This window comes from Astatotilapia calliptera, chromosome 17 (assembly GCF_900246225.1).
Source record: "Astatotilapia calliptera chromosome 17, fAstCal1.2, whole genome shotgun sequence".
Classification (NCBI taxonomy): domain Eukaryota; kingdom Metazoa; phylum Chordata; class Actinopteri; order Cichliformes; family Cichlidae; genus Astatotilapia; species Astatotilapia calliptera.
The window spans coordinates 34,296,827-34,368,915 of record NC_039318.1 but is presented as its reverse complement, the minus strand read 5'-3'; the positions used below and the strand labels follow the sequence as shown (position 1 = coordinate 34,368,915).

The 72,089-nt window shown below is 39.3% G+C and overlaps 2 protein-coding genes and 1 long non-coding RNA gene across 3 annotated transcripts; all 3 read right to left on the bottom strand.

The window, feature by feature from the left end:
- Window positions 1-23,232: 23,232 nt before the first annotated feature.
- On the bottom strand, window positions 23,233-28,533 carry LOC113008692 (uncharacterized). Its single transcript, XM_026146309.1, has 5 exons — window positions 27,992-28,533; window positions 27,712-27,906; window positions 27,593-27,640; window positions 25,347-25,445; window positions 23,233-24,054 (listed from the first exon to the last, which is right to left on the bottom strand). The coding sequence occupies exons 1-5, from the start codon at window positions 28,392-28,394 to the stop codon at window positions 23,819-23,821; spliced, it is 981 nt and encodes a 326-aa protein (XP_026002094.1). The 5' UTR covers window positions 28,395-28,533; the 3' UTR covers window positions 23,233-23,818.
- Window positions 28,534-29,959: 1,426 nt separating this feature from the next.
- On the bottom strand, window positions 29,960-64,230 carry LOC113008691 (histone-lysine N-methyltransferase mes-4-like). Its single transcript, XM_026146308.1, has 15 exons — window positions 64,168-64,230; window positions 63,440-63,560; window positions 62,964-63,126; window positions 62,603-62,795; window positions 62,346-62,417; window positions 61,985-62,056; window positions 61,624-61,695; window positions 61,156-61,227; window positions 32,885-32,956; window positions 32,524-32,595; window positions 32,163-32,234; window positions 31,695-31,766; window positions 30,758-30,863; window positions 30,108-30,178; window positions 29,960-30,028 (listed from the first exon to the last, which is right to left on the bottom strand). The coding sequence occupies exons 2-15, from the start codon at window positions 63,555-63,557 to the stop codon at window positions 29,960-29,962; spliced, it is 1,296 nt and encodes a 431-aa protein (XP_026002093.1). The 5' UTR covers window positions 63,558-63,560; window positions 64,168-64,230.
- LOC113009194 (uncharacterized) lies at window positions 53,303-57,258 on the bottom strand. Its single transcript, XR_003270129.1, has 4 exons — window positions 57,179-57,258; window positions 57,060-57,107; window positions 54,814-54,912; window positions 53,303-53,521 (listed from the first exon to the last, which is right to left on the bottom strand). It is a non-coding gene; the product is annotated as an uncharacterized LOC113009194 (long non-coding RNA).
- Window positions 64,231-72,089: the final 7,859 nt, after the last annotated feature.

Below are 72,089 nucleotides of genomic sequence, written 5' to 3'. Positions count from 1 at the left end.
GGAGGTTTGGAGTCTTCTCCCACCCCCATTCTCTGCGGCCTGCTGGAGCGGGAGGGCTAGTAGGAGGAGTTGGCCATCCGACTGCGGTCTGGGGTGTGGGGCCTCCCTGCTGCTGCGGAGTCGGGGTGGTCTGCCTCTCCCCACCGCAGGGAAAAGGGTAACACCACCTGGGTCTGGGTGCAATTCCCCCCTCCAGGGGCAAGGGTACCTAGACCCGGTTTGTAGAGTACGCTTGGGGAGTGTGATCGTGTGTACAGCGTCTCTTTATGTCTGTCTCCACGTTGGTTGAGTGTGGAGTGAGTGCATATGAGAGCATGAGGGTGGGAATGGATGTTTGTGTCTGTGTGTGCCTGTATGTCTGTGTCTATATGTCAGGTTGGGTATCAGACGCCACCTCTCTGGGGACACCTCAGGCCCTCCAAGGTTTGGAGGCCTATCTCCACCCACCACCACTTCCCCTGCCGGTGGCGGACTCCCTCAGGTGTCGGTGTGTTGGTGGTTCTTTGTGTCTGGGGGTGGGCGTCCGGGTACACACCGGCTCACTCCTTGGCGGCCGCTTGTCGGGGCCTGGGGCTCGCTCGGGCCCCTTTGGAGGTGGGGTGCCCCCGGCCTCTCGGCCTAGGGCTCGGTCACTCAGGCGCAGCTGGGGGCCGGCGGAGCTCACGGGCGCGTCACTGCAACTCCCCCTGGCTTCTGCTCCGCGGCTGCTGGGCGAGCCCTCATCTGGGACTCTCCTCAGCTCTTACTGGGACAGTGGCGCGGCTGCCCCTCTGTTGGTCTTCCTTGGTCTCTTGTGTTCTGGGGGCCTCTGGATGTCTGGAGTTTTGATCTCCTCCATACCCGCTTCACACCCTGGAGGACGGGGCTGTGGCCCCCCCACACTCCCTAGCAGATCATTACATGGAGAAACCTTTGGAATGCAAGCATGCTGATCCACACAGGTATGCACACATGGGTATTCACAGACACGGACTAAAGCTTTCTTGGCTGCTGCCTCAAAGCACACTGTGCGCTGTCTATCTTGCGTGCTGCACAATATCGTTTATTACTTAGTAAATACTGATATCTATGACTAGCTAGTTTATTGTGATGGTATGGTGCTTTGTTTTCTCTATTATTATGTTGCTCTTTGTTGTTTGCTGTCTCCTCTGTTTGTTTTTGTTTGTTTGTTTGTTTGTTTTTTTTCTCCATACAGGTGACCCAGGAGTTTTTTTTTTTTTTTTGTCTCTCTTCCCCCCCCTTCTCACCGTCTCTTCTCCCCTTTGGTTTTCTTTCTTTCTCTCCCCCTCTCTCTCTCATTCATTCCCCCTGTCCTATTTATTAAAAAAAAAAAAAAAAAAAAAAAAAAAAATGACAAAGGATGAACTGAAGCTCTGCCATCACGTAATGTCGCATACTGCTGTTTCTGATGTCATTTAGAAGAAAAAAAAAAAAAAAAAAAAAAAAAAAAAAAAAAAAAAAAAGAAATGCACCGTGTAGAACGAAAAACCATCGTACGTATCATAAATTTACCAGTCACAAATTGTCGTCATAAATACACATTCCTTAACCGTTTATTAATAGGACCTTTGAGCTCAACGGTAATTAATTAGTAGTGGAAATAATTTCTGGTAGCGTTACAGAAATGTAGCAGTGACAACAATATTGTATGCTGTAATCGTACTGGGCAATTAGTGATACAAAAAACCTGTTTTATCCTGTGAATAAAAGTATATGTTTTTGTCAATGTACCATAATAACACAAGCGAAACGCAATATTGTGTCAGGACAATTCACTATTTATGCACAATAAATAAAGGAGCATAGCGCGACAATTTCTGTTCAGCGCCAGACTTGCTTGTAACCTATATCACTAATTATGTTATGAAAATGACGTATTAACTACTAAAAAACACTGACCTTCGTGTAAATGCTTGGAGCAGACTAACCTGTGAGCTGGAGTGTTCTGGGACGTTATATTTGATCTTTGAATGGCTGCAATCCAGGCCATCCGTCGCGTCTTTGTTACTTCGGAAACATGGCTTGAACAATTTCTCTTCAACGACGTAATCCGATAACAACCGATCTCTTTACCCGTCAGCTTCCCGTGGCTGTCATGCGACCGGCTATTGCAGTTAATAATACAACGGCTTCTTGACATTTTTGTGTTTCTTTTTATCGCTGTTTAACTGATTTTAATTGAAAGCCTGCGTGCGCTAGTACCGCTTGCCACGAGTTCCCAGAATCCTTTGCGGTTCTACCCGTGAATGACGTCACATTTTCAATCTCTATATAATATGCATGTTAAATTTTATATTTGGGGTAAGATATCAAGTCTTTTCAAGTAAACCGGTTCAAGTCCAATTCAAGTCCCAAGTCATTGGTGTAAAAGTCCAAGTCAAGTCACAAGTCTTAGAACATTTTTTCAAGTCAAGTCTAAAGTCATAAAATTAATGACTCGAGTCTGACTCGAGTCCAAGTCATGTGACTCGAGTCCACACCTCTGGATATAACACCTTTGTGATGAATTCGAGCAGAGACTGCGACCCAGGTCTTCTTGTCCGGCATTAGTGTCTGAGTTCATGAATGTCCTTACGGAAGAAAGCTCAAAAATTCCCATAAACACACTCCTAACCTTGTGGAAAGCCTTCCCAGAAAAGTTGAAGCTGTTATATCGGCAAAGGGTGGACTGACATCATGTTTAACCCGATGGATTAACAATGGGATCTCACTCAAGTTCAAATCTGTGTGAAGACAGATGAGTGAATACTTTTGCCAATATATTGTAGTATGAAAGACAGCTCAGGGGGCTCTGGATAGACAATGGGATTTGTACTGCTATATTAAATTAAAAACTTCAATCTTTTCCAAGCTTCAGCGCGTATTTTAAAAAACAAGGATCCAGATAATAGAAGCAGGACAGTGTTAACTGTTCTGCATGGTTCCTGATGCTGTTTATATTATAAGTATTTTGTTTACTTTCTACAGGGACTCATCAATTCAAGTTTCCCTAAGTGGCATGTGCCATTTTGTATGCCAAAGTGGAATGGAAACTGTGCCCAGCCAGCATGCAGTGCACCCACTCGGTCAAAGAAGATAAAAAGCCTATTTCTTTGCTTTCACATCACAGAAACTAAAGATAATATGTATTGCAAACATAAGAAAAATGCAACATGGGATTTTTGTTGGTAATCACGCAGTCTCTTACAAATATAAAACGGGTTTACTTGCAGACTTGTCAGCTCAGCAAAAGTCCAGTGGACCTAGATCAATGATGAAGAACTGAAAGATCCATATTATAAGGTTGTTAAATAAAAGGCAAGTCTCTGGTAATGGCAGGACTAAACATAAACGAATAAAGACCAGCCCACAAATACATGGTGGGTTAAAAGTGGTCCATTCTGTTATCTTCTGTTTTTTTTAAAAATATTAAAATCTAATAAAGTTTGAGTCAAAAAAAAAGTGGTCCCTTCTATCTATCTGGTCATTAAGTCTGACGTCACTAGCCGTGTCTGGGCCTAAACTCCGCTGCAGGTCCATATATCAAACGATCACTATGGCATTACTGAGTTGAAAAACTGTCTAAAGTCTTTCATCTTTAATAAAATGATCAGCGTTCTGCTCTACCAGGTGTAACAATTGAGTTTAACATCCAGGCATCCATGAAAACGGAATTTATGACATTTAATGGAGTTAGAAGTTAGCAGGAAGTTAGCTCGTTAGCTTCTATCTAAATACAATATAGCATGTCCTGACTGCGAGGTTTTGGAAACAAATTAAAACGTACAGCTCTGTTATCACTTCCAACATAAATGAAGACAGAAAACTAAACAGCAGTGACGTTTGTAGGGTTACTGAAGTTTGGCTAGCTTGTATATAATGATGTGCTACGTGACCGCTAGCGACACGGCTATGTTAGCATAATATAAACCAGCTAACTTTTTTTCCCACTCGATAAAAGTTAACGTGAGTGTTCTCGTTGGTCAGGAACAAATGTAATCGCATGGCAGGATGCTGTAAAAGGACCAAACTTCAGCCAGGAGAACAACTGAGATAATCCATCCACAATACGAGGTTAGTCATTCATATACTGCTGCATGGGCTGGGCTGTAGTTACATCCTAAGGTTTTAAAAACTGAGCTTAAATAAATGATTAGCGGTAATAAAAGCAGAGGGAGGTCAACAGTGATCACTGACTGTTTTAGGAGCTTTTTGAGATTAAATAGAAGAAAATACATAACATTAAACATGTTAACAACACAAAAGCCATATTAAACGCAGACTACTTTAGGCCCGGAAGTAGGATTCGTCACGTCATCACTTAACGACCGGATTGTTGCATGTGTGTGTATATATGTTTCAAAATAAAAGCCTTGTTAAAAAAATGAAATGCCCCAAAGCACTAAAGACTTTTAGTTGAAACAGTTTGAGTTTGTATAGTAATCTAGCACCCTGGGTGAGGGGGTTGTAGCAAGGTTGAACATTAAGAAAAAAATATGGTTTGATGTTCCGTGAATTAGTCTGTTTTATTTATTTGCTCACTCTTGCAGCACATAGTTGCTTGATGACCAACCCAGTTTTGATGTTGGTGTATGTGTAGTGGGATAAAGGAATAAAGTTACTCAGAACAATCTCATTTATGTGCCAAGCTAGTGAACTATTGCTTGCTTTGATATAATCAGCTTAAGACAGGAAATTCAAAAGAGCAAATGGGAATGAGCCACCGTTGCATGAACGTGACCACTTACTCAAGTGAAACAGAGCGACTTGCAGACATAAGCCTGACTCTAATTCCAGCCCGCCTTCAAATACAGTCCTTGATGTAAATGAGGACCCCAGTCATTGTCTGAGAAAACACTGTATCCCTGTTATCCTGTTGCACTGTGATCAAATGTAAAAATAACACCCCACTGGTTGTTATTTACAGTGATGGCACTGCTCTCTTCACAATCACAGAACATAACTCCCTTTGGGAATTGAGCCCTCAAAACAACCTCCATATGGCTCAGTGAAACTGAATTCAAATTCTACCTTTGCTGTACTACAGGAAACTGAAGTTGCCAGCTATGCCATATCTTTTTTTTCCACTCCAAGCTCTGAAGGTAAGACCCTGGAAAACACCATTTTGCAACCATGCTGCAAACTGAAATTAAGGACTAGGCATAGATTCTCAGAGAAAGAAGATGTGAGGAGGTGAGAGTCATATGTAGCGTCTCGACTGCCTTTCTGTTCGTAATACCTCTTACCGTATATCCACATGTATTCATCATCTCTTCTGTCAGTGACTCTTTTTCATCTCTACCTTCACACATGCACTTGCTTGCACGCTCCTTGCTTTTCCTATCAAACTTTCTTCACTGTTTTACTTTCTGTATCCATCTCCCCCTGTCTGTGTCTGAATCCCATTCCATCTTATTCTCACCTCTCAAACTCTTACCCTCCACTATCCATCTCCTCCTCCGCCCCCTATCTATCCTATTCTGCTTCTTTTGGCATGACTGATTGCTGAAACTGGGCTGACTCTCCACCGCATCGCCTGCAAAGTATCCCCTACAACCACAACTATGTCAACCCTCGATACCCCAGCCTCCGCGTGCATTGATTACCCTACATTGCAAGGAGATAATCAGTGGGCGTGACCAGATTTTGAAACATGATGGGTCCGTGCTTGTGTTTAAATGAAGCTGATCTTGCTGGTTTTTAATCAGAGTCGCAGAGGACGCTTAATCAAGCAGTGTTTTGATGGATTCACAAAATAGGAAACCCATTCATCAAGTCAATTACACATTAATCACGAGCTCACCCGCAGATTTGGGAGTGAGACATGAGGAGGGGCTCCACTTTGTTCTTGGAATGAATAGCAAGCGGCATTATGTAAAACCCTCTTATCCATGGCAATGAGTCTGTGAATTATTGTACAATAAAGCGGGGTCTGTTGAAGGATGTTGATCAGCCAACCATTTATGTGTTTTACAAAGACAGACTCTTGAAGTGGCTCCATTTTGATCACTGCTTGGTATGTTTCACTGCAAGAATAATAGTATGTATTAAATCGCCATGTGCATAATGGGTAAAAAAAACATCCATTGATAGCTTTGTCTATACAGTAATGCAGCACTGCGAAGAGCCTTCCCACGATTGGACGTAAATGAAAGCCCATTCGTTGCCTAGTGCAGACACAGTAGGATTGATATTTAAATATTGATTATCATATTTCTTCGCCTTTAGAGTGCACTGTATGAACCATTTAATCTGTGTAGCTTCTAGTGCCAGTTAGTATTAAGGTTAAAACAGGTGAACTGTTCCCACAAACCACTGGCAGCGTGCATGAATAAATCATTCAGACTGACAAGCTCAGAAGTTGTCAGGAAATCAGGAATGAAATATGAATAATGAAAACTATGTCAGGAGTGATAGTGTGTGTGTATATTGTAATGGCTGTTGGCTCTAAACACATCTTGGCAGCAACTGAGGTAAGTAATGCGAGAGCAATGAGAAAGTCCTAGTTTTCTATTTCTAGTTTCTATAAACTGAAAAGTATGTACAGCACCGGAGCTGGAATACTTACAGTTTATGCATATTTAACAAGAATAAACACAAGTTCTCAATTTTTTATCATTCTGTAAAGACAGATGAAGAGAAAAATTCATTGAGAAGAGATAAATAAATCTAGTGATAAAAGATGATGTATTGCACATGTCACACATGTTTATATATATTTTTTTTTTCCTAATTCCCTTTTTCTGTCTGTCCATGCATACTCTTCTCATTCTCATTCTCTAATCATAAATGATGGTGGCAGATGGCTCCCCCTTGCTGAGCCTGGTTATTCTGGTGATTTCTTCTTGTTAAAAGGACATTCTTCCTTCCCACTGTTGCTAAGTGATTGCTCAGAGGATTCTCTTGTTAGGGTTATCTCTCTGATATTGTACAGTGGGGTCATTACCTTGCAGCATAAAATACTTTGAATTGACTGTTCTTGTGAATTGGCACTATATAACTAAAACTGAGCTGAATCCATACATCCATCCGTCTCACTTTAAACTTTTCATATTGTGGAGCTATTGTGGTACTGTAAGGATAATCTTTGTGTTTACAGGTTAGGATAACCGTAGGGATAAACTAAGGAAAAGCATAACCGTTTAGAGACACATACTGCCACTGAAAGATGCAACCTGAACATTGTTTTCCAACTTGGAATCCAGAAAAATATCTATAATCTTCAATATTAAATGCAGTCATTAGTGGTGAATGGCACAGTCATCTGGCCCTTCAACCAGAGGACAAGTCCTGTCTATCGCTGCCTTTTCTGTTGCTGTTTGAGGATTAGCTCTTTCATTAGGCAATAAATTATATGATAAGTTTAAAGGGAAAAAAGGCAGATCAGCAAAAAGCCTCTCTTCCTTGGTTACCAGAAGAACACTGTTGCCTGCGATCTGTACGTCTGTTTCACATGTTAGTTGACTTCTGTTGAACTCTATCGGCAGTGCCTGAACTTCTCTCCTCCAAACTCTCCCAACTCAGCGTGTCACCAGCCTCCTGACAGACAGAGAGCAGCAAGTGAGGCTGGGGGAGATCACCTCTGAAACTCGGTCCCTCAGTATTGGTGCCCCTCAAGGATGTGTCCTCTCACCACTACTGTTCTCCCTCTACACTAACGACTGCACCTCCTAGAACTCGGCAGTTAAACTCCTAAAGTTTGCAGATGACACCACTGTCATTGGCCTCATTCAGGATGGTGATGAGTCTGCATACCGGCAGGAAGTTGAGCGGCTGGTACTCTGGTGCAGTCAGCACAATCTGGAGCTGAACACTCTTAAAACTGTAGAGATGACAGTGGACTTCAGGAGACATCCCTCAAGTCTGCTCCCCCTCACCATATCAGACAGCCCTGTGTCGACTGTGAAGATCTTCAAGTTCCTGGGTATAACCATCTCCCAGGACCTGAAGTGGGAGACCAACATCAACTCCATCCTCAAAAAGACCCAGCGGAGGATGTACTTCCTGAGACAACTGGGGAAGTACAGTCTTCCACAGGAGCTGCTGATCCAGTTCTACACTGCGGTCATTGAGTCTGTCCTGTGCTCCTCCATCACAGTCTGGTATGGAGCAGCCACTAAACAGGACAGGAGCAGACTGCAGCGGACTGTACGGGCAGCAGAAAGGATCATCGACGCCCCCCTGCCCTCCATCCAGGATCTGTATCTCTCAAGAACCAGGAAACGGTCAGGGAAAATCATCACAGACCCCTCACACCCTGGACACAGACTTTTTGATCTGCTGCCTTCTGGCAGACGGTACAGAAGCCTGCAGACCAGGACCACCCGACATAGGAACAGTTTCTTTCCCCTCGCCATCTCCCTTCTTAACAGTTGACCTGTCACACTGCTCCCACTGCCAGACTGCAGCTGCACCTTATGTACATTCTGTAGTATTCATTCCACCTCATTTCATTTCTGTATTTTATGTATATAAGTTTAGATTCGTTATTTATAGTTGGTTTACACAGCTTTGTGTATGTATGTGTAATGTGTGTATATAGACACGTGTGTGTGTGTGTGTGTGTGTGTGTGTGTGTGTGATTTATATTGCTGTGCTTGAGAGCCACCATCCACCGGACCCAAATTCCATGTATGTGTCTGCACATAAACACGATTCTGATTCTGAACGCCATCCATCCATCCATCCATCCATCCATCCATCCATCCATCCATCCATCCATCCATCCATCCACCCACCTGTCAGTCCGTCCGTCCATTTGAGGGCAGGTAATTTTAAGCAGAGCTGACAAGAACTCTCTACCTAACCATCAGATTCAACAGCATGCTTATCCATTCCCAATTCACCGAAGAGACATAACATGTCTAGCATGTCCAAGGTCTAACCATGAGCCTCTGCTAGGTTAGACATGCCTGAAACACCTCACCTAGGAAGCACCAAAGAGGCCACTGTGTCAGATGCTTGAACCACCTTAACCAGCAGTGGCTCTAATCTGAGCCTCTCCTAATGATTGAACTTCACATCCTGCTGCCTGTTCACGCCATCTTTTCTTTTAGTTAAAGCTTATTAGGTTAGGCGCGGGTAGTAACATAGATTGACCAGTAAACTGACAACCTGATGGAATAATAATCATGTGTAACACTTGTCTGAACACCACAGAGCTATAACAATATTCTAGTGGTTAGAGTTTGACCACCTTTAAGTCCTCATTAAAAGTGTTTCTTTAAAAGCTTAAATATTCTTTAAAAAATCTACACTACCCTCCTTTTCTCTGTTTCTGTCCCTGCTCTGAAATGTATAATTTCCTCTAAAAGTGTTTCTTTTAATTTGCTTTGTTTTTCTGTCTCCCTTTAATGCATTAATGCATTATGTAAAGCAGACAGATGGAGAATGCACTTTGAATTACTCTTGTGTATGAAATGTGCTATATAAACAAACTTGCCTTGCCTTGGAAATTTCGCCAAGAAAAAGACAGTGAAGCAGTGACTCTAATGAAGAATATACTATATTGGAAGGGCTTCAAGATGTAAATTTTTTTTAAAATTACAAAATTCATTTCCTAATTTGCCTAAAGTCTTTTGAATATGATTTTATTGTATAGAAAACCGTAGATCTTTGAGAAAAGTAAGTAGCAAACAAGAAATAATAAGGACTGCAACATTGCATATTTACTGTCTGACATATACTCAAAAGCGTTGGGCTTTTAATCAAAAGTCACATAAAAGTGAAGATCCATCCATTCTCTTATGCATATCCAATTCAGGGTTGTGGCAGGTTGTAACACAGGACAAAAGCTGGGGTACAACCCAGAAAGGTCGCCAGTTTATCTCAGGGTTAACACAAGAAAATGAGCAGTTGTTGTGCACGATGCATTAGATGTTTTTGTTTATCTTGTTTCGGTTTTAGCAGTCTTAAACTCTATTCACACATCTGATAAGAAGTGATTCACCTTGTCCAATGCAAGGTGAATCCAACTGCAATCCACAGTCCTCTGTAAAATTCCTAAATTTTTCTAAATACAGTGACAAACTTCAGTACAATGAAACAGACAAGCCAAATCCCCCATTTGTTACTTTTTTGCACTACAGCTCAGCAAGGAAGCATTGTTCAGGTGAACACCAAGACAGAGAAATGAGCATTTAGACATACAGCAAAATAAAAACAAATCCAGTGACTTCTAACAAGTGCAACTGATGGCACATTTTCCTGCACACTTTTTTAATAGCCATGTTATGAGGTATATGGTAGAAAGCAGACTATTATTGCAGGTCTTGGGTTGATTGAACATTTTCACCCTGCTTGATTGCATACATTTACTTCTCTTTAAGAAACCAATGGTGCATACTCACCTACATATGGGTATGGCAGTGTGCAGTGTTGCAGACTGTCTGCTGCAACTGGAGCAAAGAGGAACCGGGCTTTTAAGAGCTTACCATTGCGTGAAGCGTAATACATTTAAAATGCGTCTAAAAATGCTGCTAAATGGACTGACGCAGTAGCAGACATGCCTGGCAACCACATTTGTCAGAACCACTTTTGCATCGCAAATGATTAGCACAGTGATGGAGCATTATTTTTTAATCACAGAAACACCAATTCATCATCCGTAGGCTCTCTTAACTTAACGTCAGTGCACTCAATCAAGGCAGTTACATTTGGGGGATGCGGACGTTGCTACAAAGTGTGATTTGAAAACTGCCTAAACACCCGCTGTGAGAAATCCTAATGTTCCAGCCATCAGAACTAGTTTATTTTAACGATTTACATAAGACCAGATGTGGATGTTTCTGTCTATCTGATATATTATTTAAAAAGCAGACTAAGCAAAGCATTACCAAATACGTGGAAATCCAAAAATATTAATTTGTTTTTACTGTAGAATATGAGGAACACACAAGTAATGCATGCAAAGAACGTGACTCTTGTTTACAATGAATATGGCAGTGGTAATGCTATTTTATAGTGTTATAATACACTGTGTCATTATCCTCATGCACAACAGGTGGTAATTGATCTAATGTATTTCATTATTTCTAACAGTTATTGAAAGAGGCAATAACTGTGTGTCTGTTTCAAGGGCAAATAACAAACAGCAACAAAAGGAATAATGGGGAATGGTACTGTATTAAAACATGGGTTAATAGTCCAGTCTCTTTTGCCTGGACTTGTTTGCCCCATGTTCATGAGGTGTATAATAACTTTTAATGAGGTTTCCTCTCTCGAGCGGCATGTCTGAGGAGAATAATTAAGCTTGAAATATGTTGTTTTTGCTGCAAGCTTGTGCTTCTTTGCACCTGATGTGTTGTGATTTATTGTTCTTACCAGCAAATAAAACCATTACTGCCTCTATTTCTGCAAGTGGCTTCAAATCTCCTTTGTTTGCACAGACAATGGCAGAACTGAGTACTCCGCTCATATCATTTGGGAAGGGTGAACTGAGTTCAAATGTAGCTGGGTGATTTCACCCATCCGTGTGTTTTAAGCCACGAATGGTTGAGTGTGTCGTTGGCCAACCTCAGCTAAAAGATATCTCTCCCAGAACCCCCTTCCCTTCTGGCAATATCCAAGACCATATTTCTCCTGTCAGTTCACATCCAGACCTGGAGTAAGCCAGCTGGCCTTTCTCAATCACAGTCCCCAGCCAGAGAGCCATAGGGCTCTCTATCCTCTGAATATTTTCAGCCAGAAAAAGTCACACTTGCCTCTTTGTGCCAAAACAGCAACGAGCCATATGCACATTACGTTCTTGATGCATGGCAAAGCAACAAAAGCTTGTTTAAAAGGAAAAGGCCAGCACACTGTTGTTCACACTTCTAATGTGATGGGGGGGGTCTTTAAGGTCCAATCAAGATTGAGCCATGAAAACCACCTGGCTATCTTAGAAAGTGCTAGTGTTTAAGCTCTGAGTGAAACTGCAGCCATACCCGATGAGGGTTATCTGTCTTTGCATTCACCCCTTTACGTTCTCACATAGATTTTTACCTGCAAATCCCCATTGATGTTTCCATCCACACAGTTGCCAAAACCAGTCAAGATAACCTCAGCAAAGTTTGATCATGAGTCAGATAACTTGGTCCCAAATCACAGGAAAAAAAAACCCAAACATGTATTGGTGCCAAATACAAACCTCCTTCTGTGTTTGTTGTGATAAATTACTTCAATATCACGTTGGACCATCTTGTCTCACTGAGGAATGAAAACTGAGTCAGCTTGCCATGTTATAATTTTAATAATATGGTTTTTGTAATCCGACGATACACTGCTGAAACATAGTGAAGTAGTTCTAATTCTTTTTCACTCTAGCGGCTCAAAAGGTTTCTCATGTTTCTTGTTGGACTCTATTATCTATTCATTTGGACCGCAATCTATTCTTCTGTCAGATAACCAGCCAACTGAATACTGAGCAACATGCTCCATGCTTGGAGCTCCAGTCCAGGATCTGACTTTGAATAATGGTTCCCCTATAGCTTCATGTAGATAAGACTTGCTGGAAACATACTGTAGGGATCTGTCTGACCAGTCAAATGAGACACACTAGTTTGCTCAATCAGTGAGCTGCAGCCAGAAGAAAAATGTGTACATTTCACAAAAAAATACTCTTGCGTGGTATCTCTATTATGCCGTTTTTCCCTATTGGGAGGGTGGGTACCTTTCAAAAGTGGTCAAGTGATTTTTTTTCCCCACTATTGGATTCTTAAGAATATATAAATATTTTTAATTAATGATAACTAATCAATGTATTTTTTCCAAGAGGTGGCACTCTTGGAAAGCATAAATTGTAAAGATAGATAAATAGACACATTTTATTTTTTACAGTTTTTTTTAATCCTCAAAAATAGTGGTTTTTTTTCTGGCTTCATGTTGATTTTTAGAAGCAGGAAATGACCACATTTAAAAAAAAAAAAAAGACTGTTTTTTATTTATTAGCTTTCTCTAGTAATCATAATTAGAAAGCTACACATAGAGACATATGCTAAGTCCTAGGTAAGTATGAAAAGGATAAAAGTCCTGCTTTGTTAGTGACATAATAGTGACACAAATTACTTTTTTTACTGTTTACGGTTTCTTTCTTCTACATATATATATGTGTGCGTGTGTGTGTATATGCCAATTTCTTGAGCTTTTGAGTTTTGTAATTGATGTCCGAGGAGTAAAGGTCAGAAAGGTGATAAATCAGCAACATGACACACTTCATAGAAATAAATGCTCTTTGAGATATTAGATTCAAGCAGGGCACACAGCATGGCACCCTGCTGGAAAGACTGAAGCATTGTTTGCTGTGGAGGAAACTGTTAGAGAAATTAGTTGTAAATGACTACGAACTGCAGTGAAAAAAATAAAAGTACAATATAAAATAAAGCTTTGTTTTGATCACAGTGCCTTGTGTATCTTAAACTAAACTATGTAGTTTAATGACACACTCATTAATCAAATACGATTTTTAGTTTTATTTTATTTGAATGGTTACACTGCACACATAATTTATTTCACATTAAAGCTTTGTGTGTGATTTGTACGTCATCCACAGTGCCTCAGAATAACAATGGGCTTGATGGCAAAAGTGTGATTTAGTTACAAGTTGAAATGATTTAGTTGAATTCAATCAAGATTGAAGCCAAGCCCTTAGAAGCAGTCACAATAAAGCAAGCTGATTGGCAGGCAACACCAGCTCCTCTCACTCTAAATGTGGTAAACCTGCTGAGAGGTTTTTCAGTCAGTGTGTCAGTTTAGATGCTGTGAGCTGGCCTGAATACAAACACTGACTTTGTAAGTGGGGGGGGAGTCCAAAGTTTTTATGCATTTATTGCAAAGTCTGTTCTCAGATATAGACATAATCTTTAGGTTTGTGATTAAACAAAACGTTTTACACACTGCTTATGTTTATTTTACTGCACTATCATTCAGTGCATTTTCTTTTCTAATTATCTTTCTGTATAGCTTTTCTGTTTTTATTTTCATTGTTAGTGATGGACTGCTTATATTTGCAAGGAATGATGGATGCACACAATTCAAGCATAGTGTTATTGATATCAGCCTCACTTTTTACTGTTCAGCCTTTATGCACCATGATTAGACTGTAAAATGTGACTGGTAGAACAGAATGGTTTTAACTCTCAGTAGCAACTCTGTAGTTGTGGTGGTTGTGGTTCAAACTAACTACAGCTGTTCATCAAACATACCAACACGAAAGTTGGAAATTTCCTTTCTGGATGGTCATTCTTTTGAAAAACACAACGCTCTTTCAGAAGAAGTGTTAAAGAGGTGCCTTTTTCCTGCACTATGGTTGTATTCTTGGACTCCACTAGAATAGCCTTGCAAGCTTATAGATCAGGTAGTCCTTGGAGAAGCACATACAAATGAACATATGAAAGATGTCTTATTTAAGCTTTGCAGATCCAAGGCAAGAGTAGAGAAGTCTTTAGAGTCTAAAGTCTGATGGTTTGTCTCACAGGGATTACTTTTACATCCACTTACCTTTGTGTTTTGAAACTTTGGCCATGTTCAGTACAAACACCCAACATTATCACAGCGTATACTTGACAAATTAAAGAAAAACAGGCAAGGTCACAGTTTAGGGTGTCCTGTTGGAAAAACTACTGTCCACATCTTCTGTTTATGGTTGTATCGTATACTTAAAGTATAAGTTGCAACTTTGTTTTTTGTACAATATGTTGCCCGCTAATGCAGTATTTGGTTGCAAAGCTAGTCCTTTTGTTAAGCTAGTTACCTGTGATTTTGGAGGTCGTCTGGGATAGCATCAGTAGTAGTTTAAAAAGTTTACATAATTAGACATATGTAGTAGCAAGGTGGTATATAAATGCATATTATGCTGCACATATGTATGTCATGACTGTATTTTTTGTCTCGTTTTTAGTTTTACCCTTTTGAATGTCAGTAAACCTGTTGACAACGCTCATTGGTCTTCAGAGTGGTGATATAAGAAAGGTGTTAACGCCCCTGCATCAGACATGCACCCATAACAGCACAAACATTGTTCTGCAACCAAATCTGTTGCAAAGAGATCAGTTACTATTTTACACGTCTCTGAATGCATAGGCTAAAGTCACAGCCAATGAGCAAATGGCCCTGTCAGTTCGCAAGTTAATGACAGGTTATTTTAACGCCGCCGTTGTCCACATCGGTGTTGTGTGTGTATTAACCAGTGAAGATACAGGGGGCCACAAACATATAATGTTTGGGAAGGGCCCGAAGGTTTAAAATGCCAGGGCAGATTAATTCACCTCCTACTATGACGGCTGCCCGCTGTTTAGATCCACAGCCCGACAGCTGTCCTCACTGGCTTTGATAAAAGAGGGCTGCTGGAGTGGCTGAGAAAGACGCGAGAGAGAAAGGGGGAATGAACCGAAAAGCAATAGAGAGGCAGGAAGAAAGAGGATGACTGTCTTCTGTAACCAAGGACAAAGTCCAGATTGGAGGGGCGGGCATATGATTGACAGGTCTTTGCTTTTGATCAGCCGGGAGAGAGATGGGATGAGACAAGTATGTGCATGACTGAGTGTGTGTGAGTGTGTAGCTAGGAGACAGTCCCCATGGAGACAGCTAGACTGAGCATTCAGTCAAGAGTAGGGAAGTGAGCACAGAGGACAGTGTGTGTGTCTGTGCTGTGCACACATGTGACAATAATGTGACGAGATTGATGAAACCCAGTGCTTCTCTGGAAGCATACAGTGTGTTCTCGCATATATATATACCATTAACAATATATACAGGATAATACAGTAAGTACTGTGTATGTGGGCTGACAGTTGCTGAATATTTTAGTGGTTAACTTTTCTTTTTTTAAGACCATCAGTTGGACCAACATCAGCCACTCTACACGTTCGTTTAAAAAAACAGCACAAATTACTCAGAACAGCTGTACCAAGCATGACTAATTTGAAAACACTTGAGATCGATTAGAACAAAATTCATTTTTTCCAGGTTCCCTTGGAAACAATGTCAGAAACTTTTTTCAAGCCCGTCCTAGAACAGTACCCTTGTTCATGTCATTCCAGCTGTCTGTGCTAACTGCTCAGAGGTCTCTTCATATTGTAATTCCATGTAAAAAGGATTCTTAGAAAGTTCTGTTAGTTAACATCAGGCTCTGACAGTCCAAGTGGCAAGTGTGAAGAATGGGACCAATCACTACAAAATAACTGAGAACTCATGTAGGGTTTCTCTTGCATACGGACATTTTTTAGCGTCCTCTCAAAGAGCTTTTAGTCTGAACCAAAGGAAAACTATCAGCACTGTAATACATTTTTTAAACGAAATATTTTAATTGGGGTTTCATTTTTTCAACAATAATTGGTTTTGTCAAATTAGCAGAGTTATCTTTATTTATCTTTGACCTTCTCCTTACAGAGGTCACACTGCATTGTGGATACCTGAAAAGGTCATGCTGGGTGGCATGGGGGTCGTCTTTTTGATGTCTTTGGTATTTTTGCTTCTACAGAGACCTCAGAGACCGCTCACCTGCCTGGTGCCCGGAGTGGAAGGTGATTTAGTTAGTTTATTTGTTTTTTTTTAGGAGAGGAAAGGTATTTGAGTCTACATAAATATTATCAGCACTTACAAGCTGTTCAAGTCAAGGACTTATCTGGACTTTTGGCAGTGGTACAAATGGATAGTTTTTATACTTTTGTACAGATACAACAATTTTTTTTAAACATTGAGTCTGTTCTGTGTCTGACGTGTATGTATTTGGATGGATGCTGAATTTTAGACCCACCTGCATGGGACGGTGGGTCTGCATATCCCATGTCTCTGTGTGTGTGTGTTTTAAAATGGGGCCAAGGGTCTCTTTGAGACTGTTACGAAAACTGTCCCTGTTCCCAACACATTTCCTGCAGAGACAGACATGGTCTGGTCTTTGGAGGTTCATAGGGGAGTCTTGAAAAAGATAAATAGTACAGTATAGAATAAAACAGTATGAATGCACTCTATAGACAATCAGTTAGTGTGCCAGTGCCAGATGTTCTTGCTATTTTTACTTTCTTTAATATAGATTAAACTATTATGGATGTTATGTTTTCATGTCTCTGGGTGACTGATTAATTAGCTGTTTTATTTCGAATGTAAATATAAATGTAAAAATATGCTTTGATTTTTTTCTGTGAACATTGTAAGGAAAAAACAAAACACTGAATTGCCACGAATAGCTATAAACCACAGAGTTCACATGCTTAGCCTACTATTTTTATAATTTACAAATCACTGTTCATCAAAATATAAGATGTAAGCAAACAGAATATGATTTTGTGAGATAGTAGAAGTAAATACGTTTTTGCAGCCATCTGAAACATTACTAAGAGTTAATCACCAATATATTAATATTGGATTTATAGATTCTAAATAGATCTGTAGTTTGAAATTTGGTATCGATATACTTTTTATCCCTGAAAACTGACCCACACCATATTGTGCTGGCATGAAATATGAACATTATGCAATAGTTAGGAACAGTGCTACACAGCAGTACCAATTTTCACATTTTTATTTATTCAGCTTTAATTCTATGTTTATTTATTCTACTGTCTCACTGTCTGGTGTTTTATGTCTGCATCATGAAGTAGCATTTTAATTTTGTCTTATACCTCACAATAAAGAATAAATATGTTTTGATAATTACTTACTTTAGAAAAACCTGGCCCCAGTGAATTTTAGTAACAGGAACAACCAGAACATGCATGGTTTACAGTCATGTTTACATGTGTAGTCACCCACCCAAAGGTCTACTGTGAGCCATGGAACACTCTGCTGCGGCTATGTGAGTACTGTTTCAAGATGACTTCATATTGAAAAATAGTCATGATTATTCTGTAGTGACATGCAGTGTCATATCTGACAGAACTGTGGTTGAACTTAAAAAAGATGGAGGTCATTTCTTTGTGAAGCTGAAAGAATTACTTGTTTGTAGCAGTACTCGTGTCTTTTCGGCATAATGTGCTGCATGTTGGACCATCGCTGGTATTTTCAGCTTTTTTCACTTTATAAATTTTCAAATTTAATGTCTTTCATTGTTAGGTAAAGCAAGAAAAGTGAAGGTGTGCTGTCTTGAGCTCTGGCAGAAAGATTCTGAAGACACAGTGCACAGTGTTTTAGAGCTGTGTCTCATCTAAACCTGCAGAACAAATTCCTCTGTAATCAAAAACCTTCACATACGGCGGAGTGCATCTCAACATTTTCCATCTCATTTTCTATGTGAACCGGCCGATTTGTTCACAGATAACCTCAATCTAAGAGCAAGAGCATGAGAATGGGTCATGGAAGAGGGCAGAAAGAATGTCATTGTGCTCACAGGCAGTTATACATGTAGCCTACTCGTAGTCTGAAAGTCCTTTATTACAGCAATCAATACCTGCTGTATCAGAGACAGGAATGCACGTTATGAGATACCAACCAGTGAGTTGAAGGAACTTAAATGAGTCCTTTGACGATTAATAAATGATACAGCATAAAAAAATCCAAATTAAAGTCCAATTTGTGCTATAGAAGTGAGTAGCAATACATAATTTATTTTTTACAATGTATTATTAATTCAGGTTAATGAATAAAATGGCGACAGTACATTTTAAATGTTGACATGTAGAGAGGTTTAAGCACTGGTTTTCAGCTTTATATGTGGCAACCCTTCAACAGCTTTCTCGTTCATGCAGAATAATAATAGTAAATAAACAGAGCAGAGCTGATTTGAATTGATTTTTTTGAAATAAGGTCTAAGAGCACTCTGATGTTATGTCTCCTGCAAATGGACTTTGTTCAATACACACGTCAAGCTGTTTGACTGATGTTAAACAATGAGCTTGATTTCCCTTCTGACATGATTTTGTAAATTACTAATAGTAGTTACAAGAAATTAATCATACTTAGGTTTCGAGCAGCATTAACAGAAAAAAATATGCTCTAACTCTACCTCATAGTTCTTTGAAAAAATATTTATGTATCCTATTTTACACCTAGGCTGTGTATTAGATGTAGTTTAGCTTTGTACCTGCAGCTCTCATTTAATGAAGGCTACAGGTAGCCAGTTAAAAGGAAATACACTGTCTAAATAAAGACATGTGGAATCTCACTTAAGCCATCAACTTTAACTGTTGTGCCCAACTTTTATTCTGAAGGTCAATGATCTCTTTTTCCAGTATGCATTGCACTCAAGCTATACTACCTCTCTGTGTTTGGTTAGTGACAGTTGCAGACAAGTTGGTTTCTTTCATGCAAACTATGGGTGACCTGCAGCAATCTGCTAACAAGCAAAGCAATCATTAGAAGGTTTTTGGTGCAGCACCTTCTGTAAGACTGATTTCACCGACTAATAGCCAGCATATTCTGAATGAATATGAATATGAATATTCTCCATTTCTTGATTTTTTTTTTTATTGTATACTATAGCAATTTTGATGTCTGCAGAGCAACTACTCACAGCAGCTTTTGCCTTACATAATAAGTATTCAGGGAGATACTGAAGAGCATACAGTATTTTCATTATTGTCAATTTGATCAGAGAAAAGATTGGACTCATTCCTGGTGTATTTTGATGGTGTTCTGTTATGAATGGTGTTTCATGAGCAGCTACTGGTTTGCAGGGAAATAAGAAAGCACACAGGTTGGCAGGTATAATTAGTGAAACTTGGCTTAATTCAAGCACTGCTGTCCAGGCTGTTTCCTCGCCTTCTATCTTCTGCTTGCTGAATTCCCACTATGATCTGGAATAGAAATAAATCTGTAAAGGATAAAAGAATAGTGAACAGTTTTTTCCTCCACTCAGGGCAATGACACACTGTATCATACAACATGCTTGGATTGACAGCTCTGGGTATCTGCATTAAACTAGCTGGGCTGTCAAATGTGAAAGGGGCCATAAAATCAGTTTTAAACGACACTTTTGCTGTAAAATACCCAGATTCTGAAGCGGCAGAAATTGCATTTCGTGACAGGTTGGGACTGTCACATTTTTAGGAGGAAATTGAGGGAATAGTCACATCTGAATCAGGTTTGCTCTGTGAAAGAGATTTAAGTATTCTGGCTGTCAGGCACACATGCAAAACTCAGGATGGTCTGCACAAGACAAATATAAAAATATATAGACAAGAGTCAAATCTGCTGTGTCCTGCCACCGAGTTGCACTCTTAGGGAGTGGGAAAGATGATAAATAACTCAGTGGTTATCTGTCGTTGTCAGTTTATGCCAGATGTATGTATGAATGAGTTTCATGTCATGTGTATTACTTGAATAAATTGGCTGAGTCTGATAACACTAATGTTAGTTTTCCACTATTAAAAGAGTTCTCTGCCAAGTGTGCTAATTTGAAAGCTTCATGCAATGTAGAGAAAAAAAGCTAATAGGATAAAGCGTTTATACTTTTCTTCTGAGTTTTAAGCACCTATCTCAATATTTAGAATAACTACCGTAAAACTTTATTGTTTATATGTGTGTACGTATGAGTCATAATCCATTTCAATGTTATGAACGTAATTATGGGACTAAGGAGGGTTGAAAAAAAGTTTTTTGGGAAGAACTTTTGTATGATGTTTGAAATGTTACAGGCCTCTGGTGATTGGTCAGATGCAATAATGCTACTGTCTGGCACATGAGCTGATTTTTGTTGATGGGTTGTGAGAAATGGTTGGTTCTACAACTTCATAGTGAGTCATGGAGACCACACTACAGTTGCTACTCTGAGCACTAATTGTCTTGTATGTTGGGGTTTTCTCTCCTTTATTGTAGAGTCTTTACCTCATAATATAAATCACATGTTTGTTGTGATTTGGCACTATATAAATGAAGCTGAACTGAATTGAATCAACAGGCTTTTTCCTCCACACTCACACTCAAATGGATGCATTGGGACAACTGTTTATCATGCACACTGGAGGTGCCTGGGACTGAATCACTAATCTTCCAGTTGGTACACAACCCACTGTACCTCCCGAACCACCCTAAATTTAAAGGCTAAAGCTAGTCTAAAAGCAGATTGGCTACATTTTAAATATGCTGATGCTTGATTTGACCAGGATCTGGGGAGACTGAAAGCCAGGGTAGACCTTTACTATCTTCATTGTTCCATTTTGGAAGAGTTTTTGCAGTTTGGCAGGGTGAACTGTCATGCTGGGGAAGGCTGCTGCCGTTGGGGGGTGCTTTTACCACAATGGTCGTTTTTGGTCTGCAGTATTGTTGGTGAGTGGTTTATGCCACATGAACGCCAGGACTCAAAGATTCCCTTTGGAACAGTAATTCACAGCAAAAATAATCAATGCTAATCACTTCATCTGCAGTTTAAATGTTGTGTGTCTGATCATTTCAGGGCACAATCTGCAAAAAAGCATTTTTTCAATCACAGAAACAGGTAGTGATGCAATCTTTTTCCTCACAATGCATCAAATTCTTAACCTACATAAACTCCTGTATAACAGCTAACAATGCACTTCTTTTTCAATCACCACATGAATGTGCTTTTAAATCTGTTTCTAGTTTCAATACCATCCATTATGGTTAGTACAGAGTGTGCAACTGAAGTGTCAAAAATGGAGAGGATCATCACAGTGGAATATACTGACTGTGCAATTAGAGGAAAAAATCCCTGTCTGAGTAGGAGGATAGTGGACAGCAAATTACATCATCTGTCCAAGTTTAATATAAAATGATGATCAAATATGAAAAGTAATAAGTATGTGATTTGGTGTTTTTATGATAGTGACTTTTTATCGTTACTTGCACCGGTAAACTGTATGCAGATGGACTCTTAAAATAAGTCTGTTTTTTTAATTCCAGCACACTTCAATCTCCACTTCTTCAGTCTCACTCCCACTCAGCTGATCTCGTGTTTGGTTGCTCGCTCTCTCCCACAGAGACAAATCCACACAGGATTGTATTACCCTTTGAACATTACCAAACCTTTCTCTAAAAATAAATCAGTTGCTTTCTGTCAATAAAGAAACAAACAAAAAACTACATTTACACCACAAGTCAGCAGCTGCCATTTAAGACAAGTTCCAGCACTGTATGAAAAGAGTATGACCATAACACCTGCCACCGTTTATAGACCCACAACTTAAAAAGGGAGACAGCCTGGAAGAGCACACTTGGCATATCGGCCCCAGTTCCAACTGTTTCTTCTTTAGGAGCTGAAAAGACAGATGCTGCATAGCGTCTTTAATTGCAACCTTCTGCTCGTTAATTTACAAGACATGCTTTCTAATGTAATGTAAATATTGGACCTGAAGGAGGAGGGGGACTTGGGAACAAAACACACCCCTGGGGAATAATATGATAGGTTGTTTATTGGATCAGAAAACTTAAATCCCACTTGCTGTGGGAGTTATCTGGCACCTGTGCTTTTGTAGTTTATTCTTTCTGTTACTCAACTCCTAAAAGTCTTCTCTTTTCTATCGCTAAACTTCTCACATGCTTGTTGTGGTGTTCACTCAGACTGAACCATTATTCACATTAACCACAAAACGCAAATGAATGGGTACATTTCTTTTCATCCTGCCTACAATCACTTAGTGCGCCTGCTGTCATCTCGTGGATTGTCATTTGTGAAAGCGAGTGTGGGTACATAAAACTAACTGCCAAAGCACCAAGAGGCCACTCTATACTGAAAAACATTAGAACTCGTGCATGAAGTACACACTTTGAAGTTCTTATTGTCTTTGTTGGAGAGAAGAAGTAATACGTTAATACCTCCTGTACCAGTGGATCATGCTTTTCAATCATTTCCAAAATTTTGAAAAACTTACCTTTGTTATCTACCTCTTCGCGCTCACAGTGTCCTCTTTGTTTGATATTGACACAAAAAGAAGCACTCCAGCCTCTCTGTTGCTTTGTGGTATTTTCAATCCTCTTGGGCTGTCTTCTTCTTTTATATATGGCATCAAGCATGGAACAGTCTGATACTTCCTTACTCTGCTTGCCCAGTAAAAATGGCATGATATGATATTTCTGACTTTTCATCTGTCATCATCTTAGGATATTGGTTTATGTGGCAAAACACTGTGAATCACCGAAAACAGAGATTTTTAAAAACTCCTGCCAGGTTGGAGAATTTCGAAAACTCAGTTTTTGCGTGTACGTGTGGACGAGGAATACAGAGTTCGTCACGCAACGTCAAAGGTGTTCGCCTTTTTTCACGCTGTGCGCCAAATTATTGTTTAGATAAGATGAATTTCTACAATGGCGGATAGAGACAAAATACTGCTATTGTTAATCTTACTATCTGCAGTTCTTACAGGCTTACACACACACACACACACACACATACTGGTAAAGGTGAATTGGAAGGACAATTTTTTCAAACAAGATTTTTGCAACACTAAACGGACCCCCCTTTCCGCTTGTGCTAGATAGATGAAGTGCATCTTTAAAAATCCCATTTGAGTTGTACAACACAAATCTCACTTCAAAATTGTGAAAAACACACCAGAACTCAAAATATAAGAACCTGACAACATGGTGTAATAAGAGGACAACACTAATTAGGTAACTTGGCTCCTCCCCCTGACATGAACAGTAATTGTCAGGGCTAACTTTATTAACAGGACAAAGGCCATACACATACACAAACATGTATTTTGTGTGTATTAAAAGGGCAACAGGTGAATAAAAGGAACAAATTGAGTGCATTTTACAAAAACAGGATTGTTTTGTTAACAGAAATGAAAATAACTGGCAATATAAAATTATATGTCCTCTTAGATCAGATGCACTAAAACAGTGTCAACAAAATGAATTTACCAATCTTCTAATAGTAAAATTCTAAAATAAATAAATGAGAAACCAAAACATACAAAATATCTTTTGTAACTCCTCCAAGAAGTACTTTGGAGTTATGTAGACTCCTCTACATAGGATTTTCTTTTTTCTTCAACGACACGCCCCGATTCCTCACAAAATCTCTGATGTTTTGAATAGAACGACCAGCCAGAGCAGGATCTTCTGCAGTTTTGCATTGCTGGCATTCGATAATAGTGGCCAGTTTTCCTTTTTTGATATGTTCGCCAAAATAATTCATTATCGCAGCAACCTCCGTGGGAGACCAAGGATGCTTTTTGACCCTCCTTGCATTTTCCAGAGAAGCTAGAAGCAGAAAAAAATAAATGTAAACAAACTACTTTTTAAACAATTTTTAAATTAAAGGGGACGTATTATGCTCAATTGTGTGAGTTGACATGGTTGTAGGATGCAAAAATATAATGGCGATAATCGGCTTCCTTCAAATAAGCCGAAGAATTGAGTTCTGCACGCACTAGTTTTACAGCCCTGCTAAGAACAGTTAGTGTTTAGTCTACACAGCCCAAAGACGGCCTTTGCATTGTCCACGAGGACAGGTGCTGAGGCTGTGATTATGCTGGATTGTGCAAAATACACTACCTGGGACCTAAAAGAGCTCCTTTTTTAGTTGTTGAAAACCTACACTTAAGGAGTCGGGAGGCAATTCATAACCAAATATACATACAAAAGCAACAAAAAAAAGTGGGTTTTGCATAATATGTCCCCTTTAAGGTGAATTTGTTGTAACAGTGTTTCTTTGGTATAAATCCTGTAATGCTGACTGTTTAAATACTTATTACAATGGATGAATACATTTATTTAAATGTAAAATTCTGAAAGGTAGCCCACATTAAGTCAGAATTCCAATAAATAGCTATGGCAAATCACTATGGATGGAGAGCATTTTATTCCACACACCGTTATACAACAAAAAACATGTATAGCATGATATTGTAATAATTTGAAATGTATAACATATACTCAAACATTTCATATATAACTGTCTGACTCAAATGTTTATTTAAAAACAAGGGTGGACCCTGCCTGACCATGAGGTGGGCCTTCAGGTTTTTTCAGTGAACATAATTTTCTTCAAGACGTTCAGGTTACAGCCCACAATTAGCCAAACCAGCCCAAATTTTCCAATATTATCCAGATTCTGCCTATGGGAATAAGATGATGTTCAGAGTATGGAGATAATGTAGAAGCCCAATGGTTGAGGAATCCTCAAAATTAAAAACCCAAATCATAATATGTTCTCATTGCTTTGTTTATTAATTGTTTTGGTGCATTGCTGTTTTGAAAATGATAAGTATTTAAATGTATTACAGATTAAAACAGGCATAGGGAAAGTAATTTAAACATTTATCCCATTACTTAATACAAGGTATTGTTCCACATTGAATGTGATTTATGTTTTACCTTACCAAGTAGGTTAATATAATTGTCTAACCAAGTTGTAGAATTATGGTACGGTCCCTGGCAGAAAGATGAGCATAGTCACCATACTGGCTTGGGTGGTGTGGATAACTGGGTTCAAAAATGCATGAAGTTTACATTTGTGCTTAAGTGACTTTTGTATGCATGTCACCATTTACCAGATTGTTCATTTGTTTTCTTCTTACTGCTTGGCTTCATCTCCTTGTTTAGTATTCTGTTGGGTTCAATGACCTTACCCGCTCCATTTTTACTTTGTGCTGAAAAACAAAACAAAACAGTAAGCATATATTTGTTGTATTAAATCGCTTATAATGTAATGTCAAATGCTCCTGAATGTGGTCAAGCAACTAATGGACCTTGAAATCTTGAATATGGTTTCTAAGATAAATCCAGAGTCGCAACTATGACTTTTAGTTTAAGGTGACACATGTGAATGTGGAATATGGCTAGAGCTATTACAGCTGATATTAAAAGATACAAGGCTGAATTTTTCTCCAAACAAGACTCCGGTGTAGTGATGGGATTTCCGGCTCTTTTTAGAGATCCGGCTCTCTCGGCTCGGCTCACTAAAAAGAGCCGGCTCTTTCAGCTCCCGAACCGGCTCTTCAGGTTATTTTGTTGCTTTCATTCATTTATTATTAACAACAATATAAAATTATGCACAAAATGAATTACTAATGTTTAAAAACGTGTTTTCTATGTATATATGTTCATTATATAAATCTGCTTTTATTTATTCACTCCACATAAAATTTAAAAAATAAATTATAAAATACAAAAACCTACCATTTACAATTTAACTTTTAAAATTTAAACTTTAAATTTAAAAATACCAAGTGCCCAGTGCTCAGCTCAGTGGGTAGACACACTGGCAGCTTCACTTATATCACACTTAATTCACTGTGTTTTATCTTCCCATCGCACTGATGAGTGGACAGTTTTCAGGTGCCCGTGCACCGGCTCTATATGATATCCTTTTCTTGCAGACTCTACACTCTGCCTATGTATTGTCAGTAAAATTTAAATGGTTCTAGATTTTGCTTCTTTTCTTGGTGTCACTCATTTTCTTTACTCCACCTTTCTAATGTGACGACATTGTCTCTTGTTGTTGCTCCCGGCTCTCTTTCTCTCTCTCTCCCTGCTGCTCTTTTCGTGTGCTACTGCTGTTGCGAGTGTAACTACCGCCCCTAGCTCCTCCCTCTGCTCAGAGGCGGGAGGGGTGCAAACGCAAGGCTCTGTTTGCGCCCCTCCCGTCTCTACTCAGCGCAAACACAAGGCTGACGTGCAGCGAAAAAAGTGAGAGAGAGGGCAAGAGAAAGTAAAAAAAAAAAAATCCACGGCTCCCAATAAGGAGCCGGCTCGCATCGTTCACTTCAAAGAACCAGCTCTAAGAGCCATTTCGTTCGCGAACGACCCATCACTACTCCGGTGACTGGTCAACTTTCCACTCACCACTGATTTACTGTAGAAAGAGGATGAGAGCGTAGAGGGAATACTTCAGAAGCGCAAACCAGGTAAATAAAGAGTAGTAGATCAGCCCTCCACACACCAACTATTTTCATCTCTCTTGATTAATCTCATCTCCTTCTGTCTCCTGCAGGGCAGCTTCCTTTCTAACATCCTTCAACAAACCTTCCTCACTGTCCCTTGTTTGCACATGCCCAACACAACCTCAACCTGGCCAATGTAGAACAATGTAGACATTTTTTCCAACATGTGCAGTCCCAATGATATTGTTCTTCCTAATCCTATCCATTCTCTCCACCCTCAAAAAGAATCCCAGCATCTTTGCTTTCCCCAAACTCACCTCCAAGAACTGCAATCTATTAAGAACTCTGCTGCCCCCTTACTCTACTGCACTCACTCTAGAGACTATATCACCACATCCTAAAAAGAACATTACTGGCTGCACACTGACTATAGTATTGAGTGCAAACTCCTAATCAACTTTTAAGCCTTCAACAACCTCGCCCCCGCCACCCTGAGGGATTGTCTTTACTGTCACTCTCCCACAACACTGCTAACACTAACCTCCTTACCCCCATCATCAAAATCATAAATCTGAGGGTACAATCCTTTGCCACTGCTAATTGCACCCTCTGGAACTTCCTCTGCTCATTAGATTCTCTCTAGAACTTTAAATCACAGCTCAAAATCACCTGTTCAAACTAGCATTTCCTACCTGACCATCCTCCAAAACTGACCTTTCTATTCTGTTGAGCTGGTCTTTAGAAAGATCCTTGACTTTCTTTAAATTACCATTTGGACAAAGGTAAAAATCACTGGAAAAATGATAGTAATGAATTATCTTTTTTTTTTTTACATAAAGATAGCAAAGATAGCAAAAGTGTCTAGGAAGTAGTTACAAAGGTAAAAGCTTCAATAAATGATGACAAACACATACCTGGAGGTTCCTTGACAACTTTCTTCATCATTCTAGTATCTATAGAATCTGTAATAAAGTCTATTAGTCATGTGATTTCATAAATTGAACAAAGTTGAGACTAATCACATTGTACTTACCAATCTGTGGATATACAAGATTTCCTTCATTGACCTCACGCTCCGCTCCGACCTCCTCACGCTCCGCTCCGACCTCCTCACGCTCCGCTCCGACCTCCTCACGCTCCGCTCCGACCTCCTCACGCTCCGCTCCGACCTCCTCACGCTCCGCTCCGACCTCACTTTCTTCACTTGAATCTGTCAACTGTAGGTTATCTAACAAAATAAAAGATTGTCTTAATGAATTATAAGGTTATAGTGCAGGAAACGTGTATAATTCTTAACCTTAACACCACTTTACCTTCGATTTCAATCTCTTCAAGTGTTTTGCCTTGAAGGCTTTTGAGAGACCCTTTCTCCATGGCAATCAGTAGTTTGGATATTTTGGCAAGCTGGGTAGTAGCCTCTGGAAGTCTATAATATTCGCGATGAACACGAATATCATGACCTAGGAAGTTGGCAACTTGGTCTAACTCGTGATTCTTGAGGTTTAAGATCTGAGACAAAGTTGCGACATGTTTGCGCAACTGCGTTGAACGTAGGTGTTCAGGGTTTTCAGCCCCACATTCAGTCGCATAAATCCTCAAACAGTCCTGTCCTCTGTAGGGAGTCAGACAATGAGGTCTGGCAAACAGGAATATGTTTTCTGCCAGAACACCACAGTCTTGTCTTTTCTCTGTCAGCCGTGTTATGGCATTCACCATGTCTGGTGAAAGTAGCACTGCAACCTTGCGTCCTCGTTTACCCCTCAATTCTACACGACTGAAGTGTTGACAAAGGTAAAGTTCAAATTTTGTCAGTCCAATTGCAACATCCTTGTGCAGGGTACTAGTGTCTCTCTCCTGGAAGGCCATTCAGTGTCATCTTTGAAATTTCTCCCCCTCTTCTCCTGTTAAATAGTATTACATTTGCCATGGTAGCTTTACAAAGTTCACTGTATGATTTTGGTGAACTATGCTCTTCCAAGTCCTTCAGTGCTTGTTCTGTAGTCTTCTCCAGATGTCTATGAAGACGCTGAACATCTTCTGTGAAAGGAAGTGTGGAAGGCTTGTTGAAGTGCCGCTCGTTTAGTGTGGTTAATGCAGTATGGGAGATGAGTTCTGACCACTTTGTAGCATAAAGGGTTTTGAAACTCTGGGTTGACTTTATCAGTGCACTGTCTTCTGCCATCAGTGCTCTGCAATGTATAATATCACAGACTTTCTGCAGTGAGTGTCCCAACTTTAAAGCAAGGCTTGGAGTCGAGTAAGCAGTTCTTTTCTTCATCATACCCACACACCTTCTTAACAGCTTTGATAACCACATTGAAATTTGCAGGTCTTACAGCATCCTCAAAAGTGTGTATTGAGCATTCTTTCCGAAGTGTGAGCAGAAGTCTTCCACATTCTCGGAGTGTCTGGCGAATGTAGTCAAATTTGGTGGATCTTTCCCATGTTTGTTAAAGAATGATTGAGCAAGCTGAAGAATAGAGAAGTCACTTCGCACAGTAGAAGTTATTTCATCATCTTTCATGACAGCTAATATCTTCCAAACACCGGGGGAAACTTGCTGACACAGAGCTGACTCACTCATACAGGCCAGGGACAAGACCTTTTTTCGTCCCCCCTCTGAATTGGCCTCCACTGGTTTTGAAAGAACATTTACGAACATGTCTCCAAAGATCTCTTTTAAGATATAATGCCTCGCAATAAATGCAGTGAATATAGTCTTTTCCTTTGTAGGGTTTTTTTGATGTGCGTCTGGTTTTTAATGATCCAATCCCACTTGCGATGACCTCCGAGTTATGTCTGTGGTTTCCTTTGTTTCGCAGCTTAGAAAGCATTTTTCAAACGGTCTTTGGACTTCTTGGGAAGACTTAAAACTCGAGCAACATCTGCATGTGATTTCTCATGAGTTTTTTAAATGACGGTGTAAACTTTGTCTGTAGTTTTCCACAAATGTAGCAGTATGTTTTTGTTTCTTAAGTGAGGAGGATGTTTTTAAGGAATCTTCAGCCGTCAGTATTAGAGTCATCAAACAATGCCTTCAGCATCAGACTTTTCTGCTGTGGCAATAACCCCTGATACGTCGAGCTGTCTTGTGCCAATTCCATCTTCAGATATTGATTCGGCATCTTCTGAAATTCTTTGTCCTACTCTCTCTAAAAAACTTTCTAGGCGAGGTCTTTTCGTTTTGCAAGCAGATTGACTGCTGGAGCATCTCAGAGTTCTGTACTTGTTTGCAACTTATATTTAAAGGCTCTGATTTGTTGTCCCATGAGCTGTCTGAGTCAGCTATAGAATCTGGCACATATTCCTCTTCTGATGAGCCCCTTACTTGAACTATCTTCACTAAAGACCTAATAACAATCAAAAACACAAAGTAAGACTTTGTTTACCTTACATATTTACTGAGAAGAATTCTGCAAAAACACTTACCTCTGGAAGAGGTTCAGTGAGGTTCACCTTGTGGCTAACATAACATCTTTTGTGCCAGGACTGGTAGCAAACTAGACAGAGAAAAATTAAGTTAATAAAAGAAAGGTAGTTAAAGCCGCTTTCCCCAATTTAAAAAAACAGGCTAGATGGAAGCATAAACACAGTCAAGAAGGCTCCCCCCTCCCATTGGATATTATCCATAGGCCACACCCCCTGGTGTGCTTTGCTGCTAAACAGGCCAGTGCATAGTGTGGTGGAGCCATGTTAATGTAGAATTTAAGGAGTCAGGAAAGACTGTTCTATCGTTTTTCTGGACTGAGCCATGTTATTGGCTGATGGTTTTAGACAAATGCAACAGAACCACTTCATTTTTTTTTTCTTTAATCTCCAAACAACATTTATAGCTATGCTTTGTTAAAATGTTGTTATGAACATGAAAAAAAAAATATGTTAAGCCTAACTTGTTTTGCAAATTGGGTATAGCAGCTTTAATAATGACATGGTAAGTTTAAATATGTAAAAAGTGCAGATGTAAAAGGTTCATTATGAACATATATCATATTTACTTATGGATTAGTTTTTATAGTGTTCCTTATGGATCATATTTAAGATATTCTAATGTACCCAACCTTCCATAATTAAATAATTACCTTCACATCTCACACCACTCCATTTCAGAGGCGAAAAAGGTCCTCCACATGCAAAACATTTTTCTAAACTTGACATTTCGTCAGGGACTAGATCATGATCGCAGTCCTGTTTGGTAAAAAAAAACAAAAAAAAACAACAGTGTAATCAAAAACAAAATTCATACTTTTGTGATGTAAAATATCACAACCAAATAGTTGTTTTGGTTCCTCTTTAAAAAGGAGTTAAGGACGGAAGAAAAAAAAAAAAAAAAAAAAAAAAAAAAAAAACAGGTTCAAGTGTTACTAAAACTATTAAATCAATTTTTGTAACTTTTGCAATGCAAAATTTAAAGGGAAAAATACCTGCTGTATATAGATCAATTTTCAAAACAATTTGTTCTTCTAGGTTTTATATTATGGTATATATTACAAAACCACAATGAAAAGAAAATTCATTGTGGACCCACAACACCCAAAAAAGATTAGACTTACAATTTGTTCTTTCTGAAATGAGAAGATGTGTCCAAAGTTTTGACTGGGAGTGTAAAAAAGTATAATTAAATCATGAAGTCATGAATCCATCAAGACATAACGGATGGCCTTTACACAACAATGTTACATAAATGTGCTTAGCATTAACAGGAAAGAGTTTAGCGATTGTTTCGGTTGTATTTACATGCTCCTTCCTATAGTAAGCTTCATTCTTGCTCCTTGATCAGCTGAAATTCAAATATGCGATCTAACTACATCAGAGTTCATTTCAACCAAGCCGAGAACTACGTCTTTATGCAAACCAGATTTAGGGTTGGGGTTTCATACTTCTTTTTCAAATCTCAGTCCTCCTAATGCGTGCATCTTACTTGGTCAAGATAACCAAGGACCCACATACCTCAATACTGCCTAATAACTAGCACCTCAGTCTACAACTAAAACAATCTGACACTGAAACTCCAATTTCCTTTGTTGCGTCGTTAGGAGAGGAACTGGCTGCATTCTCATCCACAGCCTGAGATGGCACCATGTTGGATTTCTAAGGAAGAAGTGTGAATAATGAATGGCAGTCTTTGGGTCTAGCCAAGATGAATACAGTCCTCCTAATGTCTGGACCTGTCCAGTTGAGTAATACACAGGACCCGTGTGTGTATGCACAATTGCCAGAGTAACTCTCATTGATCTGAATTCATTTCTAAACTCAGTCCTCCTAATGTCTGGACCTGTCCAGTTGAGTAATACACAGGACCCGTGTGTGTGGGCGCACTTGTAGGTAGAACTCAGTTGTTTATACTTCCTGTTTCAAATCTCAGTCCTCCTAATGCGTGCATCTTACTTGGTCAAGATAACCAAGGACCCACATACCTCAATACTGCCTAATAACTAGCACCTCAGTCTACAACTAAAACAATCTGACACTGAAACTCCAATTTACCTTTGTTGTGTCGTTAGGAGAGGAACTGGCTGCATTCTCATCCACAGCCTGAGATGGCACCATGTTGGATTTCTAAGGAAGAAGCATGAATAATGAATGGCAGTCTTTGGGTCTAGCCAAGATGAATACAGTCCTCCTAATGTCTGGACCTGTCCAGTTGAGTAATACACAGGACCCGTGTGTGTGGGCGCACTTGTAGGTAGAACTCAGTTGTTTATACTTCCTGTTTCAAATCTCAGTCCTCCTAATGCGTGCATCTTACTTGGTCAAGATAACCAAGGACCCACATACCTCAATACTGCCTAATAACTAGCACCTCAGTCTACAACTAAAACAATCTGACACTGAAACTCCAATTTACCTTTGTTGCGTCGTTAGGAGAGGAACTGGCTGCATTCTCATCCACAGCCTGAGATGGCACCATGTTGGATTTCTAAGGAAGAAGCATGAATAATGAATGGCAGTCTTTGGGTCTAGCCAAGATGAATACAGTCCTCCTAATGTCTGGACCTGTCCAGTTGAGTAATACACAGGACCCGTGTGTGTGGGCGCACTTGTAGGTAGAACTCAGTTGTTTATACTTCCTGTTTCAAATCCCAGTCCTCCTAATGCGTGCATCTTACTTGGTCAAGATAACCAAGGACCCACATACCTCAATACTGCCTAATAACTAGCACCTCAGTCTACAACTAAAACAATCTGACACTGAAACTCCAATTTACCTTTGTTGCGTCGTTAGGAGAGGAACTGGCTGCAATCTCATCCACAGCCTGAGATGCCACCATGTTGGATTTCTAAGGAAGAAGCATGAATAATGAATGGCAGTCTTTGGGTCTAGCCAAGATGAATACAGTCCTCCTAATGTCTGGACCTGTCCAGTTGAGTATTACACAGGACCCGTGTGTGTATGCATACTTTTCAGTATAGCCTTTATTCATTTAATACTATTTATACTTATACTGTACTATTTACATTATACCTTGCTTCTCCATGGCCAGTTGGAATCACCATAGTTATAGGTGATTTCTTCTCCTGGACCAATATCTTTGATTGCAAACAAACAGAGATGGGGCCTTCCATCCACTCTGGTAACTGTCATTTTACTGTTTGGATTCACATTATCGTCATTTACAAGTCTGCCAAGTGAGCCGTCCTCTCTGGTAGCATCAACACTAAAACAAAAAGTATACAATAACAATTACACTCTGTAAAGAAAGTCATTAAGTATATTAGGTTGTAGAACGTCTGAATAACATTTTAATATTCAATTCAAAATATTATTTGAATATTATAATTTGTAAACCTCATGTATTTTATCCTTTATCAAAGTAGTTACATACCATAACTGTTTTTCCAGTATGCATTGCACTCAAGCTATACTACCTCTCTGTGTTTTGTTAGTTGACAGTTTGCAGACAAGTTGGTTTCTTTCATCAAACTATGGTGGACCCAGCAATCTGCTAACAAGCAAAAGCAATCATTAGAAGGTTTTTGGTGCAGCCCTTCTGTAAAGACTGATTTCACCGACTAATAGCCAGTATATTCTCGACATGAATATGAATATGAATATTCTCTCATTTCTTGATTCTTTTTTTTTATGTATACTATAAGCAAATTTTGATGTCTGCAGAGCGAACTGACTGAACACAGCAAGCTTTTGCTAACTAATAAACTATTCAGGGGAGAATACTGAAGAGACATACAGTATTTTCATTATTGGTCAATTTGATCAGAGAAAAGATTTGACTAGCGATCCATCTGGACTGTATTTTGATGGTGTTCTGTTATGAATGGCTGTTTCATGAGCAGTACTGGTTTGGCAGGGAAATAAGAAAGAGCAACAGGTTGGCAATGGTATAATTAGTGAAACTTGGCTTATCAGCACTGCTGTCCTCCAGGCTGTTTCTCCCTTCTATCTTCTCGCTTGCTGATCCCACTATGATCTGGAATAGAATAAATCTGTAAAGGATTAAAAGATAGTGAACAGTTTTTTTCTCCCACTGCAGGGCAATGACCACACTGTATCATACCAACATGCTTGGATTGACAGCTCTGGGTATCTGCATTAAACTAGCGGGCTGTCAAATGTGAAAAAGGGCCAAAAATCACGTTTTAAACGACACTTTTGCTGCTGTAAAATACCCATTCTGAAGGGCCAAGAAATGCATTTCTGACAGGTTGGGACTGTCCAACTTTTTACGGAGGACATTGAGGGAATAGTCACAGTCTGATCAGGTTTCTCTTGAAAGAGATTTAACGTATTCTGGCTGTCAGGCACAATGCAAAACTCAGGATGGTCTGCACAAGACAACATATAAAAATATATAGAACAAGAGTAAATCTGCTGGTCCGCAACCGAGTTGCACTCTTTAGGGAGTGGGAAAGATCGATTAAATACTCCATGTTATTCTGTCGTTGTCAGTTTATGCCAGATGTATGTATGAATGGGTTCATGTCATGTGTATTACTGGTATAAATTGGCTGAGTCTGATACACTAAATGTAGTTTTCCACTATTAAAAGAGTTCTCTGCCCAGTGTGCTAATTTGAAAGAGCTTTCATGCAATGTAGAGAAAAAAAGCTTAATAGGATAAAGCGTTATACTTTTCTTCTGAGTTTTAAGCACCATCATCTCAATACTTTAGCAATAACTACCAGGAACACTTGTATTGTTTATATGCGTGTGTACGTATGAGTCATAATCCATTTCAAATGTTATGAACGTAATTTATGGGACTAAGGAGGGTGAAAAAAACGTTTTTGGGAAGAACTTTGTATGATGTTTGAAATGTTACGGCCTCTGGTGAATTTGGTTCAGATTGCAATAAATGCTACTGTCTGGCACATGAGTGATTTTGTTGATGGGTTGTGAGAAATGAGTGGTCTATCAACTTCATAGTGAGTCAGGAGACCACACGGCTAGGTTGCTACCTGTCAGACTATATGGTCTTGTATGTTGCGGGTTTTTCTCCTTATTGTAGAGTCTTTACTCATAATATAACACATGTTGTTGTGATTTTGGCACATATAAATGCAAGCTGACTGAATTGATCAACGGCTTTTTCCTCCACACTCACACTCAAATGGCTCGCATTGGGAAACTGTTTATCCATGCACCACTGGAGGTGGCCTGGGGACTGTATCACTAATCTTCCAGTTGGTACACAACCCACTGTTCCATCCGAACCACCCTAAATTTAAAGCTCAAGCCTAGTTCTAAAAGCAGATTGGCTCATTTTAAATATGCTATGTCTTGATTTGACCAGGATCTGGGAGACTGAAAGCCAGGTAGACCTTACATATCTTCATTGTTCCATTTTGGAGAGTTTTGCAGTTTGCAGAGGTGACTGTCATGCTGGCGCGAAGGCTGCTGCGTTGGGGGGGTGCTTTTACCACCGACAATGGTGCGTTTTTTGAGTCTGCAGTATGTTGGTTGATTGGTGTTATGCCAACTGAATCGCCAGGACTCAAGACCCTTGTGAACAGTAATCCACAGCACAATAAATCAATAAGCTAATCACCTATCATTCATCTGCATTTCAAAATGTTGTGTGTCTGGCATCATGTTCGGGCACAATCCTGCAAAAAAGCATTTTTTCAAGTCACACAATAAGCAGAATAGTGATGCAATCTTTTCCTCACAATGGCATCAAATTCTATAACCTAACATAAACATCCTGTATAACAGATAAATTGCAGTTGCTTTCTCTTTTTCAATACTCAGGAACATAATTGCTGTGTTCTTCAAATCTGTCTTAGTATGTGTCATTACATCCATTTGGTCGTCAAATGTGTAACTAAGGGTTCATATTTATGCCGAGTAGTATATGATCACAGTACGTGATATTATGGACGAAGCGAACTCAGAGGGAAAATAACAGGAGTCGTGAAGATAGGTAGATAGGAGAACTAGCAAATACATCTAAGTTGATCATTAAAGCGATGATATAGAAGAAAAGTACTATGATTGTTTCAATCAACCTAATCACTCTGATCGTATTTTAAAGAATGGATTTTAAATCCAATCATGAAATAAAGTGTACTCCAGACTTACTGGTGAGAACTATGTATTCGAGTTGGATCAGTTGATCCAGTAAGACCTGAATAAGTCGTAGAAAGTCAAGTCTGTTTTTTATATTCCAGCTACGCTAATGATACGGTTCAATTATCAACACTCTTTCCGCATCACTCCCACTCAGCTGAATCATGATCTGGTAACTGGTTGCGTTCTCCAGGAGACATATCCACACGATGGCTATGTGACCCTTATGACGATATCCACCAACACAAGCTTTCCCTGTTCTATATAGAATAAATCACAGATTGCTGTTCTAGATCATAAGTTCCTGTCTAAAAGAAAACATTTAGTAACAAAGAACACTTACATTTACACTCACATCAGCAGTTGATCTTTAACAAATGGATTGACAAGCTACATTAGTGAAGATTACTGTATAAGGAGAGAGTATGACCCAACTTATACACCTGCTAACCACTTACCAGGGTTTATAGACCCACAACGTTAGCAAAGGGAGGACAGCCTGGATAGAGCCCTTGACTTCGGCCCATATTCAACTAGTACTCTTAGGAGGCTGTAAACAGACATAGATCGTCTGGGAGTCTAGAAGGTATCAAATAGCGCCAGTGAGGTTCTGTAATTAATTTGCAGAAGCTTTCTGCTCGTTAATTTTACAAGAACAATGCTTTTAATGTAATGTAAATATTTGGACCTGAAGAGGAGGGGACTTGGACAAAACAACCCCTGGGATAATATGATAGGTTGTTTATTGTCAGAAAATTAAATCCCACTTCTTTGGGAGTTATTCTGGCCACTGGCTTTTGGTGTTATTTCTTTCTGTTACTTCACTCCTAAAAGTCTTCTCTTTTTCTAATCGCTAACTTTCTCACATGCTTGGTTTGGTGTTCACTCACTGACCCGTAGTCACATTAACCACAAAACGCAAATGAATGGGTACATTTCTTTTCATCCTGCCTACAATCACTTAGTGCGGCCTGCTTGTATCTCGTGGATTGTCATTTGTGAAAGCGAGTGTGGTCCATTAAACTAACTGCCAAAGCACCAAGAGGCCATCATGACTGAAAACAATTAGAAACTCGTGCCGATGAAGTACACACTTGAAGTTCTTATTGTTTTGTTGGAGAGAAGAATATATCGTTAATACCTCCTGTACCAAGTGGTTCATGCTTTCATCATTTCCAAAATTTGAAAAACTACCTTTGTTATTCACTACCTCTAATGCGCACAGTTGTCCTCTCGTTGTTTGAGTGTTAGTTGATCACGATTATAAAAGAGAAGTGACTCCATGACTCTCTCATGTGCTTTTGTGGTATTTTCAATCACACTTGGGCCTGCTACTGTCGTTCTTCTATATATATAGCATCGAAGAATACTATGGAACAGTCGATTACTTCCCTTACTCTGCTCCAGTAATTATGGACATGATATACCTGCTTTTCAGACCCATAAAAACATGACTAGATAGTGTTAATTAGGCAAATCACATTGAACTCCGAACCATGATGAGGCATAAGTTTCCTGTTGCAAAAACTATCTCAAATTGCCAGAACCTTAAAAGTAGAGTAATCTCACCTTCAGCAAGGTAATTTTTGCCACGATTTTGATACTGCGTGAGCAGTGTTGTTGTGACGAGGTCATTCACGATGTCTTACAGACGCTATCAGTAAGTGACCAATAGCAACTATCAAGTTTCTGCCTTTATTTCACGCTGTGCGGCCAAATTATTCGTTAGATAAGATGGAATTTCTACAATGCGATAGAGACAAAATACTGCTATTGTTAATCCTACTATCTGATGTCTTTACAGGCTTACCACACACACACAGCACACACCATACTGGTAAAGGTGAAATTGGTAAGGACAATTTTTTCAAACAAGATTTTGCAACATCTAAACGGACCCCCTTTCCGCTTGTGCTAGATAGATTGAAGTGAATCTCTTAAGATCTCCTATTGAGATCTGTACCACACAATCTCGATTTCATATTAAATTTGGAATAATACACTACCACTCGCATGAACATTCCAAAATATGAAGAACTAGACGAACGTGGCCATGTAAATCATGAGACACTACACTCAGTAATGTAGTTAGACTGCTCTGGCTCCCTCCCCTGACTGAACAGTAACTTGTCAGTTGCGCTAAACTTTATACACTAACCAGGGACCTAAGTCAAGGCATGTACAACATAAACAAACATATGTATCTACTCTATTCGTATTTTGTGTATGTCAAAGGGCACATGATAGGTGGAATAAACATAGGACACAAATTTGAGTGCATTTACAAAAACAGGATTGTTTTGGTTAACAGAAATGAAATAACTGGCAATTATAAAATTATCATGTCTCTTAGATCAGATGCCACTAAAACATTGTCCAACAAATGATTTACCAATCTTCTAATGTAAACATTCTAAAAATAAATAAATGAGAAACCAAACATACAAAATAATCTTTTGTAACTCCTCCAAGAAGTACTTTGAGTTCTATGTAGACTCCTCTCCATAGATTTTTCTTATTTTCTTCAACGAACGGCCTCCGATTCCTCACAAATATCTTCTGATGTTTTGAATAGGAACGACCAGCCAGGCAGGGATCTTCTGCAGTTTTGCATTGTGCTGGATTCGATAAATAGTGGGCCAGTTTCCTTTTTTGATATGTCGCCAAAATAATTCATTATCGCAGGCAACTCCGTGGGAGACCAAGGATGCTGGCTTTTGAACCTCCTATGGCATTTTCCAGAAAGCTAGACAGCAGAAGAAAAATTAAATGTAAACAAACTACTTTTAAACATTTTCTATAAATTAAAGGGACGTATTATGCTCAATTGTTGAGTTGAACATGGTGTAGGATGGCAAAATATAATGGCGATAATCGGCTCCTTCAATAAGCCCGAAGAAATGAGTTCTGCACGCACTAGTTTACAGCCGCTGCTAAGAACAGTTAGTGTTAGTCTCACAGCCCAAGACGGCCTTTGGCATTGTCCGAGGACCAGTGCTGAGGCGTGTGATTATGCTGGATTGTCGCAACAATACAACTACCTGGGACCTAAAAGAGCTCTCTTTTTTAGTTGTTGAAAACTACACTTATAGGAGGCGGGAGTCAATTCATTAACAACATATATACATACAAAAGCAACAAACAAAAAGCTGGGTTTTGGCATATATGTTCCCTTTAAGGTGAATTTGTTGTATACGTGTTTCTTTTGGTAAAAATCCGCTAATTGCTTACTGTTTAAATAACTTATCTACAATGATGAATACATTTATTAATTGTAAATTCTGAAAGGTAGCCCACCTTAAGTCAGAATTCCGAATAAATAGCTAGGCAATATCTATGGAGGAGAGCATCTTTCTTCCCACACACCGTTTACAACAAAAAACATGTTATAGCATGATCATTTGTATAATTTGAAAATGTATAACATATACTCAAACATTTCACTATATAACTGGTCTGACTCAAATGTTTAGGATTAAAAACAAGGGTGGACCCTGCCTAGACCATGAGGGGCCTTCAAGGTTTTTTCGAGTGAACTAATTTTCTTCAAGACGTTCAGGTTACAGCCCACAATTAGCCAAACCGCCCCAAATTTTCCATATTATCCAGATTCGCTATGGGAAAAGATATGTTTCAGAGTATGGAGATAATGTAGCAAGCCCAAGGTGAGGAATCTCTCAAAATTAAAACCCAAATCATAACTATGTCTTCCTTGCTTGTTTTAATTGTTTTGGTGCATTGCTGTTTGAAAATGATAAGTTTATTTAAATGTATTAACAGATTAAAACAAAGGCATAGGGAAAGTAATTTAAACATTTATCCATTAGCTTAGAACAGGTATTGTTCACATTGAATGTGATTTATTTTACCTTACCAAGTAGTTAATATAATTGTCTAACCGAAGTGTAGAATTATGGTACGGTCCTGGCAGAAAGATTGAGCATAGTCACCATTACTGGGCTTGGGTGGTGTGGATATAACTGGGTTCAAAATATGCATGAAGTTTACATTGTGCTTAGTGACTTTTGTACATGCATGTCACCATTTACCAGAATTGTTCATTTGTTTTCTCTATCTTACTGCTTGGGCTTCATCTCCTTGTTTAGTATCTGTTGGGGTTCAATGTACCTTACGCTCATTTTACTTTGTGCTGAAAAACAAACAAAAACAGTAAGCATATATTTGGTTGTATAAATCGCTTAATATGTAATGTCAACTGCTCCTGAATGTGGTCCAGGGAGCAACTAATGGACCTTGAAATCTTGAATAGTGGTTGTCTAGATAAATCCAGAGTCGCAACTATGACTTTTAGTTTTCAGGTGACACATGTGAATGTGGAATAGTGGCTGAGCTATTACTCTGATATTAAAAATACAAGGCTCGAATTTTCTCCAAACAACGACTCGGTGTAGTGATGGGGATTTCCGGCTCTTTTAGAGATCCGGCTCTCTCGGCTCGCCACTAAAAAGGCGGCTCTTTCAGCTCGAACCGCCAGGTTTATTTCGTTGCTTTCCATTCATTTATATTAACAACAATATAAAATTATGCACAAAATGAATCTACTAAGTTTTAAAAAGTGTTTCTATGTATATATGTTCATTATATAAATCTGTCTTTTATTTATTCACTCCACATAAAATTAAAAAATAAATTATAAAATACAAAAAACCTTACCATTTTACATTTAACTTTTTAAAATTTAAAACTTGTAATTTAAAAAATCCCAGAGTGCCCAAGTGCTCAGGCTCAGTGGGTACACAACTGGCAAGCTTCACTCTTATATCACACTTATTCACCTGTGTTTTTATCTTCCCATCGCACTGATGATGGACAGTTTTTCAGGTGCCCGTGCACCGGCTTCTATATGAATATCCTTTTCTTGCAGACTCTACACTCTGCCTAGTGATTTGTCTCGTAAAATTTAATGGTTCTAGATTTTGCTTGCTTGTTCTTGGTGTCACTCATTTTCTTTACTCACCTTTCTAAGTGACGGGAATGTCTCTGTTGTTGCTTCCCGGCTCTCTTCTCTCTCTCTCCCTGCTGCTCTTTTCGTGTGCTACTGCTGTTGCGAAGTGTAACTACGCCCCTTAGCTCCTCCCTCTGCTCAGAGGCGGGAGGGGTGCAACGCAAGGCTCTGTTTGCGCCCTCCCGTCTCTTACTCAAGCGCAAACACAGGCTGACGGTGCAGCGAAAAAGTGGAGAGAGGCAGAGAGAAGTAAAAAAAAAAACCCCGGCCCAATAAGGAGCCGGCTCGCTCGTTCCTTCAAAGAAACCAGCTCTAAGAGCCATTTCGTTCGCGAACGACCCACCACTCCGGTACTGTCACTTTCCACTCACCACTGATTTACCTGTAAAAGAGGTGAGAGCGTAGGGGAATACTCAGAAGCGGGCAAACCAGGTAAATTAAGATAGTGATCAGCCCTCCACACACCAACTATTTCATCCTCTCTTGATTAATTTTCTCATCTCTTTTCTGTCTCCGCAGGGCAGCTTCCTTTCTAACATCCTTCAACAAACCTTCCTCACTGTCCCTGTTTGCACAGCCAACCCAACCTCAACCTGGCCAATGTAGAACAATGTAGACATTTTTTTCCAACATGTGCCGAGTCCCAATGATATTGTTCTTCCTAATCCTATCCATTCTCTCCACCCTCAAAAATCCCGCATCTTTGCTCTTCCCAAACTCACTCCAAGAAACTGCCAATCTATTAAGACCTGCTGCCCCTTACTCACTGCACTCACTTCCTAGAACCTATACTCACCGACGATTGCCTAATAAGGAACATTACGCCTGGCACACTGACTCGATGGAGTGGAGAGTGACAACTCTTCAAACTTTTAAGGCCCATTTCAAAACACCTACTCGCCCCCAGGCTTCTTACCGCCTGAGGGATGTCTTTACTCGTGACTCTCCTGACGAACATCTGCTTACACACTATAACCAGTCCTTCCGACCCCCCAATTCATGCAAAAATCTAACAGCTCTTGGGCGGTCACAATACTCATTGGCCATCATGCTATTTGCACTTCTCCATACTTCTCTGCTCATTAGATGCTCTTAGACTAATATCCACAGCTCAATACGACTGTTTCAACTCTAGCATTCTCCTACTCTCGCAACTCATCCTCCAAACTACCCGTTATGCCCTGTGTTTTCACTGTCTGGATTGTGCTCTGCCGGTCATTGGCCATCTTAGAAAGAATCCTTGACTTTCTTTTAAATTACCATGTTGGACAAGAGGTGATAATAAATCGTATTGATAAAAATGTAGTGTCAAACCTGAATTATCTTTTTTTTTTTACCATAAAGATAGCAAAGATAGCAAAAAGTGTCTAGGAAGTAGTTACAAAGGTAAAAAGCTTCAATAAATGATGACAAACACATACCTGGAGGTTCCTTGACAAACTTTCTTCATCATTCTAGTATCTATAGGAATCTGTAATAAGTCTATTAGTCAGTTGATTTCTTAAATCGAAACAAGAGTTGAGGACTAATCACATTGTCTTACCAATCTGTGGATATACAAGATTTCCTTCATTGACCTCACGCTTCCCGCTCCGACCTCCTCACGCTCCGCTCCGACCTCCTCACGCTCCGCTCCGATCCTCCTCACGCCTCGCTTCCGACCGTCCTCACGCTCCGCTCCGCCTCCTCCAGCTCCGCTCCGACCTCACTTCTTCACTTGAATCTGATTCAACTGTAGTTATCTAAAACAATAAAAGATTGCTTAATGAATTATAAGGGTTAAGTGCAGAACGGTGTTAATTCTTAAAACCTTAAACCACTTATACCTTCGATTCAATCTCTTCAATGTGTTTTGCTTGAAGGCTTTTGGAGAGACCCTTTCTCCATGATCAGTAGTTTTGGATATTTGGCAAGCTGGGTAGTAGCCTCTGGTAGTCTATAATATAGCGATGAAACACGAATATCGATGACCTAGGAAGTTGGCAATCTTGGTCCTAAACTCGTGATTCTTAGAGGTTTAAGTCTGAGACAAATCTGCGGACCATGTTGGCGCCTGCTGAACGTAGGTGTTCAGGGTTTTCAGCCCCACATTCCAGCTCGCATTAAATCCTCCAAACAGTCCTGTCCTCTGTAGGGAGTCAGACAATGACGGTCTGGCAAACAGGGAATATGTTTTTCTGCCAGAAACACCACAGTCTGTCCTTTCTTTTCTCTTGTCAGCCGTGTTTGGATTCACCATGTCTGGTGAAAGTAGACTGCACCTTGCGTCTCGTTTACCCTCAAATTCTAACGATGAATGTTGACAAAGGTAAAGTTCAAATTTTGTCAGTCCAATTGCAACATCGGTTGCAGGTGCTAACTAGTGTCTCCTCTCCTGAGAAAGCATTCAGGCGTTGACTCATTTGAAATTTCTCCCCCCTTCTCCTGTTCAAATAGTATTAGCTATTGCCCATTGCTTTTACAAAGTTCACGTATGATTTTGGTGAACTATGCTCTTCGCCAAGTCCTTCAGTGCTTGTTCTGTAGTCTTCTCAGATGTCTATGAGACGCTGAACCATCTTTCTGTGAAAGGAGTGTGGAAGGCTTGTTGAAGTGGCCGCTCGTTAGTGTGGTTAATGCATATGGGAGATGAGTCTGACCACTTTGCTAGCCATAAAGGGTTTTTGAAACTCTGGGTTGACTTTATCCGCTGCACTGTCTTCTGCCATCATGTGCTCTGCAAAGTATAATATCACAGACTTTCTGCAGTGAGTTGCCAACTTTAAAGCAAGGCTTGGAGGCGAGTAGCATTGCCTTCCCTTTTCTTTGCTCATACCACACTACCTTCTTAACAGCTGATAACCACATTGAAATTTGCAGGTCTTACAGCCTACTCAAAAGTGTGTATTGAGCTTCTTTCCGACAGTTGGTGAGAAGTCTTCCACAGTCTCGATTGTGTCTGCGCAGAATGTAGTCAAATTGGTGGGATCTGTCCCAGGTTTTGTTAAAGGAATGATGAGCAGCTGAAGGAATATTACGAGAAGTTCACTTCGCACAGTGAAGTTATTTCAATCAATCTTTCTCATGACAGCTAATCATCTTCCAACACCCGGGGGGGAAACTTGCTGACGACAGAGCTGACTCCACCTCATACAGGCAGGACAAGACCTTTTTCGTCCCCCTCTGAATGGCCTCCACTGGTTTTGAAGAACATTACGAACATGTTCTCCAAAGATCTCTTTAAATATAATGCCTCGGCATAAATGCAGTGAATTAGTCATTTTCCTTGTAGGGTTTTTTTGAATGTGCGTCTGGTTTTTAATGATCCCAAATCCCACTGCGATACCTCCGAGTTATGTCTTGATTTTCTTTGTTTCGCACTATAGAAAGCATTTTCAAAGGCGTCTTTGACTTCTTGGGAGACTTAAAATCGAGCAACATTCTCTGCACTGTGATTTCTCATGAGTTTTTTACCAATTGACGGGTAAACTTTCTGTAGTGTTTCCACAAGATGTACAGTTATCGTTTGGCTTATTCTTAGTGGAGGGTTTTTTTAAGGAATCTTCAGCGTAGTATTAGAGCATCAAACCAATGCCTTTCAGCAGCGACTCACTTTCTGCTGTGCAATAACCCCTGATACGTCGACTGTCTTGTGCCAATTCCATCTTCAGATTGATTCGCAATCTCTGAACTTCTTTGTCGCTACTCTCTCTAAAAAAACTTCTAGGCGAGGGTCTTTTCGTTTTGCAGATTGATTGACTGCTGGAGATCTCAGAGTTCTGTACTTGTTTGCAACTTATATTTAAAGGCTCTGAATTTTGTTGTCCATGACTGTCTGAGTCAGCTATAGAATACTGGCACATATTCCTCTTCTGATGAAGCCCCTCACTTGAACTATCTTCACCTAAAGACCTAATAACAATCAAAACACAAAGTAAGACTTTGTTTACCTTACTATTTTACTGAGAAGAATTCTGCAAAACACTTACCTCTGGAAGAGGTTCAAGTGGGGTTTCACCTTGTGGCTACCATAACATCCTTTGTGCCAGGGACTGGTAGCACATTAGACAGAGAAAAAATAAGTTAATAAAAGAAGGTAGTTTAAAGCCGTTTCCCCAATTTAAAAAAACAGGCTAGATGGAAGCATAAACACAGGCAAGAAGGCTCCCCCTCCCATTGGATATTATCCATAGGCACACCCCCTGGTGTGCTTTGCTGCTAAACAGGCCATGTGCATAGTGGTGGTGGAGCCATGTTAATGTAGAATTTAAGGAGTCAGGAAAGACTTTCTATCGTGTTTTCTGGACTGACGCATGTTATTGGCTGATGTTTTAGACAAATGCAACAGAACCACTCATTTTTTTTTCTCTTTAATCTCCCAAACAACATTTATAGTATGCTTTGTTAAAAATGTTGTTATGAACATGAAAAAAAAAATATGTTAAGCCTGAACTTGTTTTTGCAAATTGGGTTATAGCAGCTTTAAATAATGACATGGTAAGTTTAATATGTAAAAAGTGCAGATGTAAAAGGTTCATTATGAACATATATCATATTTACTTAATGAGTTGAGTTTTTATAGGTGTCCTTATGGCTCCATATTTAGATATTCTAATGTACCCAAACCTTCATAAATTAAATAATTACCGTCAACATCTCACCACCACTCAATTTCAGAGGCGAAAAGGTCCTCCTACATGCAAAACATTTTTCCTACAACTTGAACATCTTGTCAGGGGACTAGTATCAGTGATCGCAAGTCCGTGTTGGTAAAAAAAAAACAAAAAACAACAACAGTGTAATCAAAAACAAATTCATACTTTGTGATGTAAAATATCACAACCAAATAGGTTGTTTGGTTCCTCTTTAAAAAGGAGTTAAGGACGGAAGAAAAAAAAACACAAAAAAAAAAAAAAAAAAAAAAAATAAAATTATACTTTTGTACAGATACAACAATTTTTTTTAAACATTGAGTCTGTTCTGTGTCTGACGTGTATGTATTTGGATGGATGCTGAATTTTAGACCCACCTGCATGGGACGGTGGGTCTGCATATCCCATGTCTCTGTGTGTGTGTGTTTTAAAATGGGGCCAAGGGTCTCTTTGAGACTGTTACGAAAACTGTCCCTGTTCCCAACACATTTCCTGCAGAGACAGACATGGTCTGGTCTTTGGAGGTTCATAGGGGAGTCTTGAAAAAGATAAATAGTACAGTATAGAATAAAACAGTATGAATGCACTCTATAGACAATCAGTTAGTGTGCCAGTGCCAGATGTTCTTGCTATTTTTACTTTCTTTAATATAGATTAAACTATTATGGATGTTATGTTTTCATGTCTCTGGGTGACTGATTAATTAGCTGTTTTATTTCGAATGTAAATATAAATGTAAAAATATGCTTTGATTTTTTTCTGTGAACATTGTAAGGAAAAAACAAAACACTGAATTGCCACGAATAGCTATAAACCACAGAGTTCACATGCTTAGCCTACTATTTTTATAATTTACAAATCACTGTTCATCAAAATATAAGATGTAAGCAAACAGAATATGATTTTGTGAGATAGTAGAAGTAAATACGTTTTTGCAGCCATCTGAAACATTACTAAGAGTTAATCACCAATATATTAATATTGGATTTATAGATTCTAAATAGATCTGTAGTTTGAAATTTGGTATCGATATACTTTTTCCCTGAAAACTGACCCACACCATATTGTGCTGGCATGAAATATGAACATTATGCAATAGTTAGGAACAGTGCTACACAGCAGTACCAATTTTCACATTTTTATTTATTCAGCTTTAATTCTATGTTTATTTATTCTACTGTCTCACTGTCTGGTGTTTTATGTCTGCATCATGAAGTAGCATTTTAATTTTGTCTTATACCTCACAATAAAGAATAAATATGTTTTGATAATTACTTACTTTAGAAAAACCTGGCCCCAGTGAATTTTAGTAACAGGAACAACCAGAACATGCATGGTTTACAGTCATGTTTACATGTGTAGTCACCCACCCAAAGGTCTACTGTGAGCCATGGAACACTCTGCTGCGGCTATGTGAGTACTGTTTCAAGATGACTTCATATTGAAAAATAGTCATGATTATTCTGTAGTGACATGCAGTGTCATATCTGACAGAACTGTGGTTGAACTTAAAAAAGATGGAGGTCATTTCTTTGTGAAGCTGAAAGAATTACTTGTTTGTAGCAGTACTCGTGTCTTTTCGGCATAATGTGCTGCATGTTGGACCATCGCTGGTATTTTCAGCTTTTTTCACTTTATAAATTTTCAAATTTAATGTCTTTCATTGTTAGGTAAAGCAAGAAAAGTGAAGGTGTGCTGTCTTGAGCTCTGGCAGAAAGATTCTGAAGACACAGTGCACAGTGTTTTAGAGCTGTGTCTCATCTAAACCTGCAGAACAAATTCCTCTGTAATCAAAAACCTTCACATACGGCGGAGTGCATCTCAACATTTTCCATCTCATTTTCTATGTGAACCGGCCGATTTGTTCACAGATAACCTCAATCTAAGAGCAAGAGCATGAGAATGGGTCATGGAAGAGGGCAGAAAGAATGTCATTGTGCTCACAGGCAGTTATACATGTAGCCTACTCGTAGTCTGAAAGTCCTTTATTACAGCAATCAATACCTGCTGTATCAGAGACAGGAATGCACGTTATGAGATACCAACCAGTGAGTTGAAGGAACTTAAATGAGTCCTTTGACGATTAATAAATGATACAGCATAAAAAAATCCAAATTAAAGTCCAATTTGTGCTATAGAAGTGAGTAGCAATACATAATTTATTTTTTACAATGTATTATTAATTCAGGTTAATGAATAAAATGGCGACAGTACATTTTAAATGTTGACATGTAGAGAGGTTTAAGCACTGGTTTTCAGCTTTATATGTGGCAACCCTTCAACAGCTTTCTCGTTCATGCAGAATAATAATAGTAAATAAACAGAGCAGAGCTGATTTGAATTGATTTTTTTGAAATAAGGTCTAAGAGCACTCTGATGTTATGTCTCCTGCAAATGGACTTTGTTCAATACACACGTCAAGCTGTTTGACTGATGTTAAACAATGAGCTTGATTTCCCTTCTGACATGATTTTGTAAATTACTAATAGTAGTTACAAGAAATTAATCATACTTAGGTTTCGAGCAGCATTAACAGAAAAAAATATGCTCTAACTCTACCTCATAGTTCTTTGAAAAAATATTTATGTATCCTATTTTACACCTAGGCTGTGTATTAGATGTAGTTTAGCTTTGTACCTGCAGCTCTCATTTAATGAAGGCTACAGGTAGCCAGTTAAAAGGAAATACACTGTCTAAATAAAGACATGTGGAATCTCACTTAAGCCATCAACTTTAACTGTTGTGCCCAACTTTTATTCTGAAGGTCAATGATCTCTTTTTCCAGTATGCATTGCACTCAAGCTATACTACCTCTCTGTGTTTGGTTAGTGACAGTTGCAGACAAGTTGGTTTCTTTCATGCAAACTATGGGTGACCTGCAGCAATCTGCTAACAAGCAAAGCAATCATTAGAAGGTTTTTGGTGCAGCACCTTCTGTAAGACTGATTTCACCGACTAATAGCCAGCATATTCTGAATGAATATGAATATGAATATTCTCCATTTCTTGATTTTTTTTTTTATTGTATACTATAGCAATTTTGATGTCTGCAGAGCAACTACTCACAGCAGCTTTTGCCTTACATAATAAGTATTCAGGGAGATACTGAAGAGCATACAGTATTTTCATTATTGTCAATTTGATCAGAGAAAAGATTGGACTCATTCCTGGTGTATTTTGATGGTGTTCTGTTATGAATGGTGTTTCATGAGCAGCTACTGGTTTGCAGGGAAATAAGAAAGCACACAGGTTGGCAGGTATAATTAGTGAAACTTGGCTTAATTCAAGCACTGCTGTCCAGGCTGTTTCCTCGCCTTCTATCTTCTGCTTGCTGAATTCCCACTATGATCTGGAATAGAAATAAATCTGTAAAGGATAAAAGAATAGTGAACAGTTTTTCCTCCACTCAGGGCAATGACACACTGTATCATACAACATGCTTGGATTGACAGCTTCTGGGATCTGCATTAAACTAGCTGGGCTGTCAAATGTGAAAGGGGCCATAAAATCAGTTTTAAACGACACTTTTGCTGTAAAATACCCAGATTCTGAAGCGGCAGAAATTGGCATTTCGTGACAGGTTGGGACTGTCACATTTTTAGGAGGAAATTGAGGGAATAGTCACATCTGAATCAGGTTTGCTCTGTGAAAGAGATTTAAGTATTCTGGCTGTCAGGCACACATGCAAAACTCAGGATGGTCTGCACAAGACAAATATAAAAAATATATAGACAAGAGTCAAATCTGCTGTGTCCTGCCACCGAGTTGCACTCTTAGGAGTGGGAAAGATGATAAATAACTCAGTGGTTATCTGTCGTTGTCAGTTTATGCCAGATGTATGTATGAATGAGTTTCATGTCATGTGTTATACTTGAATAAATTGGCTGAGTCTGATAACACTAATGTTAGTTTTCCACTATTAAAAGAGTTCTCTGCCAAGTGTGCTAATTTGAAAGCTTCATGCAATGTAGAGAAAAAAAGCTAATAGGATAAAGCGTTATTACTTTTCTTCTGAGTTTTAAGCACCTAATCTCAATATTTAGAATAACTACCGGTAAAACTTTATTGTTTATATGTGTGTACGTATGAGTCATAATCCATTTCAATGTTATGAACGTAATTATGGGACTAAGGAGGGTTGAAAAAAGTTTTTTGGGAAGAACTTTTGTATGATGTTTGAAATGTTACAGGCCTCTGGTGATTGGTCAGATGCAATAATGCTACTGTCTGGCACATGAGCTGATTTTTGTTGATGGGTTGTGAGAAATGGTTGGTTCTACAACTTCATAGTGAGTCATGGAGACCACACTACAGTTGCTACTCTGAGCACTAATTGTCTTGTATGTTGGGGTTTTCTCTCCTTTATTGTGAGTCTTTACCTCATAATATAAATCACATGTTTGTTGTGATTTGGCACTATATAAATGAAGCTGAACTGAATTGAATCAACAGGCTTTTTCCTCCACACTCACACTCAAATGGATGCATTGGGACAACTGTTTATCATGCACACTGGAGGTGCCTGGGACTGAATCACTAATCTTCCAGTTGGTACACAACCCACTGTACCTCCCGAACCACCCTAAATTTAAAGGCTAAAGCTAGTCTAAAAGCAGATTGGCTACATTTTAAATATGCTGATGCTTGATTTGACCAGGATCTGGGGAGACTGAAAGCCAGGGTAGACCTTTACTATCTTCATTGTTCCATTTTGGAAGAGTTTTTGCAGTTTGGCAGGGTGAACTGTCATGCTGGGGAAGGCTGCTGCCGTTGGGGGGTGCTTTTACCACAATGGTCGTTTTTGGTCTGCAGTATTGTTGGTGAGTGGTTTATGCCACATGAACGCCAGGACTCAAAGATTCCCTTTGGAACAGTAATTCACAGCAAAAATAATCAATGCTAATCACTTCATCTGCAGTTTAAATGTTGTGTGTCTGATCATTTCAGGGCACAATCTGCAAAAAAAGCATTTTTTCAATCACAGAAACAGGTAGTGATGCAATCTTTTTCCTCACAATGCATCAAATTCTTAACCTACATAAACTCCTGTATAACAGCTAACAATGCACTTCTTTTTCAATCACCACATGAATGTGCTTTTAAAATCTGTTTCTAGTTTCAATACCATCCATTATGGTTAGTACAGAGTGTGCAACTGAAGTGTCAAAAATGGAGAGGATCATCACAGTGGAATATACTGACTGTGCAATTAGAGGAAAAAATCCCTGTCTGAGTAGGAGGATAGTGGACAGCAAATTACATCATCTGTCCAAGTTTAATATAAAATGATGATCAAATATGAAAAGTAATAAGTATGTGATTTGGTGTTTTTATGATAGTGACTTTTTATCGTTACTTGCACCGGTAAACTGTATGCAGATGGACTCTTAAAATAAGTCTGTTTTTTTAATTCCAGCACACTTCAATCTCCACTTCTTCAGTCTCACTCCCACTCAGCTGATCTCGTGTTTGGTTGCTCGCTCTCTCCCACAGAGACAAATCCACACAGGATTGTATTACCCTTTGAACATTACCAAACCTTTCTCTAAAAATAAATCAGTTGCTTTCTGTCAATAAAGAAACAAACAAAAAACTACATTTACACCACAAGTTCAGCAGCTGCCATTTAAGACAAGTTCCAGCACTGTATGAAAAGAGTATGACCATAACACCTGCCACCGTTTATAGACCCACAACTTAAAAAGGGAGACAGCCTGGAAGAGCACACTTGGCATATCGGCCCCAGTTCCAACTGTTTCTTCTTTAGGAGCTGAAAAGACAGATGCTGCATAGCGTCTTTAATTGCAACCTTCTGCTCGTTAATTTACAAGACATGCTTTCTAATGTAATGTAAATATTGGACCTGAAGGAGGAGGGGGACTTGGGAACAAAACACACCCCTGGGGAATAATATGATAGGTTGTTTATTGGATCAGAAAACTTAAATCCCACTTGCTGTGGGAGTTATCTGGCAACCTGTGCTTTTGTAGTTTATTCTTTCTGTTACTCAACTCTAAAAAGTCTTCTCTTTTCTATCGCTAAACTTCTCACATGCTTGTTGTGGTGTTCACTCAGACTGAACCATTATTCACATTAACCACAAAACGCAAATGAATGGGTACATTTCTTTTCATCCTGCCTACAATCACTTAGTGCGCCTGCTGTCATCTCGTGGATTGTCATTTGTGAAAGCGAGTGTGGGTACATAAAACTAACTGCCAAAGCACCAAGAGGCCACTCTATACTGAAAAACATTAGAACTCGTGCATGAAGTACACACTTTGAAGTTCTTATTGTCTTTGTTGGAGAGAAGAAGTAATACGTTAATACCTCCTGTACCAGTGGATCATGCTTTTCAATCATTTCCAAAATTTTGAAAAACTTACCTTTGTTATCTACCTCTTCGCGCTCACAGTGTCCTCTTTGTTTGATATTGACACAAAAAGAAGCACTCCAGCCTCTCTGTTGCTTTGTGGTATTTTCAATCCTCTTGGGCTGTCTTCTTCTTTTATATATGGCATCAAGCATGGAACAGTCTGATACTTCCTTACTCTGCTTGCCCAGTAAAAATGGCATGATATGATATTTCTGACTTTTCATCTGTCATCATCTTAGGATATTGGTTTATGTGGCAAAACACTGTGAATCACCGAAAACAGAGATTTTTAAAAACTCCTGCCAGGTTGGAGAATTTCGAAAACTCAGTTTTTGCGTGTACGTGTGGACGAGGAATACAGAGTTCGTCACGCAACGTCAAAGGTGTTCGCCTTTTTTTCACGCTGTGCGCCAAATTATTGTTTAGATAAGATGAATTTCTACAATGGCGGATAGAGACAAAATACTGCTATTGTTAATCTTACTATCTGCAGTTCTTACAGGCTTACACACACACACACACACACACATACTGGTAAAGGTGAATTGGAAGGACAATTTTTCAAACAAGATTTTTGCAACACTAAACGGACCCCCCTTTCCGCTTGTGCTAGATAGATGAAGTGCATCTTTAAAAATCCCATTTGAGTTGTACAACACAAATCTCACTTCAAAATTGTGAAAAACACACCAGAACTCAAAATATAAGAACCTGACAACATGGTGTAATAAGAGGACAACACTAATTAGGTAACTTGGCTCCTCCCCCTGACATGAACAGTAATTGTCAGGGCTAACTTTATTAACAGGACAAAGGCCATACACATACACAAACATGTATTTTGTGTGTATTAAAAGGGCAACAGGTGAATAAAAGGAACAAATTGAGTGCATTTTACAAAAACAGGATTGTTTTGTTAACAGAAATGAAAATAACTGGCAATATAAAATTATATGTCCTCTTAGATCAGATGCCACTAAAACAGTGTCAACAAAATGAATTTACCAATCTTCTAATAGTAAAATTCTAAATAAATAAATGAGAAACCAAAACATACAAAATATCTTTTGTAACTCCTCCAAGAAGTACTTTGGAGTTATGTAGACTCCTCTACATAGGATTTTCTTTTTCTTCAACGACACGCCCCGATTCCTCACAAAATCTCTGATGTTTTGAATAGAACGACCAGCCAGAGCAGGATCTTCTGCAGTTTTGCATTGCTGGCATTCGATAATAGTGGCCAGTTTTCCTTTTTTGATATGTTCGCCAAAATAATTCATTATCGCAGCAACCTCCGTGGGAGACCAAGGATGCTTTTTGACCCTCCTTGCATTTTCCAGAGAAGCTAGAAGCAGAAAAAAATAAATGTAAACAAACTACTTTTTAAACAATTTTTAAATTAAAGGGGACGTATTATGCTCAATTGTGTGAGTTGACATGGTTGTAGGATGCAAAAATATAATGGCGATAATCGGCTTCCTTCAAATAAGCCGAAGAATTGAGTTCTGCACGCACTAGTTTTACAGCCCTGCTAAGAACAGTTAGTGTTTAGTCTACACAGCCCAAAGACGGCCTTTGCATTGTCCACGAGGACAGGTGCTGAGGCTGTGATTATGCTGGATTGTGCAAAATACACTACCTGGGACCTAAAAGAGCTCCTTTTTTAGTTGTTGAAAACCTACACTTAAGGAGTCGGGAGGCAATTCATAACCAAATATACATACAAAAGCAACAAAAAAAAGTGGGTTTTGCATAATATGTCCCCTTTAAGGTGAATTTGTTGTAACAGTGTTTCTTTGGTATAAATCCTGTAATGCTGACTGTTTAAATACTTATTACAATGGATGAATACATTTATTTAAATGTAAAATTCTGAAAGGTAGCCCACATTAAGTCAGAATTCCAATAAATAGCTATGGCAAATCACTATGGATGGAGAGCATTTTATTCCACACACCGTTATACAACAAAAAACATGTATAGCATGATATTGTAATAATTTGAAATGTATAACATATACTCAAACATTTCATATATAACTGTCTGACTCAAATGTTTATTTAAAAACAAGGGTGGACCCTGCCTGACCATGAGGTGGGCCTTCAGGTTTTTTCAGTGAACATAATTTTCTTCAAGACGTTCAGGTTACAGCCCACAATTAGCCAAACCAGCCCAAATTTTCCAATATTATCCAGATTCTGCCTATGGGAATAAGATGATGTTCAGAGTATGGAGATAATGTAGAAGCCCAATGGTTGAGGAATCCTCAAAATTAAAAACCCAAATCATAATATGTTCTCATTGCTTTGTTTATTAATTGTTTTGGTGCATTGCTGTTTTGAAAATGATAAGTATTTAAATGTATTACAGATTAAAACAGGCATAGGGAAAGTAATTTAAACATTTATCCCATTACTTAATACAAGGTATTGTTCCACATTGAATGTGATTTATGTTTTACCTTACCAAGTAGGTTAATATAATTGTCTAACCAAGTTGTAGAATTATGGTACGGTCCCTGGCAGAAAGATGAGCATAGTCACCATACTGGCTTGGGTGGTGTGGATAACTGGGTTCAAAAATGCATGAAGTTTACATTTGTGCTTAAGTGACTTTTGTATGCATGTCACCATTTACCAGATTGTTCATTTGTTTTCTTCTTACTGCTTGGCTTCATCTCCTTGTTTAGTATTCTGTTGGGTTCAATGACCTTACCCGCTCCATTTTTACTTTGTGCTGAAAAACAAAACAAAACAGTAAGCATATATTTGTTGTATAAATCGCTTATAATGTAATGTCAAATGCTCCTGAATGTGGTCAAGCAACTAATGGACCTTGAAATCTTGAATATGGTTTCTAAGATAAATCCAGAGTCGCAACTATGACTTTTAGTTTAAGGTGACACATGTGAATGTGGAATATGGCTAGAGCTATTACAGCTGATATTAAAAGATACAAGGCTGAATTTTTCTCCAAACAAGACTCCGGTGTAGTGATGGGATTTCCGGCTCTTTTTAGAGATCCGGCTCTCTCGGCTCGGCTCACTAAAAAGAGCCGGCTCTTTCAGCTCCCGAACCGGCTCTTCAGGTTATTTTGTTGCTTTCATTCATTTATTATTAACAACAATATAAAATTATGCACAAAATGAATTACTAATGTTTAAAAACGTGTTTTCTATGTATATATGTTCATTATATAAATCTGCTTTTATTTATTCACTCCACATAAAATTTAAAAAATAAATTATAAAATACAAAAACCTACCATTTACAATTTAACTTTTAAAATTTAAACTTTAAATTTAAAAATACCAAGTGCCCAGTGCTCAGCTCAGTGGGTAGACACACTGGCAGCTTCACTTATATCACACTTAATTCACTGTGTTTTATCTTCCCATCGCACTGATGAGTGGACAGTTTTCAGGTGCCCGTGCACCGGCTCTATATGATATCCTTTTCTTGCAGACTCTACACTCTGCCTATGTATTGTCAGTAAAATTTAAATGGTTCTAGATTTTGCTTCTTTTCTTGGTGTCACTCATTTTCTTTACTCCACCTTTCTAATGTGACGACATTGTCTCTTGTTGTTGCTCCCGGCTCTCTTTCTCTCTCTCTCCCTGCTGCTCTTTTCGTGTGCTACTGCTGTTGCGAGTGTAACTACCGCCCCTAGCTCCTCCCTCTGCTCAGAGGCGGGAGGGGTGCAAACGCAAGGCTCTGTTTGCGCCCCTCCCGTCTCTACTCAGCGCAAACACAAGGCTGACGTGCAGCGAAAAAAGTGAGAGAGAGGGCAAGAGAAAGTAAAAAAAAAAAAAATCCACGGCTCCCAATAAGGAGCCGGCTCGCATCGTTCACTTCAAAGAACCAGCTCTAAGAGCCATTTCGTTCGCGAACGACCCATCACTACTCCGGTGACTGGTCAACTTTCCACTCACCACTGATTTACTGTAGAAAGAGGATGAGAGCGTAGAGGGAATACTTCAGAAGCGCAAACCAGGTAAATAAAGAGTAGTAGATCAGCCCTCCACACACCAACTATTTTCATCTCTCTTGATTAATCTCATCTCCTTCTGTCTCCTGCAGGGCAGCTTCCTTTCTAACATCCTTCAACAAACCTTCCTCACTGTCCCTTGTTTGCACATGCCCAACACAACCTCAACCTGGCCAATGTAGAACAATGTAGACATTTTTTCCAACATGTGCAGTCCCAATGATATTGTTCTTCCTAATCCTATCCATTCTCTCCACCCTCAAAAAGAATCCCAGCATCTTTGCTTTCCCCAAACTCACCTCCAAGAACTGCAATCTATTAAGAACTCTGCTGCCCCCTTACTCTACTGCACTCACTCTAGAGACTATATCACCACATCCTAAAAAGAACATTACTGGCTGCACACTGACTATAGTATTGAGTGCAAACTCCTAATCAACTTTTAAGCCTTCAACAACCTCGCCCCCGCCACCCTGAGGGATTGTCTTTACTGTCACTCTCCCACAACACTGCTAACACTAACCTCCTTACCCCCATCATCAAAATCATAAATCTGAGGGTACAATCCTTTGCCACTGCTAATTGCACCCTCTGGAACTTCCTCTGCTCATTAGATTCTCTCTAGAACTTTAAATCACAGCTCAAAATCACCTGTTCAAACTAGCATTTCCTACCTGACCATCCTCCAAAACTGACCTTTCTATTCTGTTGAGCTGGTCTTTAGAAAGATCCTTGACTTTCTTTAAATTACCATTTGGACAAAGGTAAAAATCACTGGAAAAATGATAGTAATGAATTATCTTTTTTTTTTTTACATAAAGATAGCAAAGATAGCAAAAGTGTCTAGGAAGTAGTTACAAAGGTAAAAGCTTCAATAAATGATGACAAACACATACCTGGAGGTTCCTTGACAACTTTCTTCATCATTCTAGTATCTATAGAATCTGTAATAAAGTCTATTAGTCATGTGATTTCATAAATTGAACAAAGTTGAGACTAATCACATTGTACTTACCAATCTGTGGATATACAAGATTTCCTTCATTGACCTCACGCTCCGCTCCGACCTCCTCACGCTCCGCTCCGACCTCCTCACGCTCCGCTCCGACCTCCTCACGCTCCGCTCCGACCTCCTCACGCTCCGCTCCGACCTCCTCACGCTCCGCTCCGACCTCACTTTCTTCACTTGAATCTGTCAACTGTAGGTTATCTAACAAAATAAAAGATTGTCTTAATGAATTATAAGGTTATAGTGCAGGAAACGTGTATAATTCTTAACCTTAACACCACTTTACCTTCGATTTCAATCTCTTCAAGTGTTTTGCCTTGAAGGCTTTTGAGAGACCCTTTCTCCATGGCAATCAGTAGTTTGGATATTTTGGCAAGCTGGGTAGTAGCCTCTGGAAGTCTATAATATTCGCGATGAACACGAATATCATGACCTAGGAAGTTGGCAACTTGGTCTAACTCGTGATTCTTGAGGTTTAAGATCTGAGACAAAGTTGCGACATGTTTGCGCAACTGCGTTGAACGTAGGTGTTCAGGGTTTTCAGCCCCACATTCAGTCGCATAAATCCTCAAACAGTCCTGTCCTCTGTAGGGAGTCAGACAATGAGGTCTGGCAAACAGGAATATGTTTTCTGCCAGAACACCACAGTCTTGTCTTTTCTCTGTCAGCCGTGTTATGGCATTCACCATGTCTGGTGAAAGTAGCACTGCAACCTTGCGTCCTCGTTTACCCCTCAATTCTACACGACTGAAGTGTTGACAAAGGTAAAGTTCAAATTTTGTCAGTCCAATTGCAACATCCTTGTGCAGGGTACTAGTGTCTCTCTCCTGGAAGCCATTCAGTGTCATCTTTGAAATTTCTCCCCCTCTTCTCCTGTTAAATAGTATTACATTTGCCATGGTAGCTTTACAAAGTTCACTGTATGATTTTGGTGAACTATGCTCTTCCAAGTCCTTCAGTGCTTGTTCTGTAGTCTTCTCCAGATGTCTATGAAGACGCTGAACATCTTCTGTGAAAGGAAGTGTGGAAGGCTTGTTGAAGTGCCGCTCGTTTAGTGTGGTTAATGCAGTATGGGAGATGAGTTCTGACCACTTTGTAGCATAAAGGGTTTTGAAACTCTGGGTTGACTTTATCAGTGCACTGTCTTCTGCCATCAGTGCTCTGCAATGTATAATATCACAGACTTTCTGCAGTGAGTGTCCCAACTTTAAAGCAAGGCTTGGAGTCGAGTAGCAGTTCTTTTCTTCATCATACCCACACACCTTCTTAACAGCTTTGATAACCACATTGAAATTTGCAGGTCTTACAGCATCCTCAAAAGTGTGTATTGAGCATTCTTTCCGAAGTGTGAGCAGAAGTCTTCCACATTCTCGGAGTGTCTGGCGAATGTAGTCAAATTTGGTGGGATCTTTCCCATGTTTGTTAAAGAATGATTGAGCAAGCTGAAGAATAGAGAAGTCACTTCGCACAGTAGAAGTTATTTCATCATCTTTCATGACAGCTAATATCTTCCAAACACCGGGGGAAACTTGCTGACACAGAGCTGACTCACTCATACAGGCCAGGGACAAGACCTTTTTTCGTCCCCCCTCTGAATTGGCCTCCACTGGTTTTGAAGAACATTTACGAACATGTCTCCAAAGATCTCTTTTAAGATATAATGCCTCGCAATAAATGCAGTGAATATAGTCTTTTCCTTTGTAGGGTTTTTTTGATGTGCGTCTGGTTTTTAATGATCCAATCCCACTTGCGATGACCTCCGAGTTATGTCTGTGGTTTCCTTTGTTTCGCAGCTTAGAAAGCATTTTCAAACGGTCTTTGGACTTCTTGGGAAGACTTAAAACTCGAGCAACATCTGCATGTGATTTCTCATGAGTTTTTAAATGACGTGTAAACTTTGTCTGTAGTTTTCCACAAATGTAGCAGTATGTTTTGTTTCTTAGTGAGGAGGATGTTTTTAAGGAATCTTCAGCCGTAGTATTAGAGTCATCAACAATGCCTTCAGCATCAGACTTTTCTGCTGTGGCAATAACCCCTGATACGTCGAGCTGTCTTGTGCCAATTCCATCTTCAGATATTGATTCGGCATCTTCTGAAATTCTTTGTCCTACTCTCTCTAAAAAACTTTCTAGGCGAGGTCTTTTCGTTTTGCAAGCAGATTGACTGCTGGAGATCTCAGAGTTCTGTACTTGTTTGCAACTTATATTTAAAGGCTCTGATTTGTTGTCCCATGAGCTGTCTGAGTCAGCTATAGAATCTGGCACATATTCCTCTTCTGATGAAGCCCCCTCACTTGAACTATCTTCACTAAAGACCTAATAACAATCAAAAACACAAAGTAAGACTTTGTTTACCTTACATATTTTACTGAGAAGAATTCTGCAAAAACACTTACCTCTGGAAGAGGTTCAGTGAGGTTCACCTTGTGGCTAACATAACATCTTTTGTGCCAGGACTGGTAGCAAACTAGACAGAGAAAAATTAAGTTAATAAAAGAAAGGTAGTTAAAGCCGCTTTCCCCAATTTAAAAAAACAGGCTAGATGGAAGCATAAACACAGTCAAGAAGGCTCCCCCCTCCCATTGGATATTATCCATAGGCCACACCCCCTGGTGTGCTTTGCTGCTAAACAGGCCAGTGCATAGTGTGGTGGAGCCATGTTAATGTAGAATTTAAGGAGTCAGGAAAGACTGTTCTATCGTTTTTCTGGACTGAGCCATGTTATTGGCTGATGGTTTTAGACAAATGCAACAGAACCACTTCATTTTTTTTTTCTTTAATCTCCAAACAACATTTATAGCTATGCTTTGTTAAAATGTTGTTATGAACATGAAAAAAAAATATGTTAAGCTAACTTGTTTTTGCAAATTGGGTATAGCAGCTTTAATAATGACATGGTAAGTAAATATGTAAAAAGTGCAGATGTAAAAGGTTCATTATGAACATATATCATATTTACTTATGGATTAGTTTTTATAGTGTTCCTTATGGATCATATTTAAGATATTCTAATGTACCCAACCTTCCATAATTAAATAATTACCTTCACATCTCACACCACTCCATTTCAGAGGCGAAAAAGGTCCTCCACATGCAAAACATTTTTCTAAACTTGACATTTCGTCAGGGACTAGATCATGATCGCAGTCCTGTTTGGTAAAAAAAAAACAAAAAAAAACAACAGTGTAATCAAAAACAAAATTCATACTTTTGTGATGTAAAATATCACAACCAAATAGTTGTTTTGGTTCCTCTTTAAAAAGGAGTTAAGGACGGAAGAAAAAAAAACAAAAAAAAAAAAAAAAAAAAAAACAGGTTCAAGTGTTACTAAAACTATTAAATCAATTTTTGTAACTTTTGCAATGCAAAATTTAAAGGGAAAAATACCTGCTGTATATAGATCAATTTTCAAAACAATTTGTTCTTCTAGGTTTTATATTATGGTATATATTACAAAACCACAATGAAAAGAAAATTCATTGTGGACCCACAACACCCAAAAAAGATTAGACTTACAATTTGTTCTTTCTGAAATGAGAAGATGTGTCCAAAGTTTTGACTGGGAGTGTAAAAAAGTATAATTAAATCATGAAGTCATGAATCCATCAAGACATAACGGATGGCCTTTACACAACAATGTTACATAAATGTGCTTAGCATTAACAGGAAAGAGTTTAGCGATTGTTTCGGTTGTATTTACATGCTCCTTCCTATAGTAAGCTTCATTCTTGCTCCTTGATCAGCTGAAATTCAAATATGCGATCTAACTACATCAGAGTTCATTTCAACCAAGCCGAGAACTACGTCTTTATGCAAACCAGATTTAGGGTTGGGGTTTCATACTTCCTGTTTCAAATCTCAGTCCTCCTAATGCGTGCATCTTACTTGGTCAAGATAACCAAGGACCCACATACCTCAATACTGCCTAATAACTAGCACCTCAGTCTACAACTAAAACAATCTGACACTGAAACTCCAATTTACCTTTGTTGCGTCGTTAGGAGAGGAACTGGCTGCATTCTCATCCACAGCCTGAGATGGCACCATGTTGGATTTCTAAGGAAGAAGTGTGAATAATGAATGGCAGTCTTTGGGTCTAGCCAAGATGAATACAGTCCTCCTAATGTCTGGACCTGTCCAGTTGAGTAATACACAGGACCCGTGTGTGTATGCACAATTGCCAGAGTAACTCTCATTGATCTGAATTCATTTCTAAACTCAGTCCTCCTAATGTCTGGACCTGTCCAGTTGAGTAATACACAGGACCCGTGTGTGTGGGCGCACTTGTAGGTAGAACTCAGTTGTTTATACTTCCTGTTTCAAATCTCAGTCCTCCTAATGCATGCATCTTACTTGGTCAAGATAACCAAGGACCCACATACCTCAATACTGCCTAATAACTAGCACCTCAGTCTACAACTAAAACAATCTGACACTGAAACTCCAATTTACCTTTGTTGTGTCGTTAGGAGAGGAACTGGCTGCATTCTCATCCACAGCCTGAGATGGCACCATGTTGGATTTCTAAGGAAGAAGCATGAATAATGAATGGCAGTCTTTGGGTCTAGCCAAGATGAATACAATCCTCCTAATGTCTGGACCTGTCCAGTTGAGTAATACACAGGACCCGTGTGTGTGGGCGCACTTGTAGGTAGAACTCAGTTGTTTATACTTCCTGTTTCAAATCTCAGTCCTCCTAATGCGTGCATCTTACTTGGTCAAGATAACCAAGGACCCACATACCTCAATACTGCCTAATAACTAGCACCTCAGTCTACAACTAAAACAATCTGACACTGAAACTCCAATTTACCTTTGTTGCGTCGTTAGGAGAGGAACTGGCTGCATTCTCATCCACAGCCTGAGATGGCACCATGTTGGATTTCTAAGGAAGAAGCGTGAATAATGAATGGCAGTCTTTGGGTCTAGCCAAGATGAATACAGTCCTCCTAATGTCTGGACCTGTCCAGTTGAGTAATACACAGGACCCGTGTGTGTGGGCGCACTTGTAGGTAGAACTCAGTTGTTTATACTTCCTGTTTCAAATCTCAGTCCTCCTAATGCGTGCATCTTACTTGGTCAAGATAACCAAGGACCCACATACCTCAATACTGCCTAATAACTAGCACCTCAGTCTACAACTAAAACAATCTGACACTGAAACTCCAATTTACCTTTGTTGCGTCGTTAGGAGAGGAACTGGCTGCAATCTCATCCACAGCCTGAGATGCCACCATGTTGGATTTCTAAGGAAGAAGCATGAATAATGAATGGCAGTCTTTGGGTCTAGCCAAGATGAATACAGTCCTCCTAATGTCTGGACCTGTCCAGTTGAGTATTACACAGGACCCGTGTGTGTATGCATACTTTTCAGTATAGCCTTTATTCATTTAATACTATTTATACTTATACTGTACTATTTACATTATACCTTGCTTCTCCATGGCCAGTTGGAATCACCATAGTTATAGGTGATTTCTTCTCCTGGACCAATATCTTTGATTGCAAACAAACAGAGATGGGGCCTTCCATCCACTCTGGTAACTGTCATTTTACTGTTTGGATTCACATTATCGTCATTTACAAGTCTGCCAAGTGAGCCGTCCTCTCTGGTAGCATCAACACTAAAACAAAAAGTATACAATAACAATTACACTCTGTAAAGAAAGTCATTAAGTATATTAGGTTGTAGAACGTCTGAATAACATTTTAATATTCAATTCAAAATATTATTTGAATATTATAATTTGTAAACCTCATGTATTTTATCCTTTATCAAAGTAGTTACATACCATAACTGTTTTCCATTGAACTTGAAATCAAATATGAAAACCTTGAGTGCATCATGGTAAAGTTTCATTCGGTTTTCTTGTTCCTCTTTAGTTATGATTTGTCCTCTGTACTCAAAAAGAAAATCTCCCTTTTGAAATGACCGACAGCTGAACACACCGCGACCTAAAGACACACATCAAAAACAAATTGGGCAATAAACTATAAACCATTTAATTAAAATCCTTCTTGTTTTTAAATATGTTTTTTATTTGATTATATTGTATTATTTATTTTGGAACATGTAACATGTTCATAATTCCTTGGGGAAAGACAAGGAAAAAATAGAAATATAATAATAATAATAATAATAATAAAACAAGTATAATTATATTCGTGATTATTAATTTTCTCATGCATGGTATGCTACAAAAAAACTACAAAAAACATAAAAATTTCTATTTTGAGAAGCTGACTGCATTCTTTGGAATCAACTCACCTTTAAATGAATCAATATACCTCACATCAAATCCTGCCTTGTCTTCACCTAAGGAGCAGTAATACCTAGCATCTTGTATGGGATTTATTTTAGCTCTCCGTGGCCTTGTTGCCGCCATCCCCTGCAAAGATCAGGTATTAATGACTTTAGAAATAACACATTATACTACAAAATGTATGTAGACATAGAAATAAACAGATCGAAAAATCTATTTATGTTGGGGAGAGCTCCCCTAAAGGTTCCAAATATCTGTGTTCCTCCTATCTTGTATCACTGTGTGTCAGAGGCTGCATGCCCTACCTGTGGAAGTTCTGTTTCGTATATTTTATTTGGTCTAAGGTTACTGCAAATCTTAATGAGTTAATTTTCATATCCACATTTCCTTAACCTTTTATATTTCTTAAAGTTATAAATTAAAATAATGATTTAGTATGGTTGAACAATAAGCATATTTGTCCTACAGTTTTTGTTTCATTTGTAAAATATTTTCTGAAAACAGATCTCACTAGTTTTAAAACCACAAGTTTTGTGATGCTAAAACCAAAATTAATCAAACCAACAGCAACAGAATGTCAAACTTTTGCTACTAGCATGCTGGCTAGCTAAACTGTCAAAAATTAGATGCTTTGGTGTATCCGAACGTAATATAATAACCTATATTACTTTGCTTTATTGGATGAATATATTTATATAAACATCATGTGTAAGGGAATTTGTATGGTTCTCACCTGATCTTCCACGAAAGCAGTAAGATAAAAGCTGTCTCATTAAATCCTCATGTCGTGCACCTGAACTCTTTAGTGTCCTCTTCTTCTTCTTCTGCTCTTTAAATGTTCATGGTGGTTGGCAACCAGCGTAGATGTACATTAGCGCCCCCATAGTGCTGAGGAGTGGATATCATTGGCCAAGAACAGTGGATTAACACTGGGATTCTTGCAAATAGAATGCTATGATGTAATAGAGTTAAATTGCTCTAGTGGATTCTGACATAACTCACTTGGAATATGTAGACTTAATAATACTGTATAAAATGTAATTTTTCCAAAAGACTGATATTTATGCTTCTAAATTTTTAAAGAATGAAACAAAAGTAGTAAATGGGGATGATGAGTTTTAGTAACAACTTCAAAGTTATTTGGCTAAAAGAGTTTTAAAATTCAAATAATTAACTTGGACCAAAAAGGCATATTATTGCTACAATGAGATTGGTGAATAAAAATAGATTAGACCACAGATATTTAAGTATTGCAGCAATACAATTAATTTTCATGACCTTAAGTGTTTTTGTGATGCTTTCTTTTTCTTTTTAAATAGTAAAAACTCATGACATAATTAGGACAAAGTTTATAATGAAATAGAAAAATCTTTATTATTGTGGCTGGTCTGGGATGCTGCTGCAGGTGAGATGGACTCACCTGCATTGTATCTACAATCTGTTACAGCAACCGTATAATTATTGTAATTGTTGGACAGCGCGAGGGAACGACCGGCTCAGGTGAGCCACAGGCTGGTGCGCTAGCGGGATGGGGGTGCCGCTGGAAGCGTGGGCGGTCCCTGGAACCACCTCGTCACCAGCGCCGCTAGATCTACAGGCGAACGCCCAGGTAGTCACTTCCCCGTGGCTGGGCTGGGGCGCTGATGCTCCAGGCCTATTCCCTCGCTTGCTCATGGAGGGGGGGAGGTGGCTCCTCGGTCTTAGTCGGGGGAAGAGGGTATGTGGCGGGGCGTGTTCTGCGATGCCGCTGCATGTGAGATGGACCCACCTGCACGGCATCTATAATCACACCACGCTGGCTTAAAACTTGTGCTCTGCTTGTGGTGTTGTTTGTGGTGATGTGTACGGCAGACACAAACATACTTTCCCACCCTCATACACACAACCACAAACACTCGGCCCTCACCCAACGTGGACACAGACATAAATGGACACTGTACACACAATCACACTCCCCAAACATTCTCTACATCCCAGGTCCAGGTATTCTTGCCCCGGAGGGGGAACTCATACCCAGACCCAGATGTTGCCCTCCTCCCTGAGGTGGAAATCAAGCAGACCGTCCCCGGCTCCGCAGTGGCAGGGGGCCGCTGCAACCCAGGCCTCGATCAGATGGCCAATTCCACCTTCAGGCCCCCCCGCCCTGACGGCTGGCAGAGAGTGGGGCTCTGTGAAGACCCCATGCCTCCCTCCGCTCGCTCATATGTAGTGTTGCTGCGTGCTGTTCTAAAGTGCATTTAAAACACGGGAGGAGATGTCATCTGTTCTTTTGATATTCATCAGAACCCTGGCTGCAGCATTTTGGATCAGCTGAAGACTTTTAGTTGCATTATGTGGACTTCCTGATAGTTAAGAGTTATAGTAATGCAGCCTTGAAGTAACAAAGGCATCAACTAGTTTTTCAGCATCACTCCTGGATGGGATGTTTCTAATTTTAGCAATATTACGGAGGTGGAAGGAGGAGACCCTAGAAACCTCTTTCATGTCAGATCTAAATGACATGTCTTTGTCAAAAAATAACACAGAGGTTCTTTGCTTTATTACTGGAGGCTAATTTAATGCCATCCAGATGAAGGGACTGACCAAGTAATTTGTTTTTCTGAGCTTCTGGTCCAAAGACAACTTCTGTCTTGTCGGAATTCAAAAGGAGGAAGTTTGAAGACATCCAGGTTTTTATGTCTTCCAAGCATGCCCGTAATCTTTATAACTGATTAGGTTCATCAGGATTTAGGTGTGCATAGCTATGGAAATTTATCCCATGCTGTCTAATGATTTTACCAATAGGGAACATATATATAGTAAAAAGGATCAGTCCAAGTACAGAACCCTGTGGTGTACGCCACAAGTAACCATAGAGGTTGAAGAGGATTTATCATTTACGTAAACAAACCTTGAGTCTGTTGGACAAGTAAGATTTAAACCAGCCTAGTGCTGTTCCTTTGATCCCTGCAACATTTTCAAACCTTTCTATGAGAATATTGTGATTGAATGTGTCAAAAACAGCACTGAGGTCCAGTAGAACCAGAATGGTCACCAGTCCATTATCTGAGGCCATGAGAATATCATTAGTAACTTTCACCAGAGCTGTTTCAGTGCTATGATGAGCTCTAAAGCCAGATTGAAACTCTTCAAACAGGTCGTTATTGTTTAAGTGCTAACACACCTGATTGGCAACTATTACCTCAAGAATTTTAGATATACCATACCATACCATACCAACTTTATTTCTAAAGCACTTTAACATAAAACCAGGGTTTCACAAAGTGCTGTACATGTTAATAGCATACGTAAAGAAAATTAAAATGAGATACGATAAAATAAATAGATACAATAAATTAAAACATGTTAAAACAAATTGAGTCAACCCCTCTAATCAATGCCAAAGGCTTCAGCGAATAAATATGTTTTAAGAAGACTTTTAAATTCAGAGACAGAAGAGGCCTGCCTAACATGCAAGGGCAGATCATTCCACAACTTTGGAGCAGCTACAGCAAAAGCACGATCACCTTTAAATTTATACTTAGTTTTCGGTACCTTAAGGAGCTGCTGATTGGCGGACCTAAGGGAACGGGCAGGTGTATATGGTTGTAGTAGCTCCGAGAGGTAGGGGGGGGCCAGGCCATTAAGAGATTTAAAAGCAAATAAGAGAATTTTAAAAACAATCCTAAAATGTACAGGTAGCCAGTGGAGTGAAATTAAAATAGGGGTAATGTGCTCAAACTTTTTTGTTCCAGTTAAAAGACGTGCTGCAGCATTTTGCACAACCTGCAGGCGCCTAATGGACGCATCACTAATCCCAAAATAAAGTGCGTTACAATAATCCAGCCTAGAAGTAACAAAGGCATGGATTACTGTCTGAAAATGCTGTTTCGATAAGATAGGCTTTATTTTGGCTAATTCCCTCAAATGAAAAAAGCTAGATCTTACAACAGCTCTGACCTGGCTTTCAAGTTTAAGATTTGCCTCTATTTTAACTCCCAGATTAGTGATGACTGGTTTAACATACTGTGCCAGTGAACCAAGATCTATAATAGTGGCCTCAGAAGCGCCACCAAAAACCATCACTTCTGTTTTCTGTTCATTAAAATGTAAAAAGTTCAAAGCCATCCAAGTCCTTATTTCATCAAGGCATCTGAGCAGCGGGTCTACTGAGAAGCCATTTATCTTTTTAAGTGGGAAATAAATCTGGGAGTCATCGGCGTAGCAGTGGAAAGAAATCCCATGTTTCCTGAAAATAGACCCAAGGGGTAGGAGATATAGAGAGAAAAGAAGCGGGCCTAAAACTGAACCCTGTGGAACCCCACATTGAAGAGAAGCAGTAGAGGATACAAACTCCCCTAGTTTCACAGAGAACGTTCGCTCTGCCAAATAGGATCTGAGCCACTGCAGTGCGGTACTCCGCATACCCACCAACTGCTCTAAACGGGAAATTAAAATATTATGATCCACTGTATTAATCAAGACATTAAGTTGTCTTGATTAAAAGAGGGTTTCTTAAATAGAGGTTTAATTACAGCAACCTTAAAATCCTATGGTACGTATCCATTTTCTAAAAATAAATTCATTATATCCAAAACTGGAGCAACAATTAAAGGAAATACCGCTTTAAATAGTTTGGTTCGGGATTAGGTCTAACATGCAGGTATGTATGTAGACCATGTCTACATACCTAAATGTCATAGTTCAGCTGTGTGCAGGCAGGAACGAGGAAAAGGACCCAAAATGCAGACTCTCGGAAGACTGGAGTGAAACTCAAAAACGGCAGCTTTATTGCTGGTTGGAAAATAAGAGACAATACAAAACTAATCCACGGGGAGACACACAGCACAGGATTAGTGCCGTTTACGACGCGACAGGGAGCACAGAAAATACAGGGCTAAAATACACAGGGCATAACGAGGGGAATGAGAGGCAGGAGGTGAACACTGGTGGGAGACATCAGGGCTAACGAGACCAAGGAAGCAAAACTGAAAACACTGACATGAGACAAAGGCTGTATCCCAATTCAGGGTCTGCAGCCTTAAAGTACGCAGCCTCAACGATCCTCAAAGGCTGCGTACTCAAAGACCGCTAAGGCCGGAAGTAAGAGGCTTGTGAAATGGGACGGTCTAGCCTCCATCGCGCTGCCCAGGTTGCCTAGCAACCATAACACCAATCGCTGGAAACGTTTCATACAGTTTTGTTTGACAGAAATGAAAGAGAACATATTTTGTTTGTGTGTTTGTTTCTACACGAGCTTTGTGTGATTTAATAAGTATCTGAGGCTGAGACCACAGGACTGTAAAACATGATTGTTGGCCTTCATATTTGTACTGCAGTCATTTAAGATTAGCTAGTAAATAACAATTAGCTAATGTTGTTCATGAGACTAAAGTCAGTGTAAATATGATATGGCCAATATTATAGTTATTATATTAATCATCATAAGCCATTACAGCAGTGAGTTTGAACTCTCAAATCAAATCACTTCTACAGCACATGTGAGTGAAATTCATGTGAGTGAACTCTGTGTCAAATATAGTCATGTAAGGTTTGGTTCCAGTTACGACCCGATTGCTTCAGCCCATAAAGTGATTTCTTTAGTCTATACACCAGTTTATTAGTCTCACTTGATTCTGTCTCAAAACCTTCTGGTTGTTGTATATATATTTCTTCATTTATTGGTGCGTGTAGATAGGCGGTTTTTACATCCATCTGGTGAACCAACATATCATCCTGAACCACTTTCTGCATCAAAACTCTCACACTCGATAAATTAGCAGTCGGTGAAAAAGTCTCCTCATAATCAACTCCTTTTGTTTGACTAAAACCTTTAGCCACAAATCGAGCTTTATATCTGTCTGATCCGTCTGAGTTCTTTTTAACGGCATAAACCCATTTACCCCCCACTGCTTTCTTACCCTCTGGTAAAGTGGTTAAAGTAAATGTGTCATTCTCCTTAAGGGATTGAATTTCTTCATTCATCGCTTTTTCCCATTCTTTTGACTCACTTGACACAATAGCTTCACTAAATGATGTGGGTATTTCACACAACAATCTGTAGCAATAATCAACACTAGTTTGCATCTGTTCATTTTCACACTCTTTCACATCCGTGATATAATCACTCAAATAATCAGGTCTCTTTCTGATTCTGGATGGATAACGTGTAGCTCCAGCATCTACTTTATCCTCAGTTTTAACCTCGGACTCAGTTTGACTGCTTTCACTACCATCTGGAATGTCCTCATCCTTCGTCTGTTTGGGTTCACCATCTTTTCTGGATTCATAAACCTCATCTTCATACATCTGATCACTCTGTGTTTGTTGATCCATTGTCGCGGGATTTAGTATTTTTATCAATCTGTGCTTTTCAACCTTCCCGGTTTTTGGGAAATAGATCAAATATGCTGGACTATTTTTGTCATATCCCAAGAAAACACCTTTGTCGCATCTTGGATCCAGCTTTCCCCTATTTTGTTTATAAGCATAGCACAATGATCCGAATTTTTTCATTCTAGAAAGATCAGGTCTTTTTCCAGTTAACATCTTATACGCTGTCTGACCTGTGCGTTTGTTAAAACATCGGTTCCTAATCACTCCCGCGGTTTGTACTGCATATGGCCATAAAGACTTTGGCAATTCGCTCTCAACTAACATGCATCTCGCCATGTCAAAAAGTGTACGCCAGTTCCTCTCTGCTGTTCGGTTTTGATGAGGCGAATATGGCGCCGAAGTTTCCTGCCTAATGCCGTGTCTACTTAATAAATCTCTGAACTGACTGCTTGTAAATTCAGTTCCATTATCAGAACGAATGCACTTGATTTTCCCATATGACGCCACATCTGCAATAAATCTTTCAGTTGCTTGAGTTGTATCACTTTTGTGTTTCAGATTATATACAAATGTTGCACCTGAATAATCATCAACAAACGACAAAACAAACTTAAACCCTTCTTTAGAGTTTGGCGTAATCGGACCAGCCAAATCCGTATGTACCAACTCTAATGCTGCCCTGGCCTTTTCATCCGGTTCTTGGTTCCTAGTTTGAATAAACTTCCCTTGTATACAGGCTTCACATTGCATATTTTTGTTGATTTTACCCTTAATTTCCATTCCATCAACGACATTTTGCAGATTTTGAACATCCTCATAATTACAGTGTCCTAGGATTTCATGCCACGTTTGCATATCAAAACATCCATTACATTTATCTTCAAACTCTTGCACAGTGTTTATAAAGAACAGTCTCTCGTGTTCATATATAGGGAATTTTGTTCCATCAACATGTTTAAGAAAACTGTCCCCGTGTTTGAAAACCACAGTGGCTCCGTTACTAGTAGCTGCTTTTACTGACAAAATGTCCTGTGGGAACGATGGAATGTAGAGTGCTTGTTTCAATGTTACCTTGTGGCTGCGTCCTTTACTGTCGATCATACTTATCTCAGCATCTCCTCGCCGCTTTGCAGCTCCTCTGCTCCGCCTTCCGTCAGCCAACTCTACACAATGAGCCTCGGGTTGAAATGTGTCATCAAAAGTCTTAAAACTCTCGATCTTCGTGAAGATATGTGACGTCGCTCCCGTATCCACCAATAGCTGGTTATTCAGCATCTCTTGGCCGCCGTCCGGGACCCTCTGGGGTTTGGAGCCCGTCTTGAACGCGTAGTCCTTCTCCACGACCCCTCTCGCTTCATCCCGTCTTAGCTTCCTTCTACAGGTCGCATCTTTGTGTGTACTACTCCGGCAAAAACTGCACCATACTCTAGATCGGCACGTTCTTGCAGTGTGTCCCTTTAGTCGAAAATTTAAAACACACAATCTCATTATTCTTTGATCTTCGGTCATCTGCTCGCCATGAAGTAGAATCCTGGTCTGATTGCACTTTTGTCCTCATTACGTTGTCATTAGTTATAGCCACACGCATTCGCTCGGTTTCTTCATAACTTCTGAGTTTTACTTTAAAATCTGAAAATGTGATTTTTGCTTCACTCTGTGTAACGTGCACAATCAGGGGTTTAAACGTCTCTGGTAGACCTTTCATTATCATTGCGATCAGAAGTCCATCAGTTAGTGACTCACCCGCATTTTTTAACGCTGTGATAATTGCTTCTGCTCGGATAATATAGTCCGTCACACTTTCATTCTTTTCATTTGTGAGAGAAGTGAGTTCGGTGTACAGACTTATGATCCTTGGCTTGCCCACTCCTGCATAATGACCTCTCAAAATTTTTAGGGCCTTCCGTCCGTCATCAACTGCATCTCTCATAACTAACGATAAACTTTTGTCATCCAGAAATTGTATCAACTCTGCATATGCTTCTGCATTTTTGTCATCATCTTCACCATCGGCTTCTTCATCACCCTCAGCCTTTAAGATGACATCTTTCAAACCTTGTAGTCTGAGATGACCAAGGAACTTCGTTTCCCATATCTCATATTTCCTTTCATCTCCATCAAATTGCAAACGGGAATATCGACTGCCCGACTCTGCCGTGCGTCTGCTCATGATGCACAAAAACGCTTACTCACTCAATCGTGCCAAACTTTTAACACCTGCCGGTAACTTGCGCAGCGGAAGCGTGCTGGGCCCATAACCTGTTAGCAGAGCTGCTCTGGGCCACGTCATGGCATAATATTTTTGAGGGAGAATAAAAAGTCAACACACATATCTTATTT

Coding starts and splice junctions, on each gene's coding strand:
- LOC113008691 (XM_026146308.1), bottom strand. CDS start 63,557: ATGGCGGCAACAAGGCCACGGAGAGCTAAAATAAATCCCATACAAGAT. Junction 62,057..62,345: donor CTCCTAACGACGCAACAAAG/GTAAATTGGAGT, acceptor CTTCTTCCTTAG/AAATCCAACATGGTGCCATC. Junction 32,957..61,155: donor CTCCTAACGACGCAACAAAG/GTAAATTGGAGT, acceptor CTTCTTCCTTAG/AAATCCAACATGGTGGCATC.
- LOC113008692 (XM_026146309.1), bottom strand. CDS start 28,394: ATGGTGAATGCCATAACACGGCTGACAGAGAAAAGACAAGACTGTGGT. Junction 27,641..27,711: donor TCTTGTATATCCACAGATTG/GTAAGTACAATG, acceptor ACTTTATTACAG/ATTCTATAGATACTAGAATG. Junction 24,055..25,346: donor GAAAACAAATGAACAATCTG/GTAAATGGTGAC, acceptor TTCTGCTTCTAG/CTTCTCTGGAAAATGCAAGG.